The following is a 72,089-nucleotide window of genomic DNA, read 5'->3' as shown; positions in this document are numbered from 1 at the left end:
CTTGTTATACATGTGCAGGGCTGAATACTGGGCAGATAGACTGTAGCAGTCAATAATGCAGGATCCTCGGAGAATTTACACCCTCGGAGCGCCATACAATGTCGGACTAATCGATTACTAAACCTGGAGTTTTCTAAAGGCGAACCTTTTTTGGAAGTAATTCCTCCAGTTTCCTGCTCCTTCTTCCCTGGGAAGAAAAGAGGGGAAATAACAGAAGCGCTCCCTTGCGAATTTTTAGCTGTAAGGTATTTTTTAATTAAAAATAAATCCGCGGTTCAGGCCGCTTTTAGCGAGCTCGGATCTCATTTGTGCCGGCAGAGCTACGGGACTGGAGCGGGCAGAGCCAGGCCGCTGCTCCGCGCCGCTACGCAGGGGCGCAGGGGGCTCTGCTCTGCCAGTCCACCGGTGCTGGACGAATTCCTCCCCCCGGTCGATCCGCGGTTTTGCGGACGGGGGGTTTGTTTTCTTGCCTTGTCCCCTGCGGCTGCGACCACCCCGCGGCTCCCCGGGAGGCAGAGGGATGCGACGGGGCCGCGAGGTCGCTCCCTCGCAAGCTGAGCCGGGACAGCGAACGCCGTCGCGGCCAAAGAGGGGGCAGCTCCTGCCCTGCCTGCTCGGAGGGTGGGCTTGTGCCCTCCTGAAAGGGCACCGGCCCGGCCCTGGCCCCGCCACCCCTCACGGTGATGGTGGCGGCTGTGCGAGCAGGGCCTCCCGGGCTCCGGCCCCTCGGGAGGACGGCAGTGTGGCTGAGGAGGGGCAGGTCACCTCCCGGCACCGCCTCGGGAAGAGCCCGAGCCGGATCTAAGCGGGGAGAGGGCGTCCCGGCCGCCCGGCAGGTAAAACCTTTGGGAAAGCCCGGGGGTCGGGGCGAGCTGTCCCCAGCCCCGCCGGAGGGAGCGGAGGAGGGACGCGACCGGCAGAAAAGAAAAGAGATGAAATAAAGCAAATAAATAAAACCACAAAGCCACAAAGCCCCCTGCAGCCCACCCGGGAGCAGGAGCCAGCGCGTGCCTCGCTCCGGCAGTGAGGAAGAGACGGGAGCCTTTCGGCCTCAGGGGGAATCCTCTGGGAAAGGAGCAGTGTGAGCCCAGGATGTGCACGTCTGTGTACGAGAGTGAATGTAGAAGAGACTCCTTTCCTGCCAAACGGGCTCCCCACTGAGCCGGGGTCCAGAGGGGAACCGTCTCTGGTTCACGCACGCATATACATATGCATAGGTAAATACATCTGTACACGTACATGTGTAGTCCACACACACATAAGTGCACCCCCGAGTGCTGTGTGGGATGTGCCCTGTAGCCTCTGCGTGCAGACGAGCTGGATGGTCCTGCGGCCGTAGCCCCCCCAGCAGCCAAGCAGCGGCTGGCCCCGCACAGCCCTCATGGGTGAAACCCGGGCTCTGATGGAGGAGAAGGGTGGCCGTGATCGCCTGCTACACTCTTCCTTTTGACCTTGTTTTAAGGTTTTCCCCCAGCTCCTCCGCTGCTGGGCCGGGAGCGGAGAGGAGCCTCAGGCCGCAATCGCTTCCCTGACCGCCCGGCCCGTATTGAACAGTAACCGGCCGGAGAGGCCACTCGGTGTAAAATGCTACATATAAGAACTATCATTTCTAAGGTTGTAGTAAAACGTCCCGTAAAGTCCATCTATAAATCCTGGTATGCACTTAGTGCTCCGGCTTCACATCTTACCGTTGCAAAGGGGTATTTGCCGTCCCCTTTTCTCCCCACTTTTTTCTGCCCCGAAATCCCGCCTGCAGCCCTAACTCCGGTCCCGCATGCTCTCTGTGGGTGCGGACGGGATGCGTCCCTTGCCTACCCCAGGAGGAGAGCGGGCCCCGCAGGGAGAACCCCGAGGTGCCGGCGGCCGCAGCCGTCGGGGGAGCGGGGACCACCTCTCTCCCTCGGAACAGTGCGGGGGGGGGTGGGGGGAACAACAAGCGGGACAGACACTGCCCTGAACGCTCCTGAGCGGCAGGAGCCCCCTCCTCCAGCCAGCTGAGGGGGGCGGCTCGCAGATGTCCCTGCTGCTCCCGCCCTCCCAGGGGGACTGCGCCTCTATGTGTGCGATAAGAAGGGATAGTCATATATGGCAGCAAGGTCCTATAAAACTCAGCAAGGCTCCCCCCTGCACATTCGTTACCTATTTTTCTCCGGATTAAAGGGAAAAAAAGAAAGAATATTTGATCCGAAGGGAACGCAGTGCTGTGCAGCCTTGGCAGCGGGTTAGGATCGATAAGCGTGCAGCAATCAATGCAGCCCACAGTTTAAATGCACGACCGAGATTTATGCAATTGGAAAGGAACCCGAGAAACCAGCCCCTGCCCCGCTGGGTGTGTGTGTGTAGAAATGGCAGCACTGGGGAAAACACGAGGGTGGAGCCGGGCTCATCACTTGATGTGTATATTTAGTGTGGTCGTGGTTCTACTGGCTCACAGGGGACTACTTCCATGCTTAAAGTTATTCACATGCTTGAGTGATTTGCTGGATTGTGGCCATATGTAAAGCAATAAATATAAGTGGCTACTTCTGTACAAATAAGAGGTACAGAGGTCTCACAACTAATTTTTCAGCAGATCCAGACCTTGTACTTTCAAGATAAAAGTGACGAAAACTCTTTTCTCTCATTCAATTAAAAAAACCCTCACCAACAATTAAGGTCACCGGGACAATACAAGCATAAAGGAGCATAAAGCTTTTCCTTTATGAAAATCCTCACCAGGCACTTTCAAGGCTGCATTATCTGGAGAGGAGCAGAAATCTACAAGCCCTGTACAGATGAAGTTGTTTTCAACCTTCTGAGCTGCAAATTCTTGCACCCACTTTGGTGGATGCAGAGCTAAGGTATGAAGCAACTTCTGGCCAGGCTGGAGGACAGCCTGTCAGTGTCAGAGTGGGTCCCAGCCCTTTTGGTGCTCCTTTGAAGTCAGCAGAGCCTGACCTGGCAGCACTGAGTGTGAGGGGAGTTCCCAAGCAAGCAGAAACGCTCTCTATGAGGTTCGGGGCAGTTGATTTCCCATGATTTCTCCAGGAAAGGTCATGCATACTTCCCACTCCTAAGCCAGGATGGGAAGAGCAGTGGGGATGGAGGTGGCTCTTCTGCCCTTTCTCTTCTATCTGCATAGCCAAAGGCTCTGAAAATCTTTTTTTTTTTTTTTTTTTTTTTTTTTTTTTTTTTTTTTTACAAAGTAAAACAGAGTTTGATTAAAATAATAATATCCAGCTTTTGGCAATGCTTCCTACAAATTCATGGCTTTAGCCTGGACTGTCTCATGGCCAGACTGTAAATTTTCGCGTTCTAATTCCCTGTGACAAATCTCTAGCCTCAGTCATTGTTATTTCCTTCACTTTTCACATCCTGCTGGCAAAAACCTCCAACTCTGGTATTCTTCCCTCAAAACAGAAATTCCTACCACAAGGGCCATTACCCTGAGAACATTTTTTAATAAACATGTTTGGAAAATGAAAACAAGACACGTAAAATATATGAATGTGAGTAACATCAAATGAAGACTTGGAAGGGGTTTCAAGTATTATTACAAATAGGAAATAGCTTTCCAGAGATAAAAATACTCCATGTGTTTTGTTAACACCAGCATGCAGTCAGGCTTTATTCTCATGGTGTATTTGGATGTTAAGGGACACCTTTGTCCTACTTGATGTACTTGTAACTGCTGGCTGAGCCAGGAGGTCAGAGACTTTAGCTTGTAATCAGTGGGTGACTGGCAACATCCCTGGCAAATAATGTCAGTGTGACAGGATCAGGGCGACAGCCATTCTCACATGTCAACAGCTGTGGCTCAGAGAGTCTGAGCAAAGGATGTGGGGAGGAACATTTCATAGCACAGGCCATTTTATTAAGACCTGGTATATGCACCTGAGATGCTGTTTAAAACTTTAGCTCCAGATACAGAGCAGGGAAAAAGGTTATTTGGGTTTGGTTCTATTTCCCCCCCCCCACACAAAAGGGGATATTAATTACCCTGAGAAGCAGCCTCATCGCTGACTTAGTGACAGTTGTAGGCTTTCAGCGTCTTCCAGGGTGTTTCCTTTTAATTGTCCAGGGCACAGGGAATGTTGCATTTTTCTGTCTTCTTAACAAAAAGGCTTCTGAAACTGGAGTACAGATCTAACAATTCTCTCCATGACAATGGAGATGGCCAGGCATTGCCATTAGAGGCCACTCAAATCCCCTCTGGTGAAGCTGGCAATCCTGGGGACATAAATAATGCAGCTTGGGAACCTTAGCGAGCATTGTTTAAGCGGAAATATTAGGGACCTACACTGGTCAGCATAGTGTTTTCCTCCTTTTGCTAGAAGAAGAAGCCATGACATGCTCATTGATCCAATTGGTCATGTATGCATATGCTTAAACCCCATCAGCTTCCAAGGAAAAATTAGCACATACTCATCTTGTACTGGAAGACAGCAGGGATGGAGCATGTGCCTGCAGGTCATGCTGAGTCAGGACAAGGCTCCATAGCTGGAGAGAAAGGACTTCCCTTCTTATGGTCTTAGACAGGCTCATTTCATCTTACATGGCTAGGCAAGGAGAATAACTAGGCAGGTTCCACTGTGCCTGGGAAAGAAAAGACTTCATGACCAGAAAATAGTTAATCTCCTGCCACAGAAATCTGTCAGCTGTTTGAGACCAGGGTATGTCTGGTGTTTAGGGAAATGGGTGAATTAAAATTGGAGGAACTCTTCCAAAGGAGCTCTTTGAAGGCTTTTCATGGAGTGAGGAAGAGAACCTACAGCTCAGTCTACAAAGACCATGCTGGCCTTGCCAGGAGACCATGGGCATGAGCAGGCACCAATGCAGTCTCATGTTAGAAACACATTATATTAGAAATCACATCATTACGGCAGTTCTTTCACTTTTATCTTCTGGCTGGAGAAATGAAATCAAAGAAGAAGAAGAAAAGATGGAGCAGGTTGAGAAGAAAAGAGATCTTCCTTCTGGTTCCTGTGAGATGCCTTGTGCAGAAACTGTCACAAGAATAAACCTTACTCAAATATAATGCCACCAAAGCCAATGTGCAGCCAATGTCTGTGTGCTTTTTAGATCAGCTCAGGGGTGGTATGTTATAGGAGTGATAATTCTGAATCTCATTCTTTGGTGATGCTTCCCAAGCAATTAAGTTTTACTGGTTTACTTTAATGGCACACTTTCACTTTCTTAAAAGAAACCTAGTTGAAATAAGCTTGCAGAGGGAAAATGGGACAGCTAAGTCAGTAATCTTGATGCAGTTTCTATAAAGGCAATGATGATTCTCATAATTTATTCTTTGTTATTCTTCATGGCATCTGATTAATTTCATTGCAAAATTTAGTTTACACATACATGCAACCAGAGCACGTGGAGAGTTGTGGGCAGAATGCCCACCCTGACGATCCCAGAGGATTATGAATGCCAAGCTGTAATGAAAAGAAAAGCAGAGCTTAGCATAAGCCTTAAGAAGAAATCCACAGGTCCTGTCCTGCCACTGTTTCCATTGGAGGGAACTGTAGGGTGCTTCCTGTTGAGAAGGTACCTGCTTGAGTGCAGTAAAGTGTCTCAGCAGGGCAAAATAAACCTTGCTCTGTCATTAGGAGATGCCTGATTTGAGGCTGTGGACATGGACTTTAGCCAAATGAGTGAAAAGTATAAAATCACAAAAAGCAGTTATTGATATCCTGGCAAGAAATCCAAGACTGCATCTGACACTCATCTATGCATAATGCTATAGTCCAACACTACTTAACTCTTAAGGGCATGACATTAGATACGTAATCCTGGCTCTGTGGCCTCTGTGATTAAAATGCTATTATGCAATCTAGTTTAGTAACTGGTGCTTACAGTACCCTGAGGGGCTCTTGATGTTTCAGACTATAGCCAAAAGACTCCTGTGAGAGTTGCTGTGGACTGGAGATACTGTACTAACCAGTCTTTCAGATGCTTCCCACTCTCCCATTTGCCCTGTGACGTGTGTATAGATGGGATCTCTCTTTCTTTGGAGATTGAACTTTTCTCTCCCAACTCCTGCTGCAGCAGACAATAAAACCCCAAGGGAGTTGGGGGTTAAGTTGGGTTTAGGCCCCTAGTACCAAGAGGATGAGGCTGTTGCTGGACACTATGCATGTGAGTGCAGACCAAACTTGTGCCTTTAGCACAGAGGGTGAGACAGATACACCATGTCTCCTCTTCCTTTCTACACACAGGGCCCTGGGCTGTGGTGTTACCAACCCATCCTAAAAAGTGGCAGCTCCCAAAGCTGAGCCTAGCTAGCAAGGTGTCAAATTGGCCGTGCATCTGCTGAACTCAGCGAAATGCAGGACAACAACGCTAGTTCATGTTTCAGGGACATGGACAAGGTCAAGCTGCTAAGACTCTGTTTAAACTGATGGATCTGGGATGTTTCCAGGTGTTCAGATCCAGGTGTATATCCTAGCTGTCTATCTTGGTGTAAGACTTTAAGCAGTGAAAATGATGTTGAATAGTTAATCAGTTAATAGTGAAGGAAACCAGGCATGCAAGCAAGGTAAGAAGTGTTGTCAGGTCCTTGGTGTGTGCCAGAGGAGACAGGCACCTGTGTATTTCATATGCCATGCAGGCTTAGTTCAGACATACTTTGTCTGGTACCACTTTCAGCTGCTCTTACCTGACTACAGCAACAATTCTTTCCCCTTTGGTGTGAAGATAAAAACATGTTGGTGGTTGTGAAACACTCAGCTAACACGATGAGGAAGAACATTTCACTATACGGACAGCAGACTAAATCCCTAACTTCTACCTAGCAATGGGTACTTACTGGGCATAATGCACACATTCATTTTTATTATTATTTTATTTTTATACATAAGATTAGCAGTTCCAGCTCCAGGCCTTTTATTCTGTGAAGAGAATAATCTTCACAAAAGTCTCTGGAGACAAAGTGGCTTGTTGGACTATAAATTGGAAATAGCCTACCTCCACTGAGCACCATAAAAGGTTTCAATCTAAGACAAGCGTAGCTTCAAGAGAAACTGACTCAGAATGAAGCAGCCACCTCACTGCAACATCATTAAGGAAAGACTTTAATAGGCTGGGACAGATTTATAACAATTAATACAACTTGCTCATTATCTGAGACAAGACACCTATAGCACATAACATGTTTCTGTGTGAAGTTGTAGACTTATTTGCAGAAGTGTGGGCTGATTACATTACATGTAAGTAGCGGGGTGAAGCAGGACATTTGGTCCAAATACATGTAAATAGAATACCTAATAGTTTAGAAAAAGTCATGTCATGGGTGATTTATACCTCCCTACTTTGTCAAATACCTTTGGCCATGTTAGACATTTTCATTTCATCTCCCCAGGGAAAAGAGCACAGCATTTTAGGGACTTGTCTCCAGAAAAAGTGCCACAGTGGCAGAGATGCCAAAATTTGATTTCCCTAGTGGGTGGTCTGCTGTGAAATCCCCAAAGGGTGAAGGATCCAGAGCTAGCCAGGGCCTCCCTTAAGCTGAAGCATTTAAGAGATTTTTATGTGTAATTTAAGATGTTTGCTGAGAAATAGAGACTCTGATTTAACTATTTGCAGCTTATGATTTTTCCATTAGAAAATCTTAAGGAACCATCAGCACATTCCGCATTTGACTGACCACAAAATCATAATTTTTTTCCCTCAAATCTGTTTTCCCACAGCAGTACTCTTTGTTCTTCTCCTCCTCACTCATTTGGCTTATTTGGAAATTGTCGGAGAAGACACTCACCCACTGTTATTCACACTAAGCAATATGAGCCTCTAAAAAATTGCCACTGGCTTCTTTTGAGGCAATTTGCAAAGCAGATTTCATCTGGAAGGCTGGGTGGACTGACACCCCTGCTTAATGTTTAATGCAATTGCCCCAAATGTTTTGCTCAGCCCTTTCTGTGCAGACACCCCTCTTTAACACCCTGGGAGTTCAAACTGAAGAGAAGAGCTGTACACAGCATTCTCACATGTAAACTTTCAAGTCATCCTGAAGATGCTGAATTTGCATTGCAATAGGCAAATGCAACTACATCTAATTGCCTCCCTTATTTAAGTGTTTTATTTTTTGTAGGAAATATATAACTTTTGTTTGACAGTGCAACAGGGTGGTCCTCTTTAAGTAGCCAGAAGAACCTGGAACCAGTTTCCCCTCCCATTCCCCTCCAGTAAGCTCTTTCTAGGGAAGTAGATGTGTGAAGGAGCGGCAAACAAGATAGAGACCAGAGCCAGATGTTCCTCCGAGAGCTGCCTCCTGACTGGGATAGAATCCCAGCTGTTTGCTGACTCAGGGGGATCCCAGGCAGAAAGCTCTGGGATTTGCCATGTGTGCAAGAAAGAAAGGCTCAGCCTGCACTCCCCTATGCTCACTCTCGACAGCTTGTAGTTGCAGGGGACAAGTGTGTGCTTGGCTGGGGAAAGGATGCTGTGAAGATGGTGAACTGAACAACCCTTTTGGGAGAAAGCCTCAGCTTCCGAAATCGTGCCAAAGAGGTAGGTAGGTGCATTTCTCCTGGGATCTGCATTGAGAAATCTTGCTCTGTGAATTGAACCACTGGTCATTTGTCTAATTTATAGAAAAAATGCTAAGGAAATGGCTCTGCTGTGGATGTGTTGCAGGCTGACAGCTTGCACCTGGCTTGTAAAATGTATTAGACATTTCTGGGCATATTTACAAACATCTCCTAGTTAGGATAATCAACTACTTAGCCAAAGTCAACACAAGCTGCAACATATATTATGTCCCCAACCAAAACATACTTTCCATGCAAAAATCATGGTTCAGACACAGAAAACCTCCCCACTTCAACCTGTGTTTAATGCTGTTTATTCTTGTGAAGGCAGTTTCTTTGCATTACTGGTCCATAGGTCACAGCCTCTAACCAAGGGTCTGGCAGTATATGGCTCCACAGGCTGTACAGGTTACTTGCTCAGAGACGCTGACAGATAATGTGCCATGAAGATACAAGAAAAGCCTGTCCTTAGGGTGGTTTTATTTTATACTTTTTTCAGTGTTCAGGAACAGATGTAACATATGCAAATGCCTTCCTAGATGGGTATGTAAGACTGTTGTATATAAATTCTGGAGAGGTCCTCTGTTATCCAGGACTTTGAAGGTGTGCAAGGCAACTCTTTGTACACTATGCCTATTCCTATTCATGGTGTGTTCCACTATGAGACATGGCCACTGACAGTTATCCACACTAGAAAAACTGAACACCAGACATGCTGTTCAGCTGCATCTAAACTACTTACACACGGAGGTCTTGGTGGGCTGCGAACCACTGGAGCTACCTGTCCTTTGTCACTTGAAGCTGGGTGAGCAGGTAAAGGGGAGAGCCTTGCTCTTTGTGGCTCAGCAGGGCTGTGTTGCTTGTGATCCTGACCCTCCTTGGAGTTGGCCACTGCAGTTAGTACACAACTCCTGGGACAATGCATACTGCCAGCCTGGGTCTGTGAGTATGGATGGCTGAGCTCCAGCACCACAGGCAGAGGAAAACCCTGGCAGCTCCACAGGCTCACTTTCACTCACAGCCAGTATTAGGAGCACCTCTCATCCTCCTTGATAAAGCCCAGCATGGGAGAGGATTTGACCTGCTCCTAAGCCAAGTGTGGCTCAGCAGCCACAGCTTGGCCAGCTCTGCTTCACGCTGCTGCACCCCACATCTTCATGGTTTTGAGGCTTGCCTCCAGAAACTTGAGTGTAAAGTGGCAGTGTTGGTGATGCTATGTCACAGCTCTTAGGTAAGAAGAGCAGCAGAAGTGAAGTACTGAAGAAGGGGGCATTACTGCTCCTCTGGCTGCACTAAGATCCTCTGAAAAAAAAAATAGCTTATTAGTATTTTATACCAATGCTTTTAATTGTTACTGTTACTTGCTAGCTTTACAATACAATAATCCCAAGGAAGATGGGTTAGCATTCAGCTCAGCATTACTAGCTAGCACAAGGTGAGAAATTCCCTGCTCAGAAAGGCTGCCATTTAAGTAGATAAGGCAAATTGTAGGAGGAGAAACAGAGCTAGAGAAAAGTGAAAAGACTTGCTCAAGGTCACATGGCAAATCGGTGGCAGATCAACAAAACTGTCTGGTTGTCTGAACTGCCAGTCTACTGTCCTGACAAGTCTTTGGAAAAATGTCTCTAGTAAGTTGTAGCTCTCCCTGTGCCCATAATGAGCCTTGGCAAATAATATACCATAACTCAAACTCTGGCATCCCAGAAATAAGAATTCCATATTTCATGCACTCAGAATATGACCCCTTAAGTGAAACAGTTTGTTGGATTGGTCATTTGTTTTTTGAAAATTAACTTTTGGAAAGCATGAACTGAAGTCTATTTTTTTTCTGTGGTGAGAGGAACACGCTGGTGACCATAATCTTGGCTAAAATATAGGATAAGGAACTCTTTGTCCTTCCCCCCATGTGCTATTTTGAGTTGGCATGTGTTTACAGAGATAACATTTGATGTCATAGTTGCCACATTTGACAGAGAAAAGCCTGAGAGAACCATTAACTTTAGGACAAGTCAGCAATCTAAGGCATCTTTGTCCTTTGCTAAATGATTAGCTCAAAGTAATGTTTCTTCTGAAGTTTCCAGCCCAAGAAAATCCTATAAACAAACATTCTAATAGCTATTATAAAATAGAGAATCCCTTATACATAATAGAATTTTACAGCTGTGCAAAGTCAGCTGATCTTTATTGTCCACAAGAAAAAATATTTATTTGTATTAATTTCTAAATGCATTATAACAATATTAACAGAATCACAGAATCTCAAGGGTTGGAAGGGACCTCAAAAGATCATCTAGTCCACCCCCCCCTGCAAAAGCAGGGTAACTTAGAGTACATCACACAGGAACTTGTCTAGGCAGGCCTTGAATATCTCCAACATGGATTTGAAAGCATCAGTGAATGAGAGAATAGAAATTAGAGACAAATATGGAGTCAGGATGCCAGATTTCTTTTTCTGCTCTAGCATTTGGTTGCTTTGTAACCCTGGGTATGTCACTTAACGTCCCCACCTCAATGCAGCCATATGCAAAAAGCAGAAAGATGCTCTCCTTCTGCTGTAGATCTAGGCTCATGACCCTCCCAAGGATGTGCTTGTGAAGATTTTGGGAGAAGTTTTTTTTCCTCAATGAATCTAGGTAATTCCCAATGAGCTGTGAATTCCTTGTGATCATATTATTCAACAGATTAGACATTGCTGTCAAAAAGAATTGCATGGAAACTACATTCCTAGGACGCTGTAGGTCACAGCTGCTTTGAAGGCCCTTGAGGGGGAGGACGATGCTGGTCCCATGGTGAAGCCCTAGACCACACTTTATTCTCTTAGACATGTCCAAGCAAGCAGAGAAGCCACTGATATTTTGCCTGCAGCTCTGTATCTGGACTGTAAAACTCCCTTGCCACAGCTGTGAGAAGATGGAAATGGGATAAGGACAGCTTAATTTGTCTCTGAAGGAGAGGGGAAGACAGCACACAGGAGGTCCTTTGGATAACAGGACCTAAGCAGCTAGGAGAAGATCGCATGCTGAAGCATATTTAGTTTCACAACTAATGGGTTAAGAAGAGTGGGATTATTTTTAGCACTAGTTGTGAAACATTTTTCCTGTTCCTTGAAGAAGTACTTTGGCAAAAGGTGTGGCAGAGATGTCTATAATAGTAAATGCTGTTAGGAAGCATGGCACTACATTTCATCCATAAAAATGTAAAATGTAAAAGACTATTTTAGGCACTTATTTTTTTTTCATGCTTCCCTTCGTACTAAAAACATCCATGAAGGACAAGTATCTTTGCTTGATGACTTGTTTGTTTTTTAGTTAAATATTCAGCACAAATGGGTAAGCCAGTATTTCCAGGCATAATGAAATTAATCTGTCATTTGACTCATTTTCTAAAGGGAGAAAAACACCTCCATCCCCCTGCAAAGCACTGGCTTGTATGCACTTGTGAACAGGGATGCAAATTTGTTGACAGGGTTACTCTGATATCAGAGTTTAAGAAAGCCTTTTGCTTTCTTAAATAATATCAGCCAAATTTGTGAAATTCAAGTTTGGATATACTCTGGAGAGACTTGCTAGGGTTGTGCAGATAAATTCTCTGAAGCTTACACATGCTGTAGCCCCCGCCAGCTCTCATCAGACTATGGCTGCTGTAGGAAACATGCATCAATGTGTTACAAAGCCAAAACACTGCAGCACTTCCCAGCTGGTTCCCTGCAATGATGTGAGGTGGGGGCTGCTGCTTGCTTCACTTTCCAGAACCAGCCAGTCATCTGCCAGACCCACAGCCTGCTTTTTTGAAGCCCAGCTCTCCAGGCCAGGCTCCACCAGGCTGAACAGGCTTGTCCTTGGCCAGCTTAAAAGATATGAAGGAGAGTTTGTGGCCAAGTGGTGGCTGGAATCACCATTTTTTTGCAAAGCAGACTTGCCAAAAGAATTAAGTCATACAGACCAGACTGAAATTTAGGGAGGGATGAGCACTTTCTCTGATGGAAAGCTAAAGATTACTTGAAACAGAAGGGCATGATGAGGTGGAGGCCATGAGAAACAGCATGGGCAAGGGTGCTGTGGCATTAGGAAGATCTGCAATGGCTTGTATCCATTGTGGAGTTTATAAGTGGTCAAGGGGCAATTGATATGGATAAGGAAGGCAACAACAGTGGTTGGGGTTAGAATTCATTATTGGCATGGTGAAGAGCATGCAGTGGAAAGCAGCTCAGCCTCCTACCTGCTCACCTCTCCCATGGCTGTGCAAAGCCAGGTGGCTGCTGCTTCCACCCAGGAAGGGCTCAGGTGGCAGCAGCTGAGGCTGGCAAGGAAGCAGGGCTGTTACTATCAGCCAGTCTGGGAGTGACATGCCTCCATTCCCAGGATTTCACACACAGGGACTCAGTTCCAGACCATCCCATTTTCTCTTCCCTACATCTGGCAAAGTGGGCTGCCTCTGCCTTTGCCTTCTTAACCCAGGAGAAGAAATCAGTGGTCTGCTGCACAGCTGAAAAGCATGTCTAATGTGCAGCCTTCAGCTCCCAGAACAGTGCCTATGTGTTTGGGACTGGCAGCATTTCAGACTTTCATAGCACATGTACATGTCCCAGTGTCCCAAATGTCCCCAGCCCATGTCAGGGTAGGACCTTGCCATGTAATATTCCCCACGCCTGCCACAGAGCTGCAATAGGCCCCAGAATGGAGACCTGAGGCCACACAGTGGCTCTGCTGCACTGACAGTTAGTAGCTTGTATCTATACATGAGCAGTTTTATGCTTATACGTGGAGAGTTCTACCAGTTGTCATGATGGCTAGAGAAGGAAGATGTGGGGAGCAGGAGCTTATCAATCAGAAGTGTTTGCTCTAAGGTAACACTCAACAACACATTTTCTGCACAATCCTTCTTCAAGCCCTATTCTGTCCAATGGAAATAATTGCTAGTCATGTTAGAGGTAAATGATGCCAGTGGGATTTGTACCATATAATGGTGAGTTCCTGAAGAATCAAGTATCACCTCTGAGGTATCCCAGTTTTGTGGAAACCTCTAGCCTCTCTGTGCTCATTTCACCATGCTAAAAGTGAGACAATACTTTTCCTTTTTGTCTTCCCAAGGAATATTTTATTTACTGTCAGGAAAATAGGGACAGGAGCAAAAGAAAAAAAGGAAACACAAAAAAAGCAAACATACGCAAACAGAATTAGATTGTTTTTTTCCTTAAAAACTTTGGACATTTTAAAACCAAAACATTTTTCACAAAACCCCCTCACATCTGTTATTTATAAAATGAAAATTTTATGTGATTTTTTCTTTTTTTTAACCATTTCCCGTTCAGAGGCCAACAAAGCAAATTAGACGCATGTATTACATGTTGTACCAGCAAGTGCTGGAGTCCCTGAAAGAATATAGCAGTGATTATTTTTTTTTTCCTAAAGATTTGGCAAGGGAGGTGTATTTGGAGGAGAGATAGAAGAACAGAGGTAGCTTGAGAACAAAGAGAAGGGTGATTAATAGAGTACAAACCTCTTTATCTTCTTTGTCACCAGATACCAAAAATATTCAGGTAAGTAAGGAAAATGGCAAGTAAGATTTACATCCCTGATGAGAACCTGAGTCAAATGAAATGGACTTTCAGATAAATCCATTTTCTTCTTCAGATGAATACATTAAAAGCACAAGCTTGTCAGCTTGGGCACTAGACTTATTTTTAAACATTTATCTAGTCAGCATGCCAAGCTCCTAGATATGCTCACAAGCAAAATTCTTAGGCCCAATGCTTTATAACTGCAGGATGGTGCTGTTGTCTTTCTTAGAAAATACATTATTTCAGCTAAGTCTGCACACAGAAGCTGTGTTGCTTCGACCACTCGGGCATAAGAGTACCAATACAACCTTTCCTGTCTCCCCCATGTCGTGCCTGTCATTATACCAGTATAAAGACCCCATACTGATATTATTATTCCTTACTAGGAAAAGGAATGAATTGCAAGCACCATCCTGCCACTGTAAGTGAATTGATACCAGGAGCTGTAGATGTAGTTGAAAGACCTCCCTCGTGCTTCTCCCCCCAGGTCTCCCACACAACTGACACAGCTACACTTGTACAAAATCTAGCTATAGAGTAGGCTTTCATGGACCAGGAGTCTACCCTTTTTTAATCCACTTAGATTAACAGCAGTGCACTGCTAATTCACATGGCAAAGGGCAAAGGGCTTTTTGCAAAGCGCAACTTTTTCTTGTAGCAAAAATAGATGAACCCACTTTCCTCCAAAGAACTGATTACTGGATGCCTTCATGGGTTTTGTACAGTTGCATGAAGTAGGTGTAGTTTAGCAAATAAGAAAGCTTAACCCCCCTTTCTCCAGCCATATGTGAGGAAGGAATTTGTGTTTAAGTCTAGGATTGTAAAAAACACAACAGTTCTCTCTCTTTTTTTTTTGTAAACATAACATTTTTGGTTTTACATTTGATACCAAGCTTTTTAAATTAACTTCAGAGCCCTCTGAAGTTTTCATAAAATGTCTGTTATGCTAAAAATTTCAGTCTTTAGTAAACCAGCAACACATTTTAATGGGAAACAAAATCACAAATTTTTTATGTTAAAAGGCTAACATTGTCCTCTTAACATCGCTGCCAGGCCAAAGGAGCCTTTGTCCATAGAGAAGTTTCCTATGAGATGGACAACTCAATGCTGTGGAATTATTTAATATAAATGGATTACATACACTTTACATATGTGACTTGTTTAGACTGTTTTTTAGGCTACTCAGGATTTTCGCTAATAGAAATCAAGCAATTCAGAATTGAAGCTATTGCTGCAGCCTCAGTTGAGCTAAGCTGCTAAAGGCATTTTTAGATATGACATTCTCTCCTATGTACTACATACCATTTGGTTACATCAGTAGTGTTTGACCCAATGTGATAAAGATAGGTGCTGCAAGAATTCTAAGAGAACAGAAATATATATATATATATATATATATACATACACATACAGAGGCAGGTGTCACCAGCCATGATTCTAAGCTGGAGGGGAGGCACAGGAAGGCAGTTTGTACCCTTGCTAGTCTAATTTTTTAAATCCCCTTTAGTATTCAGAATTTTCTTTCCAGAAGTTTTCTCAAAGCAGTAGGAGATCTCTCAGCAATTAAATGAACATGCAAATATTTTACGATTTCTATCACTGGGTGTACTTATATGAAATCAATCAGTGACATTATTCCCTTAGTTAAAGTTCAGCTTCTGCTTCAGTACTTTGCTGAAAGAACCAGATTTTTCCCTGCTTGCTCAGCAAAGGAGTTACATCGGTGTTAACAAAAAGACTTTCTGTATGAACTGGTTATTAGTCACATTCTCTTGGTCTGTTCGATTTTGCTTCCTTCTTGCCTCACACCGCATCTACCAAATCTCCATGCTTATATAAAGTAAGGCAAGTAGAATAAAACAGAACCTGATTTTTTTTTGCATAAAGTATTACTAGAAAATCTCAGTCTGGAAACAAAAATAAAAAACCCAGCGGATTAGTAGAGATTAAAACTACAGGAAGTTATTTTCTTCCCCTATTCAATCATGTTTGAGGGCAATAGACCGAAATTTGCACTTGCTTGTGCTTGCTATTCTTTTAAAATCTTCTAGCAAAAATTGAGATTTGATTTTCTTGACAGTAAAATGTCAGCAGCAGCAGGAAAAGTCAGCAGCTGCAGGAAAAAAAAGGCTGCTCTTCCAGGCTGTGATAGAGATGAAGATTGCATGTCTCTTCCTCTTCTCTTCCTCAGGCTCTATTTCAGTTTCTTACCCTGTGATAAATGGTACTTAGATCCAGGTGGATCTTGCTGTATCGCAAGCATGGCTTTCTTAAACATAACATTGTGCTTTCTGTACCAGCACGTGGACAGAGCCGCATAGTCTGTGTATGAAGGACATACCTCCATCCAGCCTCCTGAAATTACAGTGAGGATATGGATATAATCTGTCCTCTGTTAGGTCACATCTGGAAAGTAAAACCTGATTTTTGTTTGTATAAAGCACAGAGCCAACATTGTCACCCAACATGACTGTGATTCTGACAGTTTCTGCTAATAATGATATCTTTGGTCTAATACACATCATGGGGTACAGTGATGTTATCTTGCTTAATAACATTCAGACCTTTTCAGCTCCCTTTCTGCAAATTATATGATGCATTTAGTGCTCCATGGAGAGAAGTCTCCTCTTTAGTGGACCAGATGGCAGACTTAGGATTTTTAAAGTCTGTATTCAAAACCCACTGGAACAAAGAGACTTGGTCCTTTTGCATCCAGCAACTTTTTGCTGGGAACATGAAACAAAGAACTAGTTTCTGCACTCACAAAGATGCACAAAGCTGATCATTTCAGCTTTGTGAGGAGGGATTAATTCCTGGTGGCTGTGTTTTACCTGTGGGACATGGGTGCTCCATATTACCCCACCTTGTAGAAGTCACTCTGGTTTCCTCCTAGCCCACAGATCCCATTTTCCTCCATCCAGATTAGGCAGAGGGCAAAGCAGAGGGATTGCATTTCCATATTTCACCCCAATGCAGAGTCAAGGCGTAGCTGAGTTAGATGGCAAAACCTGGGAGCTAAGCAGTACTCAGGGTCAGACTGTATAAATACAGTCAGTATTAAATTTGTATTCTTTGCTTTCACTGCAGTGCCTCGGGTCTCTGAGAACCTTACTGTGCCAGGCATAGTACAAGTCCAGAACAAACTTATCCTGATATAGATTTGAATAAGAACAGTATTGAACCATGACGGATTTAGAACACAGCCTTTAAAGATATCATTAAAAATATTTTAAAACACTGGGGTTTTTTTTTTGAGCAACACCCTCCCCCACCCCTTTAGAGAGAAGACCTTGTAGGTACTAAATAAATGTTTACAGAAAGGTGTTTATGACTCAACATTAAATAATGATTTAAGGTGGAAATGTTGACAGAACCTGAGTGCTAGCAGTATTTCTAAGAATCTCGATGCTTCTGGGAATTTATTTCCTTTTACAGCCTATGATAAAGAAAAGAATAGCTTTATTTATGTTTTAAAATAAAAGCAAAATTTCACATCAAGGGCCAACCAAAATGATCTATAATCTCTGGGAAAAAGGAACCTCTACTGGAAACAGGGGCAAAATCTCTACTGCAGATGTTTTAGCACAAAAAACAACGTAAGAAATTATCTCCATATGTCACATAGATTCCTTTTTCTGTTTACAAGTAATTGTTTCAGAAGTTAGGATTTTTAGACAGTGGTCTTTTCATTTCTCTATTCCTTTTGTCTTTTTATCTTAAAATGTGTATTTGCTTCAGAAAGCCTTCTTAATTTTGACCCACTAGTGGCCTGGCTAAGCGCTGAGCTAATATTGACCGATATTTCAAAATAAATTGCTCCCTCTAGTGAGATCACAGCAGTACTGATGTCTAGCAGATGTGACTGGAAACTGCTTGGCTGTGTTTTGCTGTACCACTCGATTAAGTGGTTTGCTCATTACGGATTTGATTCTGCGTTCTTTACTCAATAAAAACTCTAGATGATCTCAAGGAGGCTTGCCTGAGCAAGGAGTGCACATGATAAGGCCTTCTGCATTTAAGATAATATTATTTACAAAGGCTTATGCCTCCTATGCCATTAAAATCTTCCCTTAAACAACACGTCAATTAACCAGCAGACCTTTGGAGAAGCATGCTAGCTTGCAGAATGCTAAAGCCTTTGCTATGAATAGGTTTCATACAAACAGTACTGTTATCACTGTCTCCTTCATTTCTTTCAGCTCCATGTTGTGTGACAAAAAAACCCAATATCTAATTACAGGTAGACCTCACACCAAACATGAGCTGGATGCTTCAGGGTGCTCCTCTACATCCAGCAGGTTTTAAAGTAAATAAAGATATTAATATGACATATTTTATGGCATCTTCAAAAGGCTCCTGAGCAAAAAGGCATTAAAAAGTAACAGTATTAACATTCCTTTCAGCACCTTCTCCCATGCTGGCACGATAGTATCAGAACTAAAGCATTTCATAAGGAAATGGGTGCCTTTTCTCTTTTTGACTAATAGGCCCACTCTGGGCATACTCAGGAATAACTCCTAGAGAGGAAAGGACTAGAGTCCTGGGATGCTTCTCTGCTAAATTGTGTCAGCTACTCATTAGCAGCATTACCCTGAAGCTGGTTATGCAGTCACTACTAGTGCTGCAGACATCACCTCCCTCCCCAAGCCATGTGCCATGTGGCCACAGGAGGCCATTGCCCATGGAAGTCTCAGCTCAGGCAATAGCCTTCTGTCCCTGCATACATAGGCAACAGCTCCCCAGCAAAAACCATCCCAGCAGAAAAGTGGAAAATCAATAATCAAAGTCTTGTTACCAGCCATCCTGCTCTCTGTGGGGCCAGGCAGAGGCTACTGCTGGTGGAGGACCTGAGGCTGTCCTACCATAGTGGCTGGTGCTGGACCTGCTGCCTCTCCCACCAGCGAGTCTGAGGGGCTCTTGGCAGAGGTTACCTGCCAGCATTGCCAACCCGATGCTGAGAGCAGCAGCAGTAAGAAGCAACACTGACTGCCGCAGGGTGATTTCATTAGCAGCACAGCCTGATTTCATTAGTGGGATGATTGGATTAGCATCTGATGAGTGGCTGTAACAAGAGTGGCCTCAGCCCCCACCCCTCACATGCTGTCAGTGGGGACACTCAACCTGCCCAAGGTCTGAGTGTTGCCAGCCTTGTGCAGAGGGGATGGCGTGCTGCAGACCACACAGTATGGAGCAGGGTGTTTCTTCTTTCTTTTTCCCTCTTGCAGCCCTACCTGCTCTCTGGAGAAGACACAAATGCTTGGCTGGCTCCTGGCCCACTGAGAGAGGTCACTCTCATGATGGCGGCCTTCAGACTGCCTGGGACATGTTGGGCTGGTAGGGGACATCCTTTCCCTTGGGCTGAGCTTGTCCCCAAGCACCACCACTACCCACCTGTGGTGAGGATGCAGAGTGGGCTGCGAACAACACTGATGGGAGAGTCCACGAGGGGAGCCGTGGCAGTGGTGTGTTTGGGGGCTGTGAAGGAAGCTCAATGCCCAATGGCTGGCATGAGGTGAACCCACAGCTACCTTGGCCACCCGTGGGGGGAACAGCTGCAGGAGGCTGCCATGCCATGGAGGTCCAATGCAGCTGTCATTCAGAGCCCAGCAGCAGGGCAGAGCTCCTACACATGCTTTTAGGGACAGGCTTTTTACTGTAAAAGGGAAAAATGTCGGCTCAGCTGGCATGAGTATCTGGAAGAGGCCTCAGCCTCCTCATCTGCATGAGAGTAAGGCCACCGCACTGGAGGAGAGGCAGGAGATAAGCCAGAATACCTCGTGCTCCAAACTTCCTTTGTCAGGGCAAACCCTACCCCACCACTGGGCACAAGGCTTTGCTCTCCATAGCCCATGGATAATCGACAACGCCAGGGAGGCTTGTCCCTCTGGCAGTTTCTCCTCTTGGCCTGCCTGCCCTGCTGCCTGAGAGAGAGGGACTGCACCGCCTGTGTCAGGTGCTGCCCTTCCAGGACAGATCCCCAACACCTGGCTGCTGTCCCGCCTCACACACCATTTCCTGGCCTCGCTCTTGCTCTCGCTCTCCCTTTTTAACATCATCAAAGTGCCACTGAATGACTGAGACTGCAAACAGCCATGACCACGAGCCTAGGTCCATTTTCCATAAGCAAAGCTTGATCGGCCAGGGCAGTTCTCCGGAGGTCTGAGCAAACCCATGTTTGCAGGAGGTCAGCTGCCACAGGCAGCGGTGGATGATTCGTTCTTCTGTGAATGAAGTGATGACTTAAAGGTAGGTACTAAGGTTTCTTAAACAAATATTTCCTAACTTCTTTTCAGTGAGGAATAAAAGAACATATGACTCCCCAAAAGCAATGGATTAAAAAAACCAAACACAAGCCCATTTTGGAAACGTTGAGGGCTTTGTTGTGGGCTACTGGTAGGCCTGAGGGGGAAACTGCCTCCGGGGGGAAGCAGCTCTGCAGCACCGGCCCTGCCACACCTCCGTCGGTGCCCAGAGCTTGTTCCTGTCTGCAGCACGGGTGCTGCCATGGCCCCTCAGCGTTCTGCTGAGCACAGCGAGTTACTTGGCATGGTAACGGGCCGACGCTTGTTCCCACAACCCCTCAAAGCACGAGTGTGTGTGTGTGTACATAAAGAAAGGCAAGCTTGCAAGGAGAGGTAATATCTTTTTAATGCCTCAGTTGCTATAGGTTGAAAAAGCTAACAAATGCTTGGCTTAGGATAGTGTAAGGGAGTTCATGGGCATTTATGATTGTTGCAAATTACACATGTCTGTTTTTGCTGGGAAAACAGGCATGTGTAATATTTATTTTAATTTCCAACCAACTGCTTGAGGTAACGTAGCCATCACACCAGAGTCCAGTGTGCCTGTTGCATACAAGCATGTATGCAAGCACTTCTCAACTGTCTCAAGCTCTGAATGTCTGGCTTCTTGGTCTTCTGTAGCAGTGCTCACTGCTTTTTTAAATGTAACTTGCATTTCCAGCATTTTTGATGGTGAGTGGCATTCCTCAAGGGTTGGAGTTGGGACTGATGCTGTTTAACATTTTTGTCGGCAACATGGACACTAGGATTGAATGTGCCCTTAGCAAGTTTGCTGGTGACACCAAGCTGTGTGGTTCCATTGATACGCTGGAGGGAAGGAATGCCATCCAGAGGGACCTTGACATGCTTGTGAGGTGGGACAATGCAAACCTGATGAAGTTCAACAAGGCCAAGGTGCTGCACCTGGGTCAGGGCAGTCCCAAGCAGAACTATAGTCTGGGCAGAGAATGGACTGAGAGGAGCCCTGAGGAGAAAGGCTTGGGGGTGCTGGTTGATGAGAAAGTCAACATGAGCTGGCTTTGGTGTATGCTCATAGCTCAGAAAGCCAACTGTATGCTGGGGTACATCAAAAATATTGTGACCAGCAGGTCCAAGGACCTGATCCTGCCCCTCTGCTCTTGTGAGACTTCACCTGGAGTACTGCATCCAGTTCTGGGGTGCCCAATAAAAGAAAGACATGGACCTGTTGGAGCAATTCCAGATGAAGACAGGCTGAGACAGTTTGGATTCTTCATCCTCAAGAAGAGAAGGCTCTGGGGTCACATTATAGCAGCTTTCCAGTACCTGAAGGGGGCCTGCAAGAAATTGGAGAGGGGCTTTTTACAAGGGCATGTAGTGACAGGACAATATTAGATATTAGGAAGAAATTCTTCATTGTGAGAGTCTTGAAGCACTGTAACAGGTTGCCCAGAGAAGTGTCGAAGGCCAGGTAGATTCTGTGACTCAAATGGTTAAATTTAATTATCAAAAGTGATATAGAAGCTTACTTTATGTGTTGGTTTGTTTTGTTTTTTTTTCATGCCAACAAATTTTAGCCTTAATGATTGCCATGGTTAAATAGTCTTACTGTTACTTAGAAGCACTCTTTATGCTTAGAAGCATAAAGCTTAATGGCTGGTGCTGTTCATAGGATCTTTAAGGCAAGATGTATTACAAACAGTTAAGGAAGTTTTTCCGTAAGCTTGCTTGCTGTGTTAAAAGCTTGTATAATTACATGTAATGGCTACCAACTGTCACTAGAGGCTGCTCTTAATACACAGTGGAGAAATAAAACCGAAAAAACTTCGCTGCAGGTACTGCAGGAGATCTTTCTTTCTTTCTTTCTTTCTTTCTTTCTTTCTTTCTTTCTTTCTTTCTTTCTTTCTTTCTTTCTTTCTTTCTTTCTTTCTTTCTTTCTTTCTTTCTTTCTTTCTTTCTTTCTTTCTTTCTTTCTTTCTTTCTTTCTTTCTTTCTTTCTTTCTTTCTTTCTGTCTGTCTGTCTGTCTGTCTGTCTGTCTGTCTTCACCATGATGTATCTGCATGGTTATCCTATTTGCTTCCATTGCTAAAGCATTCATTTAACTGTAAAATCATTCTAGCTATTACAACCCTTTGAGATTAGGCAATACATGGGCAAACCACATTTCCCAGACCACCGGTATTCTTTTCTTTCTAGTGCACACAGAAAATACATCATTTTTTTTTGAGTTACACTTTGATAAGTATCTGAGCGATAACTTCTAATCATAGTAGAATGTTTTACTTTAACATATGTTTTTCAAGTAATACATTTCCCATAGTAAAATCTTTTCTGATGCTTGTTGTCTTCTGTCATCTTCCCCATCTGCTTGTCCTTGACAAACTTCATTCATCTGTGTAAGGAGTCCTAGCTAAAATAATAAACATCCTTTCAATATTTTCTTAAAGAACTCTTAAATAAAAACTCTGCGCAGAACTGTTAGCATCTAAATCAGGTGTGTTTAAATAAACAAAACACAGGCTGTTTGTGTCACTAAGACATGGATGTCAACCTGCTTTTGGCAACTCAGTTGCCTCTCTATTCCCCTGTCCCACACATTTTTTCTATGTTCATTTGGACAGCCTGGAAGGTACACCAAAGATGTATTTTTCTTGAATAAACCCACCCACCCATCATATCAGAATGAGCAGTTTGTTTTGGCCGAATAAGGTGTTCTCCATTATTTCAAAATGCAAAGGTGGTCAAACATTTATTGCCCTTCTCTGTTCTCCTCTAGCCGTGCATCTGCAGACATGAGTAGGAGATGTGGGGAGAAATCTGTCCAGGGGTCAGGGCAGAGCACAAGGACCGTATCAGCATGTTAGCATAGCATCATTCTTTCATGAATAATGTCCTTCATCCTAGCCCTGGCTTTTCTGGCTGGACCACTCTACTGCCAGCAAAGACATGATGTTTGCCATCGTACCTGACTTCCCTCCTGCAGTCCAAGCTTAGTCGTAGCTGACCTTCCCCTCCGTCATGTTGTTTCAATGCTAATTATGCATTCTTGGCTCTGCTGGCTGTTCCGTTTTCGTACTGCAAAGTGACTGACTCAGTGTTCATTAAAACCAGTCCCTGCTTGCATCAGCCTTTCTCAGATTGTGCAACTGTGCTTCTGTTTTGTGGCTAAGGTAATACCTGAGGGTGTAGTTTGCTCTCATTCACCTCCTAGTTTGTGCTGGTTCACTTTTGTGCCTGGAACTTGTCTTTCCTCTGTTACAGTCTGGTGGGGAGTTCAGCAGCCCTGTGTGAAGCCAACAGTCATGTTATTTTGGGGCATTTGCTGTGGGGGCACATTTTTGTTTGTTTGTTTTCCTCCTGAACTAGGGAGGAGGGGAGTGAGTCTGTGCAGCTTGAATGAAGCTTTGTTTTCTGCTGAGGAAATGAAAAGCTGAAATCTTGTCTTACCTGACACAAAAATGTTCCATTTCACAGGACTGAGATTTTTGGTGTGGAGTCCATGAGGTGGTAAACTAAAAGAAGGGCTGCATTCACAAGAGCACTGGAGGAGAGGAATGCCTCTTATCTGCAGTGGTTGGAGACCTTGTGCAGGAGGTTGAAGACTTGGTGAATTATTGTTTCTGCTGCAGAGAATTTTAAACCACATGTCTACCCTTTCAGGCTATCACTCAAACCACTGTGCTATGCAATGGTGCTCCTCTATATTTCTAGTTACTTAGGGCCTGTTAATGCAGATCTCAGCTTATTATCAGCCTCTATTAAAGACATCCATCTTAAAGTAGTAATAAAATATAAGGGTCTGGTGATCATGTTCTCAGGTGCTCATGTAAAGCACCTGAACTATAAAGTTACTAATTTGTCTGGCTATTATTTAAGTATAGTGGTAGAATTTGGAAGATGAGGCCCAGTACAGTCATGTGGAAGAGTTCACATGCATTTCTGTGGAGGAGGCAGAACAGAGCCTTGATCTGCTTGCCCAAGAAAACGTGGGGGTGATGACTTTCCATCAGAGGTTTTGTAACTTCAGGTCCATAGTGTTTTCTCCAGCTGAAAATGCTTAATGAACCTGGGTGGGCTATAATTTCAGTTTGCTGAAAGTGACTACTTGCTAAAATAAATGCATCAAATCAGGTTTTGGCTGTCCAACATACATCTGGAAAATCTGCTTCCTAGACTGCTGCAGCAACTCTTTTGGCTCATAAGAACCTGACCTATGGCTTAACATCTTTTTTGCACTAGCATTGTGCAATTTTTGCTCTGGCTTCTGTTCTGGAGCCTCTTGGAGAGGTTTCTTCTCTGACCTTTGGTACATGAATGTGTTTGATGGCGGGAAGTACAGAATGGGAACTCTGGAATGACAGAACCTCATGATCTGTGCACTCCTTGGAAGAAATCATATCAGTGACCAGTCTCTTGTTTGTTACAAACAAAAAATTCAAGAGTGCTCGTCCATCTGCAAAAGAAAACTAACAATGACAATTTAAGCTAGGGTGAAGGTTGTGTAGTGGGTATCACATATATAGCTGCAACATCCATTTCAAATTAACTTTTTATTCTTACTAAAAACAATGACCGTGTATCACAAGCTTTCATTTTGAAGAGTTAGGTTCCAGTCGTCTCTCGTGCCTGGATCTCTTTTCCCTGACATCCTGGTTCTTGAGACCATTTGTACACATTGTTTCAGCATCATTAAACCACCAGCAAGCAGATGTCTGTTTGGTAGCAATTTCTGGATGCCAACTTGTGAAGAAGTGAGGATTGATATGGAAAAGTTTTCTGCATGTGAGGGATTACTGGAACAAATAGTGGGTGTTACTTAAGAACAGTGTCTCTCAGATACTATGTCATGGTCATATTTTTCAGGATTTGCTCTTCTCTCACAACTCTTAAAAATATACCCTGGGAAGTCAGAAAACTCTCAGACTTATCTAAACCAAATACGTTTCTGATGCTTTTATAAAGAATTTGTTTGTTTTTCTGAAGCTCATCTTGGAAAAGTTTAAATATCTGGGCAGCCACATGAACCACTGTAGTACCTGTGAGCTGGAAAGCATTTCCTTAGTCTCATGTAGCTGTATCTTTCTTGTATCAGTTTTCCACATACAGGCATACATTTAGCTGCCGTAAGTGTGAATGGGAAGTTGGAATACCTCCAGGTCATCTGGCTTCTGCCTAAATATTCAGGAAAGCAAAGACAACCTTGTTTGACTAACTTTCATAACTGGTTACATATAACACAAGATGAAGTTTTAATCTGGCAGTATGGTATTGCTATAACAATATCCTATCCTTCTGACCCTGTTCAGGTAGTCTCTCCTGTGCTCATTACAAGCTAGCCTTTTTCCTTTTACCTTGAGTCCCAAAAGCTATTGGAAGATGTCATCACCCAAAATGATGGTAGCCTAGAAATGGCACTGGTCATTGTGGGAAGACTGGAGGAATACTTTCTAATCATATTCTCTTTTGGCAGTGAGACATACCATATGTACATGGTATTTTCTTTTTTTTTTATGTCTGCATACTTTGTAGCGATCTTAACTGCTGTTTTAGAAACTGACTCATTTGGGGAGTTGTAGATGCCTTGGTATTTGCATTGGTGCTATTAATTTCTTTTGGTTCTGTGCAGTAATACAATGTTTTCAGTTGTTTCTTTACCTGAATCATCAAGATAAAGCATTTTCATGCCTATCAGGCTTAGAGCCTCCTGGGGCCCATGGGCTCAGGCTCTACGGGACGCACAGCTGTAGCTGATATGAGAAGGATTTACAGAGCTAGTGTAAGGCAACACTGCAATGGTCACAGGTGGCCCCTCCTTAACTCCACCACATCTCACTTCGATTACTCAAAGTGTTTCTCTAACTCACTGTGCACCATAGCTTTTTCTGTGGCACAGTAGGAACAGCAGAGCCTCAAAAAGCTGTGTGGATCTAAGGGGCCAGCTGGGTCTGCACTCCCTCACTTGGCTTTATCAGTGGAAATTCCTTCCTTGCTGATCGAATGACCCAGGGAAAATTATCTCTTTTTAAAACAGTTCACATTTCTTTGGTTCAGTTTCAAATTGCCATTCTTAAGCTTATCACAGACCATTTGTAAATGCACTAGTTCCTGACTGAAAGATTTAGCATGTACCAGATTTGTTATCCACCTAGGACAAACAGTCTGAAAGAGGCACATGCCATAACAGTACATTCTCCATGAGCTGTTTAAAGGTAGCAAGAGCACTGGATAATCTAGAAAACATTTAAAATTGACAGAACATTTAGCCTACCATAAAAGCAGTCACCTTCTAGGGCTTTTGAATATACTTCCATGTTTACCTACCTACTTAAAATCAGTGTAGAAATTCAGCTAACCTTTCTGTAACAACAGAATTATCCAGGCACCAGCCAAATGTCTCTCTGATCCAGTGTGGCTCAGACACAAAAGCTTGCACATGGTCCCATCTCCCTGAACAGAGCAAGAATCAATGACAAGCAGCAATTGCTTCTTTTACTCTTTAAATTCACTTCTCCATTCACTCAGGGTCATGAGCTCAGTAGTTGTTCAGGCTTGTCCTTGGCTTCTTGGTTTCTCTTTGCCTTAGTAGTTTTTTTCTGTTGTCTCTCTCTGATTGACCTTTTATTTTTTTTCTACTACAGGGATACCCAATGCTACTAATATGTGCTTTGTCTTGAACAGTGGCATGTCTGTATGATTCAGATGAAGGCTGGTTTTGCTATAGCTTTCCAGCACCATAGGAAATCTTCATTACTTGCTATATTTTCCTTGATGAAAGCTTCGATGAAAGCCTACTACTGTAGCTGATACTGCAGGCCAGCCTGATCCCACTTAGTGATAGTAAGGACTACATGTAACAAAAGATAGAAATGTCTTAAAGTAACTGCTTAATTTTGTATCATTCCCATAGTACTCATATTCTTTCTACAGCACATTGTGGCAGAAGTGTATTAATAGTTAGAGAATCAGTCCTTTCTGCCAAATTTCATTAAATCTTTTCTGAAAGGGAAACTGACTGAGCTGTGTGCTTGAACATCTTCACATCAGTTTTGCATTGTTGCACATCGTGGCCAGCTGGAGTTAAAAACTTTCAGTTAAAACATACAGCATCAGCAATGCACAGAAAATTTTTCTGAGCTGATCATCCTGTTGGATAGTCCCAGTGATAAAAACATGCTGATGGTACTGCCGCGTGATTCCGCCAAACTAGTTTGTGACCTTGAAACCAAGAGAGGAGGTTTTGGCTTCTGCTCTTTCAGTTCACTCATCAAAACTGTAAAATTGTGAAGGGTGAGTTGGCATGTGTCCTACTGAGCAGGCAGCTGCCCGAGGACAGCCTGCTCCCCATGTGCTGAGCTGCTGGGAGTTTGGGTGAGGGGCTTTCACTGTCCTCTCTATGTGTATTGGAGCAAGAAGGAAAACTTGGAGAAACTGCCTAGCATCTTGCCACCTCTTTACCTTAAAAAGCAGCTGGTATTTGTAGCAAGTTGTTACCACTGTGTGGTGGTTTAAACCTAGCCACACAGCTCGTTCACTCACTCCCCCCACTTCCTCCCCCAACTCCCGTAGAGTTGGGGAGGAGAATCAAAAGAATGTAGCTCCCACGGGTTGAGATAAGAACAGTTTAATAACTAAGGTATAACACAAATCACTACTTCTACTATCAATAATAATAATAATGATAAAGAAAATAACAAGTGAAGAGAACACAACACCTCACCACCTACCGACCAATAACTCACCCCACCCTGCCTGACTGAGTACCGACCGATACCTTGTCCAACCCCCCAGAACACCAGTCCTTCTGTGTAACTCTCCATTACATAACGTGCTGTGGTATGGAATACCTCTTTGGCTAGTTTGGGTCAGGTGTCCTGTCTCTGCTTCCTCCTGGCTTCCCCTCCTCCCTGGCAGAGCATGAGGCTCAGAAAGTCAAAACAGCACTGCACCACTACCAAGGAACAAAAATGACTGCTACTGCTGAACCCAGGACACACTGTTAGTCAAAATCCTGTCATGCTTTCTTGTAGGAGGCAAGTGACTGACATTTTCTTTTGACATGTGTCTTTGACATGTTTTAACCCCATCTGGCAACTAAGCTCCACACAACCCCTAGCTCGCTCCCTCCTAGTGGGATAGGGAAGGGAATTGGAAGGGTAAAATTAAGAAAATTCATGGGTTGAGTTTAATAGGTAAAGAAAAGCCATGCACTCAAGCAAAGCAAAGCAAGGAATTTATTCCCACTTCCCGTTCGCAAGCAGGTGTTCAGTCATGTCCAGGAAAGCAGGGCTACATCACATGTAAGGGTTATATGGGAAGACAAAACCCTGTAACTCTGAATGATTCCCCCCCCCCCCCCTCCTTCTTTTCCCTTCAGCTTTTATGATGTTGTATGGTATGATATATCTCTTGGGTCAGTTTGGGTCATCTGTCCCAAATGTGTCCCCTCGCAACTTCTCGTGCTCCCCCAGCCTGCTCACTGTAAGGAAAACACCCCTAAATTATCAAAACTGTTTCCAGCACAAATACAAAATATAGCCCATACTAGCTACTATGAAGAAAATTAACTCTATCAACAGAACATCTGACTTGGTCACCAGATTTGTCTGGGCTTGTTGCAGCTGTTTGGGTGCCTAGGGATTGGTCCAAAACAATTCCAGCCCTGAATCTCTTGGGAGAACAGGGTAAAGTGTTTCCATCTGGAACAGTATAAGCTTCTCTGTGCTGTACCAAGGTCCAGAGGCAGGCAGAGCCTGTACCCTGGGAATTCTGTACATTAGAGCCATCTCCTCAATGCCTCTAGCTTTCTCTTTGAATAGCACTGCAGAAAGAAGGAAAGTGCTTTTCCATGCTTCTGTCCTCCTGTCCAGCTGCAGAATTTCCCAACAGCTGTGACTAATCTCTCTCAGGGCTACCTACTGTGAGATGCTCAGTGGTCCTGTTCCCAGGGCATCTAGACCGGGACTGGCTCCCTTCTGCTGTGCTTTTCCACTACAAGACCTGGGAGAAGGTAAGGAGGATGGGGCTGATGCTCATGTTTGCTGCTTGTACAGTGTCAGAACACAGTGCGTGGAAACCTGGTAGCTTCAAGACATCCTATCTCTCAGCCTGGGAGGGCAGGCAGTGGCCCCACTGTCATCTCCAGCATCACAGTGGCAGAAGGATTTGGGACCAAGAGTTATTTGCTGCCTATACTTCTGCAGTAGGCTGAATTGCAGCAGTGGGACTCATCTGCTCCTCTACTTGAATTTGACATTTCTTTTAGTGTTTTCTCAGAGGAGATAATAGATTTGCCCCTCTCAAAAGCCACTGAAGGCATATGTACAGCACAGCTGGGCTATGTAACAGCTGCTTTTCTATATGCCAGGCAGATTTAGCACTTTATTAGAAACAGACTGAGATTTCCAGGTAGAGTTTTAAATTTTATTTTTACACAAGAAAAGAGACGGTAAGTACCATATGTCTTGTTTGCAGTAAGGGCTGCCACAAGCTCTTCTTTTCAGAAGATTTAGAAATAAGACACAAATAACCAAGACAACCCTTCCTCCAAGCTACAGAATCCCAACTTGTAATATTGAAAAAGAAGCTGATAGTATTGATCCCTTATGCAGTAGCAGTTAAACTTCAAAAATCAATGGAGAGGGAAGCTTAAATGGCCCTTCTGTAGTATCAGAATGCAAAGCTAAATCCCAAATGGAGATTTTTTAACAGCTATGAATATAGGACATGATTTTCAGATAATGTTAAAATTACTGCTTAATACCCTTTCCTTCAGGAGAAATCTCCTGTGAGGTGCATGTGGAAAGGAATCCCTGAGTTTACTATGCTGGTTCTGTGCCAACCAAGTAGCTTTCAGAGTGGTATGAGGAAGGAGTGAGACCAGCTTGATCAATGAGTACTCCAGTTCTGCCATCACTTCTGCCTTCAGTAACTTTAAATGTTTTCTTGTTTGTTCAGGCAAATTCACCTCTCAGAATATAAAGGTATTCCTGCTCATCAGATGCAGAAATGTTGCTCTGGCAGTGGTCTTCCAAGTGTTTGTAGAAAAAATATTAGACCTTGGTCCTCTAAGGTACCTAAGTGAGAAACCCACATTGCTAAATATCTCTGATTATCTAATTGCCGAGAATGAGTGCCTGGTATTTTTAACAGAGTAAAACTTTAAGGGCCTAGCTGTGCTTCTAGCCACGTTTGTATTTCCTCCTTGTTTACTTTTAGCCATTCAATGTTGCTCTTCACCTGTTCAATTGACTGACTCCTGGGTGATTCTCCGGCCCCAGCATTAGGATATTTCTCAAAGAAATTTTCCATCTGGAAAAGAGAGAGAAAAATAATTGACATGAAGCAAACACTGGGCAGATGTCGTTTTGCAGTGATCTGGTTGAGGGCAGTTTTGGCAGGGAGAGAGATATTTAAGCTCACTCTAGTAGCACTGGGATAGTTTTGCAGTAACTCATACTGCTTTACACATTTAGAGAACAGAAGTCACCTTCCCTGGCCAGTAGATTGTTAAAGATATTGACTTAAAACCAGTAGGAGTGCTGTCACCATACCTGCCAAAGCTCGAGCTCAGTGTGGAAAGTTTGGGTGATAGTCACTATTCGACCGAGGTATCTGTCATTGATAGTGAATCTAGAAAAACAATTTAATAAATGAAGCTTTATGCAAAACTATTAAAAAAAAGGCACAAGTAATTATCTGAAGCTTAAACTTCTAACTGTGCTATGATAAAACAGATGCATTAAGATTTCAGATGTTTTTAAAATACTTGAAAAGTGATACTTCGATACAATATCTCTGCTGTTCTCAAATATATTTACTAATGGAGTGATCTCTTCTGGGGGATTTTTTAACCTTTTAATTAGTGACTTTTTGTCTCATACTGGAAATCAAGTATATTGCTGACAAATGCTGTCAAGTTCACAGCTGTAAGCTTGCAGGTGTGCTTTGCTTCTGTGCCCTTTTCAAGCTCTTAGAAAGGGGAAGGAAGGAGAGAGAAGTCACTCAAATAGGGAGGAGCAAAGTTAAAAGGTTTGCTATTAGTGCCACTGCTTGTCTGCACATCTGTTCCTTGTTGTTACCACCAGAAGAAGTTAAAAAATAGAAAAAAGAGAGACATGACTGACTAATTTCCAGGCACTAATCATATTTCTATATCCTTGGGAGAACTTTCTGTACTTTTTAATTACCATTTTTGGTAGTGATCATTTAGGGAATTAATGGTTTTCAAGTTAACAGCAGAGCACTTTTTCGTAGCAGGTGGATAGGATTGTGTTAAATATGCTTTCAGTTTTCATTATTCAAGAGCCATTGATTACAGCTGTATAATGAAAACATAGAAAAGCATGGCATATAACAAGATATACAGATGGATGTAGACCTAAAGTTTTCAGTGAGTTAATTAGCATACCTGTCGACTAAGTACTCCCAGTTAAGTCGTATCCAGTCCCAGGTCATTGTTTTCCCGTAGGTGTTATATGAGATGTATCTCAGGACTGTGAACACATCTTGGCTTTTGATAAGGCTAGTGTTGTAAATATATTTCAGATACCTAATGGAAATTTCATAAAAATCAGAAAGACTACAGAAACCAAGCATAAGTTAACACTTGTAGACTTAACTGATGATGGTGAGAAATAATGCAATTCTAATGTCTATATTTCTCAAGTATTTGTCACCACAGACTACAGCCAGTTTCCAGGCAGGGTTATTATTTTTGCCTACAGTATTTTAAAGGTGGAGTACACTGATCTAAGACATAAGTTGAAAACTGGGTCAAGAGATAATTGTATTGAGAGAAATCTAAGCAGTTAGGCATTTCTTTAGAAAATAAATAGGGTTTATGTCTCTAGGTTTTCTCGAAAACAGTGAAAAAACCATTATTATTCCTGTGATTTAGTAAAATAGTGAAAAGAAGATTGGTTCAGTCAATAGCCCAGCCTGTTTGTGTAGCCAAGCAACAAAATGTCCCTTTCCTGCTCTCGAATAACCAGTACTCTGGAGGTCCTGCCTCCTTTCACTGCTTACAAAGGAAACATAGACAACTAATTTTTATTATTAGGTAGCTAAAATTATACAGGATGAAGGCACTGCTAGAAAAGCTGAAGGCTGTTGAATGTGTGAAAAAACTACCCTGTGTTCAACATCTTTCCAGTAAAGGAGCAAGGCTTTTTTCTCTTACAGTACAATCTTGGGGGGAGGGAGGGTAGGTGTTGGATAACTGGTCTTGAAAATGTGTTGCATTCCTCATGCTGTAATCTGAAAAACTGACAGCACAGGAGAGAGGAGAGGGGAATAAGCAAACAGTGACCAGTTGTTTCTTTAGGGGAAGAAAAATCCTGGTGTGTTTAAATCACCTGTCCAAAAGGGTGATGCTCTTTACTGACGCCAGGCCATACAGCAGCTTTTCTTTTTCTTGTGCTAATGAAGTTTCTTGATATTTCTTGAACATGTAATTCCATGATGTCTCATTGCCTGAGTTCTGCATCCCATACCGATATACCAGGAGTCGGAGATTTGCAGGAATACTAAAATAAAGAAACAGTACCTGAATATTCTTCCCCATTTCCTGCTTAAGTTCTGTGAGCAAGTCACATTCTGTGTTCTTCACCAGCAACAAAACCTGTGATCACTCACGTTTGTCCTTGTAGCCATTGACTGAATAGTTTAGAAGCGTTGTTCAAAGATTCTGTGTCACCCATACTGCAGGCAAAGTCTAGAACACTCGTACGAAGGAGCCTTTAAAAGAGGGAGAGAGAGGGATTTTCGTACTGCTCAGTGTTCTTTGAATCCATCAATAATTTGAGGAATAAAACCCATAATAACATGAGAAAGGGAAAAAAGCTTGTTTAACCTCTCCAAATGGCCTCCAACATCATTCCAGCGCAGTTGATTCACAATGGGTTTTACCAGGTGGCGAAAATATTCCTGAGGTATGAAAAGGGGATTGGTTACTTGTGTAGATTTCTTTAAATAATAATATCTTTGTGTTCATAGCTTATTCTCCTTATTTTTTTCCCAGAACTAGCATCTCTTAAAAAATAATACAAACACACTTTCCAGATCACCACAGCCTACAATTCTAAATGTTTGCAATACTGACCTGCATCTAGGACAAAGGGTTCTCTCCAGCCTTGCCTGTCCTCCTAAATGAAGTTTGGGGTACAGCAAGGGCACTTTGTGTGTACGGAAAACAACTGTTTTCCGTAGATAATGCTGAGTTCAGGACATACTTATTTGAGTGACCATTTACTCATGTTCAGCACGTTAGGTCAACCAACAAACTTGCTCACTGGCACAATGAGATATAGCCACCCTTCGTGCTAAGGACAGGTGTCAGAGGTTTTGCTGCTCTATACATATTTCTTTATTGGATGCAGGACAGCCTTGACTAACAAATGTCTGTACTGTGACTTATGGTGATGGATTATAAGAATAACTAGGCATATTTTTCTCCTCCAGGTGCATAGTCCTGACTTGAGAATCCAAGTAATTCAGAGAACAGTACTAAGCAGTTCTCAGCACATTTTTTTTCAAGTACAGTAAAAAAAGTAAATGCTGATTGCTCAGCAACATTGAAAATTACTTGAACTTCAGTATTATTGCTGTTACAGATCTTGAGCTGTCAGATCCAGTGGTGCCATGAAGAAATGTTTGGGTTTTTTTTGCTTCATCACCTGAAACCGAGGGTAGAGATTTGTATCATCTCCAAGCATGTTTGTGAGGTAAGTTACAGATGATATAACTCTATGCCATGGTAAATAGTCTGTTTCATTTATTAGGTATTTTGTGAGCTTCAGAGGAACAGAGTAATTCACTAGTCCAGATCTGTGGAAGGAGAAAACATAATTTCTGTTATTTTAATGAACTTGAGGAATTTACTTCTTTAAAGATATTAGAACACTGTTTCCTTTAGAAGGTCTGAAATAAATTCTGGGAGGGGTAAAATATTCTCAAATGTAACTTGGGAGGTGTTTTCCTAAGAGATCACTGAAGATCACTGTTGATCAGTGCTGTGAGAAGGCTGCTCACTCTGTGCAGCAGACCAGTGTGGCCAGAAGTGAGTAACCATCAACTGACTATGGCAGCCCTGTCACATAAAAAGGAATTGCTAGATCTGGAGACATCCTGAAAGGCTGAGGCAATTCAGACTTACAGGCTGCCTCAGAAGGTCATCTAAAGTTTATTTGTATCAGCATGGCTGGGTAAAAGAGCTAGAAGTTTCCAAGCAAACTTCTAAATAAGATAGCTGAGGTGATAATTTCTTAATGCCATGCTATGCATTGTAGAATTGCTTTTGACTTTCTGGACATCTTCTGTACTGTTTCTATTCTTGTTGCTTATATGGCAAAAACACCCCTTTCTAAGATCTGTGCTATTAAAGCCCTCTTTCTTTTTAATTCCACTGAACAGAAGGGTAGCATTTCCCTTGGCTGTATTGGTATTGCAAGTTGACAGTGTGTACTTGAATTTTTTCATCTTGAAGACAACACAAGCCAATAAACCATTGTGATGTAACAAATTCTGAAACTTTCTTTGAACCACCTGAGTTACTTCTAATTAATAGTCAATGTAAAGTGAAGAGCTTGTGTTGAAATCTCTGCAAGGAAATCAGTTTACCTTGCTAAAGAAAAGACATCATCCAAAATCCCTGCACGGTCAGCAGCAGAAAAAATCTGTGTGAAAAGAGGAAAAGAGTGATCAAAAATATATAGATAATTTGCAGAAAACAGCTTCAAAAGGCCTCTATAAGAGACCCGCTGGGCAGGTTAATGTTATTACACTCACTTTGTGGTTGCTGACCAGAAGAGTGCTTAAACTGTCCCAGTTATGACCATTATAATTCACTCGATAGAATCCAATGTGGTCTGGATTAATGTTCACAAAAGAACTGGGAGGTGACGGTATTGTAATTCCTGCAAAACAAACAGTGATCAGTTTGTGAATCTTACATGACACAGAACTCATTGGAGATTCTGTAACTCCAAAAGTAATATTTGGTTTTGATGAATATCGAAATGAGATACACACCTTCACGTTATTTCCTTTAGTGGCTGTGAGTAATTATAGTTATTAGTTATGAGTTACTATAGACTCTGATGAGTGCCAGCAGTTGTCTTAGAATAGTGAATTATGGTAATTACTTGGGCAAGCTAGTTTGTTAAATTTAAAATGGAGATCACTGTGACTAGGGGGAGGGTGGTGAAAACCGGTGTCATTGTAAAAAGTAAAAAATTGCAAAGAAGCAGTTCTTGCAAAGTGTTTTTCACCTTCATGTTTACTATTAGTTTTAAAGTCTATATATTTTATCCTCAACTAATTTAATTTTTCAGTTTATGTCAACTAACTTTTTAAGAGTACATGAAGAGAAGAGCTGATTGTGATATTTCTGAAATCCTAAAGTGATGAAATTTAAACACTCTCCTCCCTCCATTTTTTCCACTTTTTGGCCACTAGAATTATAATAACTTCAAATTTGACTGCATTAACAATCATAAAAAATATTAGTGTAGGTATTTCTTCATTCCTGAAATCAGCATTAGAAAATGTGTTCAAAGCATATGTAGCTTTTTGTCTTTAACTGATCTCAGATTGCTGGTTTACCATGCCACAGGTGTGTTCACCAGCCTGCTACCTCACCTCTTTTCTTAGGCTTGAAAACGGGCATATCAAGGTCCTGCTTCATAATTGAGAATATGCTTAGATGCTTCCTTGGATAGGACTGGATTTAAACATATGCTTAAGCACTTTACTGAATTAAGCCTAAATTGACATAATGTGTGTATAGGGGAAATAATCATCTTCTTGCAGATATAACTACTAACTTTAGCTCAACAAAGCTCTGTGTTGATTCCTGGATCTGAAAACTGCAAAACATTAAAGTTAATTCTGTATTTTATTTCTTATTGAAGACATTAAAAAGCTTTATCCATTCATTACTCTTAAAAGAGAAAGATAAGTTTACCTGCAGAATCTGATAGATTGTAGAAAGTATAGTTTGTTGAATTTCCAAGTCTCCATTTCACTGGTATATTCCATTTGTAACTGAAATTATTTAAAGCGAAAGAGAATCAAATGACATTTGAAAGCAAATGCTAAAAATAAAATTCCCATATATCTTTTTAATTTGTTTTAATGCTTAAATCTTGTTTTATGGAGCCAACTGTGTTCTTATGTACACATACATTTACCAAATATCCCTAGTAACAAAACACAGCTTTTTACCAATAGCTGTTGTTTGTGTTGTAAAAAGGTTTCTGTGCTATGATACTCTATTCAGGCAACAACATGATGTGGTATGATAGGGGCAGTTACATTCCCTGAAAAGGAAAATAAAAAGCATGAAGTGTCTGAGATGGGAATAACAGCATCTTGTCTGAATACGCGTATTTATCAATAGTTCACAAAATGATCTGGTGAATTGAGCAAGGGATGGGATAAGACTTTGTCCACTGTCTGATGTTGATGTTTTATACAAGTTAATATGGCACTGTGCAAATTGTGTGCCTAAAGTTAAGGCTGAAAGCTGCACAATTTGTCTCGTTGGGTTTGTTTTTTTTAAAAATCAATGGAACTGCTGGGGCCATGTACTTCTGAATGTAGTCTTCACCTCTTGACTCTGTGTTGGAGAGGGTAATGCCCATAATCAGAGAGAGATTAAATGAATGAATTTCCATTGTGCTATACTTTGTAGTTTGTTACCACAGCTTTGGAAGATGTAGTCCTGTTAAGCAGTATCTTCATGTTATGTCTAATAATACTCTAGCAGGGTACAAAGCAATTAATTCAGTAAAAGATGACTATATGTGGATAGTTGATGTAGGGCTTTATGCAGACACCAGTTAATCTTTGCAATGCTGACTTGAAATGAGTGGTTAAGTATTAAACCTTTTTTTTTTACAGTTGGGAAAACTGAATGAGCTTAAGCAACCACTGCAATCAGTCAATAGGACCTCTTGCCTTTTCCAGACTATTTTCCTTCTCGAAGATAACCCTAATTCTTCCAAAAGTGAGGCACTGGATGGAAGAGGGCCACAGCTCAGCCTAATCAAGACTGTGACCAGTTAGTCTGGGAAGCAGGATGGCAAAGCATGCCATGAGCATATCTGCACAGCCACCTGCACAGGGCTGCTAAAATTATTAAGCCATTTTGAGCAATCAGCTGCTATTCCATGTGAGCATATTACAGTCCATCCCAGCACTACTTTTTGAATTTCCATTATTTTCAGTGCCAGCATTCAGGAGAGGACTCTTTCAAGCCAAACAAATTTGAAACAAACAGACTATCCCTGCAGGATTCAGGAGTTTTTTCAAGGCCTGGAGTTTTCATTGCTTAAATCAAAACCCTGAAACTGGAAATTAATTAGGCTGTTCCCATCTGGGGTAGGATCTCCTCAGGAGTCTCCTCATCTGTGAGGGTGGAAGGAGGAAGTATTGATTTTCAGTGGATTGACTTTTAGGCAAGGGAGTAAGTCTGTCCTAAGATAGATAATATCAGCATTATAATATATATTACTGCAGTTTATTTCTAAGTAATTTATAAAACCTACATATTCAGAAACAAATTCCCCTTTCACTTTGGGAACAGCAGAAGTAGTGCACAGTTCAGCTTCTTGACAGATTAAGGTAGGAACAGCACGGGGATTTCTACTCAAGAAATTACAAATGGCAGTGTACTATAAGTCTTGAAGTCAAGCAAAAGCATGATTCCTGAGTCTGCTACCTGAGAGCATAGTGCAATAAGTCAAAATGTGTGATTGTGTGAATGATTCTGTGATTGTGTGAATCTACTCTACGTTACCCTGCTCTTGCAGGGGGGTTGGACTAGATGATCTTTCGAGGTCCCTTCCAACCCTTGGGATTCTGTGATTCTCTTCAACACAAACGAGTATTTTTTTCCTGAAGAGTGTGTAGAACCAGCCTTCAGATGGCACCGTGCTGTAGTTTGCAGCTAGAGTTTTTTCTTTTGAATCACAATGAAATTAGGCACCATAACTGTTCATGCTTGTTCTTGCTGTTTGTATTGCAATAGCTAGCATAAGCTAATGGAAATTTGCATTTGGGTAGATTTAGTTCTGGTTCATACAGGCAAGTTTTACTGGTGTAGTTGACTGGGATAGTTCAAGGAATGAAAACTTCCCAATAAGGGTTAATTTGAATCTCTTTCACTGAAATGTTAGCAAAGTTGTAATGCCTCAAAATTTGTCCTGGCTAAGAATATATACAATGCCAGCTCTGAATATTCATTCAGCTGGTTGATGTCATGGTGCAGCCAAGACAGTTTTCTGTGTAGGTCCACCAGCCTGCAGATAGGGTTCGTCTTCTTTCAGGCTAGTCAGCTGTTAATTGACAAATATGCTTCTATAAAGAATCCCACCTACCTTGAATAGAGTAGGTGAATGTCTGCAGCTGGCAGACTGCCACATAAGAGTCCAAGATGGCTAACTTTGACTAGATAACTATCTTTTAGATCTGTAAATTTTGCAATACTGTCCTGAGTTAAATAAGAAAAAATAGCTCTTGAGGAGGATTAGTAACATTTATACATGACTAGCTGTTTTGAAAGAACTCATGCTTTTAAGATGAATAAAGAAGACCCTGTATGGTGTGTGAAGACCCTATGATGTGTTACAGATCCTATATCATATAGCAAAAGGAATAAACTATCATGGTGTAAAATACCTGGGTCATGGTATCTGGTTTCTGGACAGAGAGATTTTGTGTCAATTTTCCTTAGTCTGTCAGATTATAGTTTGCAGTGGTTCAACAGATGGCTTGCAATCACCTGAGTTATCTGTGTGTGGAAATAAATATTCTGAGAGACCCTGTCCAAATTTACTCTGCTGTGTTTGAGAAAGAAACCCTGGAGCAAAGGGCTGGTGATGTCCTAAATTTAAAATATTTGTATCTAATTTCTTCTGGTTTCTTTTTAAAAACAAATGCTGAGAGTAAGTTTAGCAAGAACGGGTATAACACTGCCTGTGTGTATGTCAGTTGAAGAAAGCATCTGTACAGTATTTCTGCCTGTTTGGGCAGACATTTATAGCAGGAACTTACCCAAGATCAGAAGGAGGATAAGAAGCATCTGCATTGGGATCCAAGAGAAAACGTTTTTGTGTTAATACTGAATTACTTTCCATCTGCAAAACAGGGTAGCCCATCTGCCTAGTCCATGTGTCCATGACTTCTTTCACAGGTATATTACTTGCCTATGAATGATGGGAGAAGGTTGCAGTGAAAAAGAAAATTCAGTCCAAAGCGGAAAAAAGGAAATATCTCTGATACTGAGAGAAAGAAGAGCAGAAAGGAGAAGAGGAAAGAGTATGTTCACTACAAAAAATACTCTATTAAGTCCTATTGTGGTGCCTGTCATTGGCAGAAGAAATGAGCTGGAAACTTGAGCACAGACAAAGAAAATCAGAAGTATGTGGGCAGGAGACTGGCTAGTAACATAGACAAGAAATACTAAGGAAACTTCGAGGCCCCTTGCATGTTCTAAGATTATTCAATTTTTTTCTGAGAAAACAACTGACCAGGACAGAAAGTACATAAAGAGATTTTTCAAAGCCAGAAGTCCCCTTGCAGTAGGTATGAATATAATTGCAGTAGTAATGAACATTAGCAGCTGTACTAATGTAAAATGTGATCCATTCTGTGGACTGTGAACTTTTGTCCTAGTGACTGATGCTGCAGAAAGCTGCCACTGCCTGCCCAGGGTGCCATCTATGAGGGAAGGGAGCTAAAGGTCACTGTTTCCTTCTTCAGATGCAGTAGATGATGTGAAGATGCAGAGTGCCAGGCAGAGAGCAGGAAGAAGTCTGGCCCAAGGAAAAGATGGAAACTTGAAAGAAGACACAAAAGCACAAGTTGGGCTGTGTGAGTGTCCACAGTGGTGGAAGGAAAGACAGTATCACTGGGGAGAAACCTGGCAGTATGCATTTGGGCTTTTGGGGGTAATGAAATAGAAAGAGACAGACAAGCCTCAAGGAAAGATCAGAAAATTACAGGACAGAGAATGACCCAACTGAGAAGGGAAAGAGGGTATATTTAGATTAGACATTAGGAAGAAATTCCACCACTATGAGGGTGGTGAAGCACTGGCACAAGTTGTCCAGAGAAGCTGTGGCTGCCCCAACCCTGGCAGTGTTCAAGGCCAGGTTGGAGAGGGCTCAGGGCAACCTGGTCTGGTGGAAGATGTCCCTGCCCATGACAGGGGGTTGGAACTGAATGATCTTTAAGAACTTCTCCAATGCTATTCTATGATTCTGTGACTCAGAAACTAGTGACAGAGATAAGCAGCAAACTTACTTGGGAATAGATACTGTTGAGAGCTTTCAAACAGCTGAATCTGGTTAGAGATAATGGAGAGTATTAGGTGTATGTGTGTGGTGGATGAGGAGTGTTTTCATCCATGAAGTGAGTTTGAGTTGTGGGGGAAGTGTTTCAGTAGCAGGCTGTTTATTAGCAAGGTGTCCTTTCTTGTTTATTATTTCACTCCCACAGTCTTATAAAAAAATGAGGAAATAATATATTTGCTAGAAATAAGATGTGTTGGGATAGACTGCAAGGCTGCCTAGCTTGTGATCTCTCATTAGTAGAAGAGCCACAAAATATAAAAAGTTTGGAAAATCAGTGGGTGAGATATGAAACATTTATTAGTAAGGGTTTGAGCTGTTGCAAAACATACCTCTTCCAGAGCTTCCCAAAACTGGTCTGTCTTGGCGTTCTGGAAGTGATGTTTCTTCAAATATATCTAGAAAGAAATAGAAAACTGTGAAAATACTACCAGGTCTTTCTTTGCCTCTGAAAACAGTACACATATTTAGTTGATTTGTAGTATGGGGAGTTGGAGGTTGAGCAGACCAGGATTCAGCTGATGAAGTTCTTTTGCTTTCCAGTGCATCCTGTAATGCTGAAAGTCAGCATTTTCCAGAGTAACTTGTTAGTACAAAGCTAATTTGTACTTGAAGAGTTATTTTTACTTTGTTTGAATGGGCATCAGCACACCCTCTTGCAAATTTCTGTCTAAGAGGTTGTTCAGAATGAGGAAGCTGTGGACTCAGAGTGGAAGGAGGAAAGTCTGTTCACCTCTAAACTGTGATCAAAATGATTTTTACAAGGAGTAATGGTATTCAGGCAAGTGTTTGCACCTCCTAAACACTCTTCTGTGTCTTACCTGGCTGCTTTGCAAGTGTTTTCCTGCTGTTATCTGGATCCTGGTGATATTTAGTCAGTAGATGGTGCTACTTGTTTCACTGTTAGCTACCACTACCTATTTTAATGATCTTGAAGGGTCTGTGTGGAGGGGAAGTGTTAATCTTTTGTGGACAAGGTGGCTGTATTTTTCCATCTTGTGGAACTATCCTGATTGAATGTATGAAAGGAAAAATAAAGGAAAATGCAACTGCCTTGTAACATCCCACAAGTGTGCTCTCCAGGAGGAAGGGATTTAAGAACAAATGTGGTAACCTGTGGTATAACACTTCAAAGACGACAGATTTCAGTTCAGAGTAAAAGGCAGATAATCTTCCTCTTTTTGGGAGGGCTCCTTTCTCCAATTTTTTCTTTGCATAATATTGTAGCATCATCCTTTCTCTTCCATGAGAAAGGACTATGAAATGTGCAATTTACCTTGGTAAATTTCTAGGACTGGGTATCCCTGCAATAGGGCATGGATGAGCTTTTATGCCTGTGAAAGTGCCCCTGCATAGCAGGCTTGGGTGGGTTGGAGGACCATGGTGATATGAAGCTGCAGATGGTAAAGCTGACAACTGGAAAACAGTGGGGTGGAGGAGGTTTCTCCACTAAAAGCAATCATGAATTTTTGTCTTCACTGGCAGGCTAGCAATTCCTAATGCCATTCACATTCCTTCTTCTATGGGAATATGGAACTTCCCCTTGATGTTGTCCATTCAGTACTGAAATGCATTAAATACTTTTGCTACTAACAGCAGAATCTCTGATCTTATTTTTTTTTATAATGATTTTGCTACTGTCACATGAGGATGGGCTGTATTCCTGGCGTATTTTGGTGTAACCCTTACCTGACAGCCTTTCTGGAAGAGGTCTGGTGTCATCCAGTCTTGAAGCATTCTGAGGACTGATGCACCCTGAGGACAAAGGGAAAGGGTTGAGTCATTCTACAGTTCATTCTGAAGGTCATTCTGTGTAGAAGGTCATTCTACGCAGCTTTAACACTGAATCTCTGTTAATCTTAAAAGCAACATGTGAATGAATATTTTATAAGGCAGAAATAGAAAACATCCATCTGAGAAAAGAAGTGTTTTTTCCGATTCCATCATGGTGTGGCATGCTTGTCTGCAGGAGCTTAATTCTGGATGTGAGAATAGGTCTTTAACTGTGATCAGACACGCATTTCCACATTCAGCTGTGCTAGCAGGAGGGCTCCTGAGTCCTGCTGCTGGGGGATTATTATCCTGCCACTCTACCGGTTTGTGTGAGCAGGGCTCCCTGTTTCTCTATGAAGAAACATAGAAGAGAAAAGGAAGAAACATAGAAGAAAAGAAACAGGGAAGAGAGCAGCTGGGAACTAGCCCTGTCCAGCAGCACAGTCTGATAGAGGAAGTGACTTCAGTTGAACACTCAGCAGGTAGGAAACTCCAAAAATGCTGCAAGTCTGGGCCTTTCCATGTTGCAGATATCATCTCAACATTCAGAATGAGAAATGATGACTGGTATAAGAGCTTTGGCGCTGAAGCAGGGTAGAATTTGGATCAGAGAACCTACTTACTTGGGCCTCAGAGAAAAACATCAGCTAGGACTTTGAAAGATGAAAAAAACAAAGGGTAGACAGGAGAGAGAAGCAGAAGAGTCACATGAAACAGAGTGGGGCACAAAATGATGAAAATCAAAAGCAGTGTAAACCCAATCTAAAATGCAAAATACGATTTTAAGATTATCATATTTTCATTTTCCCAACTAAATCAAAGGGCAGCTGAGAGCCTAATGCCATGAATGGTTTAAAAATTCAGTTGTTCCGTGAAAACAAAAATGTTATCTGAATTCTCAGTAAATCCTGTCTCCTCTATTTAGGTGTTTGAGAATAACAACTTGATTGGACAAGACATGGCAGAGGGAGTGTTTGAAGAGAAACGTCCCAAGCTGCTTTCCAGACTATTGTTGCAGAGTCAAGGTGGTTACCAGATGACTCTTTTCTGATACAGTAATTTAGTGTGCTCACCATGAAATATGTTCATAAATGGTTCAGTAAAATTTGGAACAGATATTCATCATAAAGCTGTTTATGATTACTATAATAATACATGCAAGGCCATGTGTATGCACTAGGGTAGTTTAGTTGCTCAACTTTGTCTATCAGCCACCTACCTGCTATCACCTCTCATAGACCATCCCCTCCCATCTATATTAAAAGTGATAGTAGAAATATGCATTTATGCATGCATTTGGGAATGGTGAAAATTTCTTTTGCTTTACATTACAGTGTCTAGTTAACCCCTTGCATCTTCTGCTGCTGTTTTTCAGTTTCTTCCCCCGCTTTTGTTATTCGTCTGTAGTCTATGGTGAAGTGCATTTGAGAATAACTCAGATGCTCCTATAACTGGCTTAATAATTTTCATTTCTTTCAACTATTTGGGGAGGTTCAGGGAAGTGACCTTGATTTGAATGGCTGACCTTGTCTGATGGGGATGTGGGGAGGGAGTCTTTTATCAATAGCCACATTACTTCTCCTAAAGAGCTGTAGCAATTGCCAAGTATATGACAAGATTGTATATGGCAGAAATGTGGAACATTTAATCCTAAACTTCTTTAGCTGGGAGGTTCCAGAAGTATGGGGGTCTAAGAGCAAATTTCTAGCAGAACTTAAATTTAAGTATCTGTTTTTCTGAAAAGGTAGTCAATGTTTGAACTCCAAAACCAAAAAAATTTCATTGTTACTTTAATAGAATCTTTCAGACTAAGAATGAGGATTAAACTGGAAAAGAGGTGAGACACAATTACTTTTTAAGAGCAGATTAAACAAATTTATATGCATTAATTGTGTAGTCACTGACTCAACTTTAGTAGAGCTTTCCTAGGCACATAATGCCCTACTGATCATACAGCAGTTAAATGCTCACTTACAGAATATACTGCAACGACTCCCCAAACCCTTAGGCAATTCACTAGAGTTTTAGAATTGTATAAGCCCTATAATTGCTCTGGTAAAACTAATAGAGAGCATTCCAAAACATGCTTTATTTGTTTAGTGATGAATATTATTGTGAGGAGATTGGTTTTTATAAGAAAAATGCAAAAGAGAAGCCAAATTAAAGCCCAAAAGAAACAAGTTAATTTTTGCCACACATTTATATTTAAATACCAACAGAAATTTGAGCTAAATCTACATGAATACTTTCTCATTCAAGCCAAATTATATCCCAAGCCAAATTATATCCCAAGCAGACTGTTCCCAAACAATGCATGAGTCCTCAAGTGTTTTCATTTAAAAAAGAGAAAAATGAGTTCATGTAGCAATTATCTAGGCACAAAGATGAGTAAAAGCTAGGGTGTTTTTTTCTCCATTGTTTGTTCAGACCATGCAAAAGTATGTCTCTTGCTTAGATCACCACTAAAATACATTTTGGTCCAGAGTATTTGATTTAGCTCTGTATGTTTCTTGACTTTTTGTTAGTTTGATTTAAGAACAGTGTTACACAATGCAGGTTTTCACAGAGTTTATAATTTGACTGTGAGGCATTTATGATGCAATAAATACTGGTTGTATTGTTGGAGAGAGGATTTAACAATTGAAAACAGAAAAGTGATGGAAATGGATGGAACAAGTCTAGCTAATAAAAATAATATCTACAGCTACAGACCAGCACAGCTAAAGCTAAAGTCAATGCAATACACCCTTTGTGTTTAGCCAATAATGGGAGCTTGGTAGGAAAGCAACAAGCAGTATTTAATAATGGTGGATTTTATGTGTTTAGTGGAAACTTGTTATGGCATCAGATAGGAAACAACGACCAAATCATACAAGAAGCTGTCAACACAAACATGGTATGTGAGGCTCAGAATTAACATGGGAGTTGGCTGGTTCAGGAGAGAGTGGGCAGAGTTTCAGCTCCTTCCTCATCTTGGTGGCACATATGGGGCTGAGAGGGAAGAGGGACAGGAGTGTTTTCTCCTGTGCTTCTTCAGACTTGTCTTTCAATGCACTGAAAAAGAATAACTAGAAGCAAGTGTTGTCAGTGTGCTTGAGTCAAGGGACTCCCTGGTTAGATACCAGATAGGGAGTTTGGGGGACACGTGCTTTGTTCCATGTCTAGGATTGTCTAAGGACAAAATGGCTTTGGCTCTATCTGATATGGAGGAAGATAAGCTGGCTTCAGCCTCCTAGTCTGGATCCTAGCTGATCACATCAAAGTGGTGATCCTCAGCATGGCAGCTGGCCTCTCTAACGCTCTGGACCTCAAAGCAGTTTTCTGTAAGTGCTGAGCTCCTGGCTGTTGTCCCACACAGCTAGTACTACTAGAAGCTGTGGGTGCAAGAGCCCTCTGTGTGTCCTGGTCACAGCAGCAGTTGGATTGTACCAACATCCTAATATCTTACTGCTCAGAAAAATCCAGTGTATTCTTCCAGTCAGTTCCAGCTGGCTCCCAAGAGAGCCTTTATGGCCACAGGTCCCCACCATCACTGACAGGGACAGCCCCAGGATGAGCATAAAGCTTGCCAAATATCTAATATCCACTACCATCTCCTGGCCTACAGACTACTGTACACCAAGTCAGTCCTGAGCTCCACAACTGTTAGTGAAACGTGGAGCTAACTTATCTCCCAGTCTAGGGCCAGTGCCAGTAGAGGCTGGCGTAGTTCATCTTTGGTAAGGCTTCTAGAGTGGCTGGGATACTGTGAGCACTATAAGACAGAAAGTTACTTTCCTATTTTCACTGCTTGGTTATACTGCCTCAAAGGTGAGATGGGAAAGTGAGAGAGAGGACACCTAGACATCTGCCCTTACATCATCTACCCTTGCATTAGATTATGAGGCTTGACATAACTGGGTGCATCATCACATGAGGTGGCGGGGGAAGGATGTGCTTAGGATGTAGTTGAGATAATTTTAAACCCAAAAACTCCAGTGGCAGAACCTGGTGACACTGTGATTTCCCTGCATGTCTGTGTGCAGGTTTGGTGCACAGTGGCTGACTGAGGCTCTGGCTGAGCTGCTTCTCTCACACTCGCTTTTGACTGAATCACACTGACAATAGCCAGAAATGTCCTAGGAAAAATATCCACACAGACACAGCCCAACTGGGTTAGGAGCTATTATTATAAGCTCTCCTGAGTTTTATCTCCCCTCCCAAGCCCCATTTTCTTTGCATCCAAAGTCACACCAGGAGGATACCCTACCTTACTGTAGGATATCCCATCAAACACAGAGGTGATTTCAGCTGGAGACGACACATCCACCACGATTGGATGGGAAGACTGCAAAGAGTCATCCATCATTACAGGAAGCACATCATCAATTAAAACCTGTTGAAGCTGAGAAAGAGAAGGTGTTAGAATAGAAATGAACGCAGGAGTATATGACTAACTTAACAAAATAAGTAGCTTGAACTGCAGCTTCTCTAGAGAGAGGCAGTAGGAAAATGGAATGAAATTTTATGTCCCCTAAAGAAGGAGTTGCAAACTTCTACTTTATGTCTGAGTGGGGAGGGGTAAATTTTTCCTTAAATAAGATAAATTGCCTTTTGAAAATCCTGCTTTCCCATGTGTGTCATAACACAAAACCCCACACACTAGGCAAAAAATGGAATTGCATTACCAATTTCAGAAATGTGACAATACCTGAAAAGCTTTATGGGTTCCTCTTGCAAAAGTGGAACTCAGGAGGAAGAGAAGGAGAGAGGAAGGATGCAGATTCCCCATCCCAAGGTTTATGATTTTTTTAAAGGAATTATAATTATTAATTTTTTAAACAATGAAGTTGCCTGCAGTAAAAATCCTATTACTTCCTAATCAATATTGACAGAAAAAGATTAATTCTCTATTTAGTTTTCCTCTTCTGCTCACTAGGATGCTAACACTGAAATGGCTTTAGGTCTTAAATGAAGATGGTATCTAAATACAAAAAGATATTTCAAATTTTAGTCTCATTAATTACTTTTGTCTTCTTTTTTTTTTTTTTTAAATGTAGTTACCACAACAGATTCTCTACTTCAAAATGTAGAAGAAGTGACCCAGGAATGATTTTATTCTCAGCCTCACATAACGTGGATGAGAAGAGATATTTATGGGGCGCAGGGAGGAAAACAGGGAAAGCACCAAATAAATGATGCCTGCTTCTAAAGTCAATAGGTGAAGGGGTGAGTAGATTTTGACAACAGGCTCAACCTCTGCAAACCTACCCTGCTTCCTTTCACTGGCATATGTTACACATTTTCTAGTAACCAGAATCTCGTTACACTTGTACAGCTGAGGGAAACATTGCATGCTATGTGCCATCACATCTGTTTGGGAGGGGAGGAAGTAGAGAGCAAGCCTTCCTTTATTCACATGCTGTTATCATTCCTCAGAGTATGATGCATATTTACAGCTACCTTTCTGTCTGCAATCCTCTTAAAGTGACTGGAATTTGTTTTGCTGCACAGCCAGTGCTGTGGACCATTCTCTATCACTACCTTTTTTTGCAGTGTATGTAGTAGAGATTGCCTGAGCTGGGGCATTTGAAATAACACTTAAAATGCTGGCAGCAGCTGAATGGGGCATCTGATATTTTCCTTAACAAACAGCCTAAACTGTGAAGGCAGGCCCTCAGGTTCCCATAACTTAGACAAATCTCATGAAGATACACTACAACTAAATAAATAAAAGAGAAACTCCATCTTCCAGTGTTAGACCTTCCAACAACCTTGCAAAACTGCTAAAGTTCTGTCCAGGATCCACCAAGTATTACTTGCCATAACAATAACCAAACAATTGACCTACTTTGTTAAAAAGAATGACTTTTCCATGCAGACTAATACTTTACAAAGTTTTGTTTGACTAGTCTCAGACTATAACATAGGTAGGTAAAGAAGCTTAAAATAGCTTTTTCTTTATGTTGCATTGCACTATGTTAGTTTTCTAAAAACATATTTTAAGTCTTTATCATCCTTGTCTAATTGTTACTCCTTTCCAAAATACCCCCCTCAGTCCTGCCAACAAGACAGGAATAATTACCATTTGCCACTCTGGTTCTGCAGCATTGACTCCCAGGAACTCGAAAAAACTGGCAAATCCTTCGTTTAACCACAAGTCATCCCACCAATCCATGGTCACAATATTTCCAAACCACTACAATTATAAACATTGTTTATGTTAGTGTTAGCTAAGTGGTAAATGTACATTTTAGTATCTCACATTTCCACATATAACATTAATTTGTTCACTTTTCTTCCTGTTGCCAGATGAAAATTACCATAATTCCGGGGTTTAAGTAGGAACTCAGGCTTTGTCTTGTGTTAAAACATCACTTGTATTATAAAATTGCGTATTACTGGGGAGATTGCTAATGATTCATGAGCCAGTGAAAAATTTTAGTTTCTTCCTCTTGATTTGATGATTTGTGCTTGTAAGGATATGTTTTCAGGCAGCTTCTACAGTGTATAGTTGTCCCTATTTGTTTGCTCGAAAGAGACATCTGTGCATGCAAATTAGTTCCTAAAAGACATTTCAGAGAGATTTTCATAAACTGGCTCACTGTCTGGACCTGAGCGTCTAGCTTCCAGAGAAGAATTCAAAGGCAATATGTAAAGCTCTAATGGGGAACTGTTTTAACATGAAATTGTGCAATGAAATTGTGAGCACACAGAAAATCCTGAGGTGGAGTTAAGAACAGTATTTGCAAGATTAAAATGTTGGGAATACATTTTTGAAGCATGGTAAAAATGAATCATAAAGATGTACCTGATGAACCATCTCATGGGTTACCACAGCAGCTACTCTCTGTTTGTTGGAAGTGGCTGACTCACTGGGATCATACAGCAAATTTGTTTCTCTGTATGTGATCAGCCCCCAGTTCTCCATAGCACCTGTCCCGAAGTCTGGAATAGCTATTTTATCTATATTGAAAGAAAGAGAACATGATTACCACTGTATCCTTTATGCCACTTAGCTGGTCCTCTTTCTGTGTATTCACAGCCTGTTTTGCTTACCATCTGTGATTCTGACTTAATACTGTGGACTGCAGTCTCTAACTTGTGTTTAAGAAGCTGGGAACTGGCCTACAGCAGCTGATAGCAAGGCTCCACTGAGATTAATAGAGCTAGCAGAAGCTGCACTACTGGGGATCTGTCCTGTGAGGTGATGGTATGCCACCTCCTGGGAGGATGCATATCATACATAATTTAATTTTGGCTCCAGAAATTAATAGTATTGTCTAGGGATATGTTGTAGGCAGTAACCCTGAAACTATCCGCAGCATAATGAGGCATGTCATTGTTTGTCACACTGTTGTATTAAAACTATTTATTGACATGTTAACTGAAGTAAATCCCCCATGTCGTGAGCAACATCTGCTTCTATTCCTGACAATTTGTGGGGGTCAATACAGGTTTAGATTAGAATTGTGAGTTCAGTTGGCCTCGCATTTTCTTCTGCAAATAATGACCACATTATTTGGGGTTACAGAAAAAGTGCAGGTGGATTTAAAACTGAATAGAGCAAACAACCTCACCCCACCCTAACAGAAGATAGGAATTTCTAATTTTAATTTAAACAATTTGATTACAGAATCAAAGCTGTTAGTCTGCCAAGGATTTCACTGACAGTCAAAATGAGAATCACAAAGAGAATGGCAATGCCAGAAGCCATAAATCAACATGAAACACAGTATTTAAATAATTATGCATAAACATATTTGATTCATCAGGGTTGATCTAGATGACTTCTTATACAGAGAGAACAACATAATAAGTAAAGATCTGTTATCCAACAAATAGACATTTTGAGAGGAACAGTATAAAATCTACAAGAGCATCTACCCTCTGATACTGCTGACCTGGGATTACCAGTCCACCCTGTAGTGGAGACAGGCCCCTATCCATACTCTAAAGTTTGAATATGAAGCATAGGTGAGATATAGTCTCTATTACTGGGTTACCAGTGTATGAAAAAAACTGGTTTCCCTAATTCAGTTGTCATGCAAACAGGTATTTACAGTAAACTCAGATGATGTCTTTTGAAAGGAGGAAGTAAAAATCTGTTGTTAAAGTAACAGAGGTTAGCCTAAGAGTACATACATGTACATGTATGAGCAGCCAGTAGGTTTGCATAGCATTGTTAACCATCTTAAAAGTTTGTTTGTTTTTCCCCATTACATAGGCTTAACTTGTTTATAGTTAATATTTTTCCTTCTTTTTAAGTTCCCGAACCTAACTGAATTAGGTCTCAGGAAGGGGCATTTCCAAAACTCTGATTAAATTCTCTATTAGTTCAAACTGCACACCTCAGATCCAGAGTCCAAATAGCCAAGCTTGAGGACACCCAACTACACTACTTTTTCTTTGCTTGTTTTGTAACCATGGGCAAAATTTGATTGTGTGCCCACTCTTGTTTAGCTTTGTGTCTTTATTTAGCCCAGCAGTAGAAACAACAAGTTATATGCTGGACCACACTCATTCTAAGAAGTGGATACACACCCAGTTTGCACTAAGGTTAATAAATAGTTTGACATTCTCTTGGGCAGTTTTCATCCTCACTTATCTCACTGCTGACTTTTGTCCAGAAGTTCCCATGGAAGTGGTACATATTTTTCTCAAACTTCTGGCTCTGTTTTAGCTCATGTTGCTCCTTTGCTGATGACACCAATACTTCCTTGATTTTCCACAAGACACACCGGGACTGGTGCTTCAGTTCAGCAAACTGAACTGTGAGAACTGGTAACAAAGCTGTTACTGAGACCAACCCTCATGACATTTAAGAACATCTTGAACCGCACGGTATGGTTTTAAAACATCCTGACGTCATAGCAGCTAGCAACTAAATGCTTTTGTGCTATTTTCCACCAAAGCAGAGAGACCTTAAGGAGAAACATAACTTACAGTGAATTAACAAAATGAAAAAAGTGAGTATTAATAATCACCTAGTTTTGGAAGAGAATAGCTCACATTAAAGTACTCTTCAAAGAAGTCGAATACAATTTTTGTTACATTTGCTGCATATTCTGCTGTGTGTATTTGCAGTGGCTGGGCGTAAACTCTCAGCTGTAAAATACAGAGTGACAAGTCTTCAGTTAAAAGAAGTTAGAAGATGGCAAACATTGAAAAGTCATTTAATATACAGTGCAGGGTTTCCTAAGAGACTGGCCTGAATAGTGAATTCTGTTCCGTAACATGTTGATTCCATAAAGGTTTTCAAATATCGTATATAAGGGAGACCAAGTCAACATAATCTGTGCACTCCTTCCACAGTATGCTTAAATTGTAAAATGGCAAAGCCCATGTTCAGAAGCTCACAGAGGCCAAGCTTGGAGCAATGCCTTGGTGCATACTAGCTCCTCCTTCCCCAAGGTCTGTTCTTCTCAAGATGGAAGTCTGGGTAAACACTATTGAAGGGAATCCACTTGTTCTGAGCAGTTCTGGAGTGATCCCATCAGATCAATCTTTAGGAGCATAGCTATCCTGAGATCTGTCTGAAGCCCATAACACCTTATTTTCTTCAATTTCTGCCTACATTTTCTACCTACTGTCATAATGATTTTCTCTTGTCCTTTTATGCTTGAAGATCTCAGATCATTTGAAGTTAGTGTGTTTACCAGATCTGTAAGTTTTCCTGGGCATGCTGGCCCATGTAGGTTGAGTGGCTGGTTGCCTGGGACCTCAGGCCATACAGCCACCAAGTTACAGTTATGGTGCCTGCTGGGCTGCTGCATAATCAATGCACTGGAAATACCAGACAAAAATCAGCTCTCTGGCTCTCCTCCAACCAAGCAGATCCAGGAAAACTGGCATGTTTGGTAGCTCTGTGTGTGATTAGTGACCATTTCCATGCTCCTTTTGCATATCTGAGCATTCTTTTTTCCTGAACACAAAAAATAGTGTGTTGACTGCTGCCCTTTCCATCCCTTCGGCTTGGTGCCTGGACTGCTTTGGCTATTACTATCAAGCAGTAGGAAATATCTTGCCCTGGAGGACTAGAGTCCTTATGGCACCCATAAGGATGAGGAAGCCTACAGGTTGAAAAAGCTTCTTGGAATGTTACCTCCACATCATGAAGACAAAGTTCAGCTTCGGAATTTATGGAGTCTTTTGGGGATCTTTCCCTCAATCTTTTTATCCCAAAACTCACAGATGTCTCTGCCCCAGGGCGGAGCCGTAGCACTGGAGTGTCCACTGGCAGGAGCCAGGAGCTATAAGGTGTTCTCTTCACTGTCCCCCACAATCTTCAGTGTGGAAAGTAAGAGATATTTATTTGGAGTGAAGTTTCTGGCATTAGGAAAATGGACCCATCTAATTTTGCAGCCTCCGTGACTGTTATGAATGGGCCACATTCTTCTGGCTGTGTTGGTGTGGGTTGTTTACTCCTCAGTGCTGTCTTACAGCCAGGAGTTTAGGGTCCAAATGGAGCAAAGGAGCTGGCCTACTCTAGAAGCCCTCTTAGAGCCTGACAACACATTGATTTCAATACCATGAAATTACACTCTCTCCAGTGAGAGGGGAGGATGGGTAAGTGGTCAGAAATAAAGTTGGAATGAAAAAAACAAAACCAAAAAAAAGCTTATGAAATTCAATCGGGAGTTCATTCCAAGCCCAGGGATTTCCCTCAGGGTCAGTTCGCAATTACAGTTTGCAATTTCCACTTCAGTAAGCTCTTTACCCAATTTAGCAGTCTTTGGTCCCCTAGCTGATCCATGTTAATGGTTTCCAAAACCTTCAGCATGCACTAGAACTGACTTTGGGTTTCATTTGTATAATTTCCTCTGTGATTTTCCAAACCAGACATTTGGTACCTGACAGGTAATCAGCTCAGGAACATTGTTTCCAGCTGTAAGCTCATTTCCTACCACTGATTCCATTAATATCTTTGTTAGGGCAATGGCTTTCAGAGAGAATGGCAGAGTTTTTAAATAATTTACTGTGCCATGTGAGCTGTATGCTTTTGCTGTTGTTTATGAAAGCAATATATGGATCACATGGATTCTTTCTGTTGGATGAGGGATTTATAGCTAGCAATTTATACAGCAAACTGTGGAATGTTCTTTTCAGCAGTCTGTGAATCTAAATACCTCATTGCTCTGCTGGGCTTCAAAGTTTTTGGAAAGGAACACTTTGGTTAGGAGAAGGACTTTCTAAATATCTGATTAAAAAACTCCAAAGGTAGCCTGTTTTTCCTGGAGAAAAGGCAATTTTTAGTTATGAAGGTTAAATGGCTCCCTTAATTAAGAACATTCTTACACATATACTTTATATTGGTAAAGCTAAAGTCCATGGTAAGAGAAAGGAAATGGTTATGATTTTAACCTCACTTAAAAACCCAAGTGTGGGCAACTCGAGTGCAGGCAAGCCCTCAGACATTGTTTAGTGAATAGCATTAATAAAATATGTAGTAACCAAGGCTTGAATTAGAAGATGTTTCTTTAGGCAACCTCTGTCCTGACATGAACACTGCTGCTTCTACACACACAGGCTTTAATTACCACATTTCAGTGAACACTCCCTTTTATTTAGAAAAGTTACAACCAGTCAGGAACATTGTGTCTTTACTGTTTTGCTTGGAGGGAAGAAAAGTAAATATTGACCTCAGAGCCATATTCTATAGCATGGCATGGATAAGCAGAGAATGCTAACTTTTGCATCTAGGAAATCAAGAGTTTTACATGCTTCCCCCACCATATTATATTGTACAAATATGCACAAATTCTGATTCTTAAATTAACTGTAGAGAATATCTGTCAAGGCCAAATAATCAAAGTCCTGTCTCTGATAGTGAATGGAGCAGCCACACTGAAGAGCATCTGGTTAACAAAGTTGTGTGGCTGGGTGGCCTAAAACATTTTCCTGTTTTACAAATTACTAAGCCAAAAACAGGGATCTAAGAATATTGTGTTGCTGTCTCAAACCAGGCTCTGTTTGCTTGGCTAAGTGTAATTTAGCCTTAGCTATTTGTCAAGAAATAATATAAACATAGCACATGATGCTAGCGAGGGTGTAGAGGAGGGAGGCCTCAGCACAGCACTGTGCCAGGAAGTCTTTGCTAAGAACTGGATCAGCACTTTGGAGATTTATACAAGGCAGATTTTCACATCAGTAGACAGCCTTAAGTACGAAAGGATTTGTTGAGCTTTTTCAGATAGAGAAACTCAGGAGGAGCTTCCTTGCTAGGGGAACAGTGGTCTGGCTCAGGCTTTGCTCTAGATAATTTGTCCATCAGTGTCACCTGCCTCCAGAAGTGGAGGAAAGCACTGCCAGCTCAGCTGAGCTGCAAGACCATGTATTACATCCCTAAGGGGGAAGAAAAGGGAAGCAACAAGAGCATACAGTTCTCGAATCATCATCTGTCTCAGATTAAAATAAGATGGAAACCAATAATTAGTTAACACTGGTTTGAGCATCTCAGTCAGACTAGGTGCAGGCTTAATGAGGAGTTCATGCTGGGGGGCAAATTGTATTTAGGCTTTCAGGTTGTGATTCAGTGTAATGTCTTGTGATCTTCTTAAGCCTCATCACCTACACTTTCAGGAGGTTTCAGTCCAAGTGAGAACTGGATTGTACTGCCTGTTGCATCTAAATAAAAGTGCTCTTTTGGTTTAAGGGATTCAGATTCAAACATTAATTTCATTAGGTCACCTACCAAATATCCAGCTATGCAGGCAGGCACTGGTGCTGCTTATTTATTGCTGCTTCAATACTTATTTGTAAAGAATTTACACTGGGCAGCTACCTTTAGAAACTTGTAAAATGAGGAATATTAAAGCCAATACATAATGGTACATAGCATTGTAGTCCTATGTCTCCATGAAAGTAAATAGGAAGACATCAAGTGCATAGCTTCACACCTTTTAATCCACAGAAAACTGTAAAATATTTGTATCTATGGCCATGAATGTCTTGTACCCCTGAACTTGTGCATTCCCTCATACTCATAATCAGAGAAGAGGTTGGAGAAATAGTGCTCTTTCCTCACCCATATGCCTGTATGGGAGGTACTGACTGGAATCTCACCAAGATGGAAGACAGGGAAGGGCTGCAAAACACTGTATGTGTTCAAAATCAAAAGGACCACTGTGAACACCTAACCTAATAAAACAGGCTGCATAACACAGATATAGGAAACGGGGAAAAATGTTCTTGTTTGTATCATAAAAAGAGATGTTTGGTGGGTTTTTTTACATGCAAATCCCAGTACATCTGTCATCAAAACCATGTTCAGGAGGCAACAGGACTTACAGGTTTTCCACTAGCAGATATTTTTTCTATCCACTGAAACTGGTGCACCGCAAAGCATACCAAGTATGTGCTCATAGGAACTGATTTTTCAAAAGTTGTCCGATTCCAGTTATTGCCCAGCTGTACAGTTTGCTGCAGAAATGGAGAAATAATTAATTTGATTTTTGGAATTGCAAACACATGCAGAATAGGGTACAATATGTCTTTAAAGGCTGAAACTACGTAGGAATCATAAATCACCTCTCCAGATGCACCTTTTCTGGCATCCCAGTGCTGATGGCATGAGAACAGATAAAATGTGGGTTTTTTTTTTCTGCAATACTGCTATACATGAAATAGGACTTTGTTTTTCTGCACTAAAAACCTTTACCTGGTTCTAATTTTCATCAAAGATTTGAAATCATTCAGATGCACAGGCATTTTACCAGCAGTTTTCCAGTGTATGCTAGTGTTTTTTGTTCTTGAAATAGTTGTATAAAACATCACTTTGGACAGGTTAGAGAAGAGACTGGATTCTCTCCTCTCTTAAATATATGCATCATGTAGGAAGCAGGGATTGCAAAGATGCTACTTAAGATAAAGACAAGTCTAATGAATATATTCTGAACTCATTCAGATACAGATTAGCATGGCTAGTTGGTGGATTAACTGTACATAAGGTTTAGTGCTGATCATAGTTTTTTTATTTTAAATACCATTCCTGATTTTCCCAAATGTCCTTAACTCTCAACTGAACTCTATGACCAAACCTGCAACCTGTTCTATGTGATTCATCCTCTAAATATTTACTTCTGCTCTTCATTATCTGCTGTTGCAGGTCTTGTAATCTTTTTGTGGTTCTGACTGGATGACTAACTTAAACAGGATAAAAGCAAACAACATATAAAAGATACTATCCCTCTATTAGGTACAATACTTAATGAGATGTAATTGTTACAAATACAATGTAAACAAAGCACAGATAATGAATGTTAGAGGTAATACAAGCATGATTCCATGAGCAAAAAAATACCAAGGCTTTTCACAAATTTATTTTTTTCACAGAGATAGTCACAGACTACTTTTACATTATTTGACTCATTTTGACTCTATTTTGATATATTTTGTTCTTTCAACAAAGTCAGAACTTCACTAAAAAAATAAAATTTAACTCCAGTGAAAAATGCAAATGAAATATAGGAGTTTCCGAATTTGCAGAGTTGATTTTGCAGTGCTGATTATAAAGCTCCACACCACCAAGAGTGCTGTAGGATGTGTCACACACAGAGTGTGTGCATTTACAAATGATTACATTTCCACCCATTTAAATGATTTCCCAACAAGCTTTCATTGTTAAAAACAGTACTACTGACCTTGTGAGCACACCATATGAAAAAACACCCTGCTATTATCCGTTAGTCAAACCTGAGTATGAGCCCAGTATAATATACATTTCCCTTCTTGTACTTGGATTTTAAAAGATTAATCAACAAGTGATAGCTAGCCCTTTGAAAGCTTGTTTTTGTCTGTATCAGAGGCAAGATGCACATATAAAGATCATAGAATCATAGAATCATAGAATAGTTAGGATTGGAAAGGACCTTAAGATCATCTAGTTCCAACCCCGCTGCCATGGGCAGGGACACCTCACACTAAACCATATCACCCAAGGCTTCATCCAACCTGGCCTTGAACACTGTCAGGGATGGAGCATTCACAACCTCCCTGGGCAACCTGGGCAACCCATTCCAGTACCTCACCATCCTAACAGTAAAGAATTTCTTCCTTATATCAAGTCTAAACCTCTGCTGTTTAAGTTTCAACCCTTTACCCCTTGTCCTATGTAAAGTAAATCTCAAAACTGACTAAATCTTCACAACTTCTAGCCTCATCCCCTCACTTTTCTTGCCAGTACTCTCACTTTATCTGAGGTCTGCAAGGAAAGGCACAGCAAATATTCTCCTTTCATTTGTTGTTCATCAAAGTACCTGGTGCTCTATCATAGAAATATTTTTAATAGCAATAGATCAGAACTTCAAGTTTGCAAAGGGTCTGGGAGGCAGCTGTAGCAGATTGGTAATAGTTCTGCAGCTGCATTGCTAAGAGATAGTTAAGGTTTGGGGGACTCTTTAAATAAAGCAGTGCACATTAAAGCAGACCTTTGTTTTCTGGGTGAGGGAGTGATTTGGAAGATGCAAATGTCAACAGCCTGGAGGCTGGAAGCTCTTTATTTATTTCTTCCTTTATTTATTATTTTTTTTTTTTTACTTGGCACTTTATTTCCCTCTTCAGAACGTATCTATTAGAAATTATACATTGGACTACACATTCAGTTAAGCTATTCATTAGAAACTCTCTCAGATAAAAGCCATTCAATCTTCTTCCAGAAGGCCCAGAGGTAAATAATTGATGCCATTGAGTTTCATAAAAAACTTGGAATTTGAACCACCAAGTCCAGAAATAGATTAGTTAGGAAATTATATTCATGGTGGACTGACAAATGCCCAAACCCATGATCTGACAGATGGGATTTTAATTTCTGTATTATTAAAATAATCCTGGACTTTCTTGCTAGAAGGACCTTTTGCCGTCAGATTATGATCAGCAGACCCTCGCTTTGGATTGCTATGTTGTTTCAGTCAATATTTTGGAATTCCCATCTGGGAAGCACCTGTCTTCCAGAGCATTCCTTCTCAGAGTCCACCTGGTTTGACTGAAGACCCTTCCATTACCTATTTATAGTTAGTGAGGGATGCTTATCTAGAATATCTGAACAGACGGCCAGCTAGCAGAAGACAGATGAGATGTTTCATTTCTGTTTTGAATTTGGTTCTGTGTTGCCATGTTGTGTGCTTGTGGACCCCTGGAATTCCTAACCAACTGTCCAGTCCTGTTTTATGGAATATTTATTAACTATTCACTTTACAGTGTCTGGATACTAGAATCTGTGAATATGCAAGGACCTTGCGATCCATGTTACCTTTCCAGTGCCTTTATAATAAGAACCATTCCACTTAGGCAGCAGAGCTGGGAAATACATACCTGTACTGGCATGTTTGATAGTGCTTGGTATGTGTCTTGATGGATGATAGATATGTTGTAAGTCGCTTTTTTGTTGGGCTCGTCAAAACAAGGAAAAGATTTCCGTGCATCTGTCGGCTCATGATCTGTAGCTGCAATGCTCCTTAAACAAACAACACATTGGGAAGCCTTCATTACATAACTTTTAAATCCTATGTGCAATTTCTAAGCACAATTTTAGCTATTTCATAAACTAAACTACAAGTATTTGTGTGTGCTTGTCCATTCATAAAAGCAGGGGACATCAGAAATGCAGAAGCTATCATTGTATAGGCATGTGTAACATGTATACCCCAAAGTCTGTCACCAACGTTCTCTAGGTTTCAGAGCAAAAGCTAAAATCCATTGCTTATCATCAAAAATTTTTAGGAGCCAGGCAGTAAGTTAGGAATGACCCTTCATGGATGGTAAAAAGTTTGCTTACCTTCCTCATGAGCTTTCCTATTGATTTATGTGTCTAAAAATAAACTAATGATGTTATAATATGAAAGAAAATTAAGGTCATGGTATAGGGATGTTTACTTTAGTCACTCCATGTGACTTAAGTCTTTTACCCACTAGAGCAGATGCTGGGATTGGAGTCCTGAGCATCTCCTGAGAAGACACTTTGGAATTGCTTAAGTGCCCCTAAAATCTCATCCTATTTGTGTGTTTCTTTTTTCTGCAGTTACCAGTTACAGTTTTCTGCTGGTGTTTCCCTGATTCCATTGATAAAACCACTGGAGAAAGCATGTAAAGTTCAGCTGAACATCATAGTATGGTAACTGTGGTTACATAGTATGTAACTGCAGCTATGGTAGCTGCATTGGGAGGTGGTTAGAAAGTCATCCTGGTTATTTGAAAACAACTGGAGGAGCTAGACAATAAGGGTCACATAAAAAATAAGGTGAAATTTATGAACGTTCATATCATGTGATTACTTCTCACAGTGACATCAGGCTCCCACATACAGTAGCAGAGCATATTCTCCAGTGATTGATGGTGAAAGGGATCACAGATGCTTCTTCAATTAATCTGGAATGTTGAGCATTTTCTGACAGCACGTCTACAGCTGCTCTAACAATATTAAGGTAGTTTTTCTTTCCAAAAAGTAATTAAAAGTGCACATCATAAATTACTGATCTGCAACAATCCTACAAGCTCACTTGACAAACAATTTTTCAATGTTTCTGTTGCCCTTGGCATTTCCCTGTGACAGTTAAATACTAAACTGGTCTTTGGGAACTTGTAGCAGCAAGGGTCATTTACAAGCCTGATGGAGGTAATATGTCTGGGTTTTTTCTATTCATGTTCATAGGAATAGTAACTCAAAAGTTCATGGGCAGAAAGCATAATGAGCATTCACCTTAACATAACTTCAGGCTCAACAGAGTTTCTTTTTTTGCTTGGTATTTTTTTTCTTTATGTCACCCTCTACTTTCTGTAGGATTTGAAAGCTATTTCACAATTACGTCCCCAGGGCAATGCTTCACAGCTATTGCTTAAAAAATTGGCTCTGTGTTTTGACACATTTATATCTTGTTCCTTCAGACTGATAACACTGTGATATCTCTGTTGATTTATAAGGTGATAATCCATCTATCCTCATATATTTGTGGAAGCAGACAGCCTCCACATTTGCTGATTTGTGCATCAGCAGTGCAAAACCATAGCACTATGGGATAGATGATAAGTCCAGGCTACGTCATGCATAGAAGTGGCACTAGAAACATAAAATGCCATTTGTTTTCACACTGTATAATGTAGTTTTTGGATAAGATTTTCTTCATTGCTTGGTGGATTCTGCCCTTCTACTTGCTGTTGATATCCAGATCTTTAAATGTGAACTGGAGGTGACAGTTGTAAATATCATAGTAATAAGGAATGAAGATCTGGCTGAGACTACATCCAGCTGTTGTTCCCAAAATAAAACAGTGCTACATTTAGAACCATGATGAGTTTCCACCACCACCCCTCTTTTATTATTTCCAAAGCAGAAAGGGTTGTGCAAAAACTCTCCCCCTTGGGATAATTAAGGCATTTTTCTCCTAGTCTTTTCTAAAATTTAGATTCACTGCTTCTTCTGAGAAAATTTTCTCCTTGAAGAAGAAATCCAGAAGTGCTAGGTCTGTATGCTAAATAGTGTTCTGCCTTTCCCTAATCAATCAAACCCTAAATTCAAGTCTCTCTGTTAGACATGTGCCCATTTGAGTATATTTTATAAGGCTCTTGTTTTCCTCTTAAGGAGGACAGGGGGAACTCCTATAAAAGAGAAGACATACATTGTCACTAATAGTAATGCAAAATAAAACAGCTGTTGTGACATTTTTGTATTATCTGCAATATTAACAAAATTATAGGGGGTTTTAGTACATTCCTTGGGAGTTAAAAGAATGCATTACATCAAGTAAGCACTGCTGTTGTGCTCCTTTCTGTAAAATATTTGAGAATAACATATTTATGCTCACTGCATCATGCGAAATAGGGAAGAACTGTTGTTCCCCCTTCATCAGAGGGGAAATGATATGCACAGAGTAGCAGCTTTACAAAAGGACTTCAGTTCTTACAGCTGGAATTGGGCACCCACAGGAGGATCTAAGTAGGTGCAATATAAAATCTGCATTCTCAGATTTTGTGCTTTGCTGTTCCCTACCCACATGTGCACATCAATTTAAATAATTGTGTTCCCAAGGTATCTCAAGATCCACTTCTGAGCATGTCCAAAAGCACCTTTGTCCTAATGGGGATTGTGTGATCTGTTTGAACAGGATTCCCAAATGAAGCATTCTTCTCCCAAAGCCTCACAAGGATATCAGACTTGCAGGTGTGTTCATCACATGTCTACCTGTTTTCCATGACATGTGGTGGGACATTTGAATCTAAGCAAAAGTAGAGCCTGGACATGTGCCCAGTTTGTAAACAAAAGGCATTATTATATCAATGCTTTGGCAAACCTTTGCCTTCACAGATAGACAGCTGGAGAGCATCTCAGACTTGGGAGCTGACTTTCCAGTATTTTAAGTTTGTTCAAAAAGTCCCACTGCTTCTAACACTGCCCAGAAGGGATGAGGAGTAGGTTAATTACATGTTGGCTCTCATTTTCACCTCAGCCCCCTTCTCTCTAATATCCACTATTAATAGACTTGCTTGACTTTTGCTATTACCCAATCTGATTTGTATTTACTTATAATATGACAAAAAAGGAACTATTTGGGTTGAAATTTTCCAAGGTTGATGTCTGCCTCAGGCAAAGCTGAAGTAAAAAAAGTTAATTCTAGTCAGCATTGTTTTTTAAGCAGAAAGCCAGGGGAAAATGCAGCTTCAATAAGTAATAAAATCCTTCTCTTGCCATCCTTCTTCACCCCATCCTATAACCTACCCTCAATCCTCATAGGAGAAACTTGGCTGGTGGTTGCTTTCATTCCAAAGCTGTACTTATCACTATCATGTACATTGCTTCTGCCCAAACATAACCACATGGAAAGCATTACAGAAATCACCATTCACTCATTCTTACAAAAGCTTAACAAACACACACTCAAGTTTCTTTTTGTATTGTGTGTGTCAGACTGCTGGCTAAGATCATCCTTGCAATTGTAGCTTTCAGCATTCAAATCAAGAAGTAGGACCCCTCTCAAAGTGAGCTCATATTTTATGCTTTCTTTAGCTTATGAAGTTCTCTTTCCTTCCTAACATCAGATGCTTGGTCCTTGTCTTCCTATACTGTCTGGATCTGAAGGATGGTCACTCACCTCTTCTGCTATGTGACTCAGGAGACCTGCATTCTGGTTCTGCTGTTCTGGTGTTGTGACAGACGTGGGGCAATTCACTTAACATCTAGGTATCTCTCATTAATACAGAGGAAGTAATACACCTCAACTTAGAAAAATGCTAACAGGTTACACTTTAAAATTCTTCAGGCATGTCAGATACTCAAAATATAAAACAAAGCACCTTCTAAGTCAGAGCAATACAAAGGTGGTATTTGGAGGAAAACAATAGAGAAAGAGCTGATTGGGGTCCAAGCTGTTCTTTACATGGCTTCTTCCCAGATCAGATAAACATGTTTAAGTATGAGCAATTAATGTTTGCTTTTTCCTCTGCTTCTTGGATTTTCTGCTCCTGGTGCCTGTCACTGCTGCTACTCCTGGCATTGCCTGCCAGCAGCTGAATTGGAGCTGATGAGACTCTCACTCATGATGTTATCCCAGGGGGTCAAACAAGTGAAAACACACCAGTGTTTGTCTCCATGTTCTCTTACAGAGCCTTGGAAAAATCTATCCAAGTTTATCTTCTAGACATAAAGGCTGGAATGAGTCACTTCAGAAATGTAAATATTGAAAAAAAATGAATGTTTTCTCCATATGTTAACTGCAAAGAAATGCCTATGAGCAGTGGGCAATGGCTTTTTCAAGCTTCCACCTGAAAATAGTTCAAATCTGGGAAGTGGAATGGGTTAAATTAACTGGCAGAGGCTTTGTAATCTTTCAATAGCTACCAATACATTAAAAGGGAAGAGCTGGAGCACAAGCAAAATCCAAGACAAAAATAATCATTTGGACTTTCCTACCCATAATATAAAGCAGCTGCAGAGGGGACAGGGAAGCCTGGATATTCCTCAGGCTTACAACATCAAGGAGGCATGATGTCAGGAAAATTATCACAAGAAAATTTTACACTAAACCTGTTATGTTGGGGAGTGACAGGAGCGAGCTGTATGCTCTCTAAAAACAGGCCTCAATCCCTCCAGCTCTTTGAGAGAACCATTTGTAAAGCTCAAAGGTAACCTGGGACCTGAAAAAGAAGTCTTTCAGAATAATGATAACAAACCCCTCATCTCTCCAGCCCACACTCACTTGTCAGCAGTGAAAGGATTTTGAATACAACATCTTCCTTTGGGGAATGAGAAAACTAAAGAACAGCCCAGAAATGTCAGCAAATTGGTGAGAGACAAGACTGAGAAGCTGAAATAGGAATAGAGCATGCCTGAAGAAGTAGAGAAGAAAGTGTAATAAATAAAAGAAAAAACCGCTTTACTTGATAAATCCGTTCTCAGTGTAGGTGGTCCTATAAAACCCAACCAGGGAACCATTCAGCCAGCCTTGAAACTTCAGGGTGAGTATATAGGGATCACTTTCATCAGTGACAGAGAGCTCTGTTTCTGCCTTCATCACTATGTATTCCTGTGGCTCGTAACCAAAGCAGTCATTCACAGCAATTTGCTGTCCTGAAGATTTCTGGAGTGTCGGCATTTCTGTAATCTTGGTCTCTCTCAGGTGGAGCCACAGGTAGCTGGTAGATTTTTCCAAAGCAATAGAAATACTGACTGTCCCAGTGTAAATGTCTGTCTCCATTTCAGGCTTCACTTCCAGATCATAGTGGATAGGCTTGACATAAGTGGGCAGTCTAAAATTGGTCCAGTCTCCATTCTCATCATTTCTAGAAGGACAGGGACTCAAGTCCACTGAGGGAGGAGGGTTTGTTGGCTGATCTGTTTCCCCTGAATGTTGCTGAGATTTAGATCTGCTCAATCCCACGCCAAGCCCCACGGCAAGACCTACAATGACAACAACTCCACAGATGATAGCCACATGCTTTGTCTTCATGCAGTACCTCTTGGTCTTCTCATCCTCAAAATGCATGCCCTCCATCTCTGGTCCTGGGTCTGTCCTCAGAGGAAAACATTAACTGTAAAAAAGCTTATCAGTTACTTCAGCACTTGCATTCAGTAAACTCAGCAGACTTGGTTTGTATTTTAATAGTGTAGCTATAGCTGTTCTCTGCCCATCTCCCCCACCTCGCTTTCCATAAAACACTCAATTAATTAATGACAACATGCATTTGGAGGAAATGTGAATGATCAAAAGAAGTGCAGCTGGGCTGGGAGATGGAGGGAACTGACACAGAAGAACATTGTTCCTGCCGTGCTCCCCTTATAAGCAGTGCAACCCCACCCCCAGCCCCTCCTGCTCTGGCCTGAGTTAAATATAAAACAGTGCTATGTTAATCAGCAGTCAGGAGATGATTAGATGCCAAAGCTCTGTCAGCAGCTTTCAGGAAAGGTTTGCAGATAGAGGTGGAAGTGCTCCAAACCCTCAACCTTTGCCACTACCTCTTCCTTTTTTTCCCTTGCCGTGTATTATTTGAGTTTTCAAGGTTTGGGTTTTTTTCACTTTTTCCTCTTACTAGCAAAGATTTTCTTGAACTTCCACCCTCTAGTTTGGGAAATTACATCTCCAAAGGCTAAAAAATCCAGCAAAAATCACATACATCTTTCAAAGCCTTTTCAAATGTTTCCCTTCTTTTCTAGGCTCATTTACCTTTACAGAGTAATTTGAGGCAGTCACAGCCTAAAGAATGCATAGAGGAACAATAAATTTTGATCACTGACTTCAAACTTTAAACCATGTTAAATTCCTCTTCCCCTCTCAGGGCCAGTTTTAGGGAGATTGCTCATAACACACATGCAATCTGGTAGCCTGGGATTGCATTGCTTTGTTGGGCTGCACAGTTACAGTGCAGACTGTGAACTCTTGCTGTGAGGGATACTTGTAAATATGCAATTATGTGATTTATGTACTAAAGATCTAATTTAGTATTTACTGCATGTCATCACAATGTGGCAGTCCATCAAAACAAATTAGTTTAATAAAGCCTGACTCTGCTTGGTGGAACTTACTGTAAGTAAGGCCTTGCTAAGCCTAGAGGAAAGATGTTAATGCATTGTGAAACTCAGTAAAGCAGTAGTCTTGACCTTATTTGATGCTGAACTAAAGGAAAATAGTGTAGAATAAGAAACCTCAGTCCCTGAATCTCTTAACCCTTTTTCTCCACTTATGGAGCTCAGTGGAGCAGATTTTTAATCAGGCATATCAGTTTGGCTTCATGCCTCCTGTTTTAGTTTATTAGGAGACAGGTTAACATCACTCTTCACATAAGTTACAAATCTCTGACTGCTGCCTCTTTTTTTTTTGAGATAGATGAATTTTCACCTGGATGGGTTGACTTAAGCTCTAGAATCAGTCAACATATGCTCTGAGTGAGATGCATTGAATCAGGGAAGGAGCTTTTCCAGGATAGACTTATCCAGTCTGTTTAGAAATGGATCTGCTCACAAGCTTTATAAGTCTCCCTCTGAAATGTCACCAGCCATCGGGGACTTTAGCCACCCAGTCAACACCAGCACTCTTACAGCACACTACTATTTGGATAGCATCTTGTTTTAAGGGCAAGATTTTCCAACAGGAACTGAGAAAATAAAAGGTCTTTTTCTTGCAGAGCATCAACTCTTAACGCAGATATTTTCAAAAGTGAAAAAACAATGAAAAAAACCCATCAAGCAGAAAGCAAAAAATCTGTTTCACATTATGTCTGTTTTTTATTGTTTCTCATTTCTTTGCTATGATCAAAACTAGATATGACATGGGAAACCAGTGTCCTTTAAAGGATTGGGTAAGAATTTAACTTCTAGCAACAGAGCCAGCATTGAAGATCATGGTCTTAACATTTAAAACCATTTCAGCTTTTCTCTTGTTCTGATTGGACAGGACATGGAAAAAAGCAAGAATAGGTTTGAAATAAGACATTTTAAACCAGAGCAGACCATAAGTGACAAGATAGTAAGTGTGTCTTAATTTCAGGCATGTTTTCTATATCTGTCCCATTTTCATTCTCAGCCATAAGTTTTTCTGCTACATTTTCAATCTGAAAATTAAAAATGCTGTTTGAGCTTATGGACTGAAGAGCAGGTTATTTACTGTAATTACGATGAGACTTGCAGATTTCCTCACTGGTAACAAGTATGTCCTTCAGGAAAAGCTAGAAATGATGAGCTGGTCCTAACCAGCAAAAATATATGTGTTTTTTGTCCTTACTTAAAACAACACTAGCAGTAAAAAACATTACAAGCTAATGACAAGTGACAAACAAATTAGCTGAACAAGCAGCAGAGATAATAATCTCCAACAGGTTTTTTTTTCTGCCAATCAAGAGCAGAAGTGCAGTTTTGCACAAGCTCTAACACTGATCTTCTCTTTATAAGGTTCAAGCCTAGTTGAAGCCAAAAATAGGTATAATATATTTCTGATAGTGGTAGTTATGACCAAAGTTATCCCTCCCATATCATAAATATGCTTTGCTCCCAGCTGACACCACTGGGGTCAGAGAGCAGCGCTAAGAACCTGCCTAGCTGCACTGACCTAATATACATGTTCAAGGATAAGACAGAGCTCAAACTATTAACTCCTCTACACAGCAGCAATAAAGGAGAGCAGAGCTCCCAAAGACAATGTCAATGCTTTCCCTGCTCAGCTGTCTCCAGGTAGAGAGGGGCAAGGAACAAGATCTGCCTCTCCAGAGAAGATAGATACTTGTCTACCCTCTCACCTCACAGACATAAGATTTCCCCATATGGAAAGTGGAAGAAAGCTCACAACAAGCTGCTCCAGCATAAACCACAAGTATGAACACAGGCAAGAGCTAGCCAAGCTTGGACAAGTTTAAATTGCTGTAGTTTAATTTCTGGAAAAATGAAAAGAGATTAAACAATCTTACCAGTCACCTGGGCAATGCTAACATCTGCTATAGTTTGTTTGGTGTTGATTTGTAATTGAAGCAATTTCATCTGAAGTTAGGGTTTAGTTCTGTACCAGAATTATCACACTAGCTTTTTTAGGTAGCCCATTTAGCTACCTAAAATGGATGTGGGTATGAAATCACTCTGCTCTGTCATGAAATTGCTGGTGGGGACATGTACATGCCCCTAGGAGAAATGTCCAACGATCTTTTCAGACAACTACTAGGAATATAAATGAGTTTTAATTTTTATGCCCAAATTGACAGCCATTCATTTTCAATACAATATCCAATTTTAAGTTTGGAAAATGGAATAAAATTTTTGCAAGTGACAGCCAGGATCAGCACTAGCAGAAACCTTCTGTAGGCATTCAGGAAAAAGTCACATAGTCCTAGGAAATCCTTAATTGAAGATCACAATGAGAAAAAGAGCTGCTCTGGAAAGCATCAAAGATGTGGAAATGGACGAAGTATATTAAAAGAGAATAAGAAAAAAAGAAACTTCCACTGCAACTCACGAATGAAACTCCAAGCCAAGTCCATCCTTGAAATAACTCGAAACACTTACTGAGCCTATGCCAAGGAAGTCTTTAGCTCCCTGTTTAAAGGGACGTTAAGGCGACATAAGGGCAGCAAGAGTCTAAGGACCTCCGATTTTCATCTGTTTCCTGAGCTCCCCCTGCTACAAGATTTAGGGATAATAAATGGTGCCTCTCTGCCTCCATCAGGAGGAATTTGGCTCTCTTTACGCTAAACACTCCTCATTAGATTCGTCATTGCAAAAAGAGAAGGCATGAAGCAATCTGCTGTAGTGACTGCTTTCTGGCAGAGCTGCATTTCACTTCTCCCTGTAGCCTTCCAGCAAAAAAAAAAAAACAACGAAAAACCAAAAAAACTTTTAGGACATTAATTTGAGAAATGTGAAGCTGGTTGGGCTCTTCCCCCAGATCACAAATGAACTGTGTCAGGAATAATTCCCTTGTCCACTGTTTTCCTATACCTGTTATGACTGATTGTGTCTCCATCTTTGGCTTTGAACACCCTCTAGCAATAATGAATTCCCTAGAATTTTCAAGTCTTAGTAACAACTAGCTTGCAGTGGTACTTGTTCCACTCACAATCTTTTTATGACAGTTTTTAACTGCAAACCAAGCCCTTTTGGATTGTGCTGTTTGGAAGTACAAATGTTTCAAAGTGATTTGAGAATGACAGACAGGATTTCTTCAGTCATAACTGGTTCCCTGTTTAGATCTTTGAAATCTGGCCCAGACTGTTTGGTACTGTTGGCTGCAGTGCCTTAGGAGGACTGCATTATTTCCTGCTGCAGATTGAAGAGCTTCATGTATAACATGCTGGATGGATGTGCAGTGCAGTCCCACCACCTGTTTTGAGTTCTGCAGTGTTTCCCAGCAGGTCAGTGCTATTTTATCACTAGGGTCAAGGCTGAAGGGAGTTACCTGAAAGCCTCTTTGCAGGGAACTACTGGGAGTTACCTTTAGTAGAGACTTTATTTTGTTCCTTTCCTTTTTTCCTGTTACAAATTCCAGAACATAGATTCTTTGCCTTGAAATGTGAATGTCATCTTATACTATTTGTGTAAACAAAGCAATTCAAACTGTATTCATTTGCTTTGCTATATCATATCATGTCATATATATCATGTCACATCATCATTTAATCTTGCATTTCATTGCTACCAAGATTTGCTTACTTTTAATCATTAATCTCTAATTAATTAATTTTTAATCATTAATCTCTAATACAAAACCAGAATAGTCTGGATCCTGGGAATACAGTTCCAACTTTTCAATTCTGACATATTTATTGTTTTTACATCTTAATACCCTATTTCTTGTCAACACTGGTTATTAAAATAATTAGTTTATTGCTCTGCACTTCAAAGAGCAGAGCTTCCAGTGTGAAATTTCCTCCTTGTCTTTAAAAACATGCCTGAGGAGGGTTCTACTGTATGAACAAAATACAATTTAACTTATACAGACATTCTTTCAAATTCACGCAACATACATTTTACTTATCAACTTCCTAAGCAAAAGCGAGAAAGGCAACAAGCTTTTGCAGGGAAACCTCTAGATATGGTGGGCCACCAGCAGGCCCACAGGAAAACAAATACTGCAGCTTAGAAATTCATTGGGAAATTCCTTGATGAGCTTCTGAAGGCATTTTATCCTCTTAGAATGAAAAACTTACTTTCCACTCTCTTTACTTTTATTTTGAGAGTGAGAAACGATACCCTAGAAAGCCTTCTGTCTCCACTTGCCATCCAACAACCTTTAATCTAAGTTGCAGTTCCCTGGGGTGTCACTTCTGCCCTTGAGCACTGTTGTGTCATTTGGTGCAGTTATATTGATTCATTTCTATGTCTAGATAGCAGGGCATATGAAGAAAAGCATTTTGATGGAGAAGTGTAAAATTTCCTTCTTACCTTGACTGGCCCCAGTCTGAAACTGTTAACATTCAGGGCAGGCTTATTTGTACTGCTTTTCCCTTCCGAAGCAGGGGTAAGTTCACAGAATGATTAAATGAAAACAAAGCATTAGTCAGACCAGCAATGATGTCTGCTCAGTGTACAGTGGTAGTACTAAATCCAAGTATGAATCTAGCTTCATTGAACATTACTCTGAAAAACAGTACTTTCAGTTGAAGGCATGTTTTCACTTACAGAAAATTGTTGGTTTCTCCTTTTACTGAAAAAATCTATAGTGGGAATAAAAGAAGGCATCAAACTAACTGGCACAACAAACAGAACAGAAGGATCAATCACCCTTTTAATCACTAAGAGAGACTGAGACCCTGAATCTTGCCCTATTACAATGGTGTGCACTGAGAGCAATACTGTAACAGTCAATAGCAAAGTGCTTGAGAATCTGAAAAAAGAGCGATATGACAACAGTGCAAAAATAATGCCTAGCTTAGACTAAGCTATTTACCTATGCCATAATATAATACTAAGGAAACTCATAGAGCTTTAAGAGGTAGTAAATTTGACACAGGCTAGAAGAAAGCCTTTCAAGTTTCTCTCACAATTATTTATTTTTGCTAAGCCACTGGCCATCATATTTGAAAAATCATGGCAGTCAGGTGAAGTTCCTGATGACGGGAAAAAGGGAAATATCACCCCCATTTTCAAGAACGAGAAAATGGATGACCTGGGGTCAGACCAGTCAGTCTCACCTCTGTGCCTGCCAAAATATTGGAGCAGATTCTCTTGGAAGGCATGCTAGGGCACATGAAAAACAACAAGGTGCTTGGTGACAGCCAGCATGGCTTCACTAAGGGGAAATCCTGCCTGACCAATTTGGTGGCCTTCTATGATGGGGCTATGGAACTGATGGACAGGGGTGGAGCAGTTGATGTCATCTACCTGGACTTGTGCAAAGCGTTCGACACTGTCCCACATGACATCCTTGTCTCTAAATTGGAGAGACATCAATATGATAGATGAACCACTCAGTGGATAAATAACTGGCTGGATGGGTGCACGCAAAGAGTTGTGGTCAATGGTTCAATGTCCAGCTGGAGACCAGTAACGAGTGGTGTCCCTCAGAGATTGGTGTTGGGACCGGTCTTGTTCAACATCTTTGTCACTGACATGGACAATGGAATTGAGTGCACCCTCAGCAAGTTTGCCGATGACACCAAGCTGTGTGGTTCCGTTGATATGCTGGAGGGAAGGAATGCCATCCAGAGGGACATTGACACACTTGTGAGGTGGGCTGATGCCAACCTCATGAAGTTTAACCATGCCAGGTGCAAGGTCCTACACCTGGGTTGGAGCAATCCCAGGCACAGCTACCGATTGGACAAAGAAAAGATTCAGAGCAACCCTGTAGAGAAGGACTTGGGGGTGTTGGTCAATGAGAAAATGAACATGAGCTGGCTTCAGCGTGCACTTTCAGCCAAGGAAGCCAACCGTATCCTGGGCTGCATCAAAAGGAGCGTGACCAGTAGGTCAAAGGAGGTGATCCTGCCCCTCTACTCTGCTCTCATAAGACCTCACCTGGAGTATTGTGTGCAGTTCTGGTGTCCTCAACATAAAAAGGACATGGAACTGTTGGAACAATTCCAGAGGAGGCCACGAGGATGATCAGGGGACTGGAGCACCTCCCATATGTAGACAGGCTGAGAAAGTTGGGGCTGCTCAGCCTGGAGAAGAGAAGGCTGCATGGAGACCTCATAGCAGCCTTCCAGTATCTGAAGGGGGCCTACAGGGATGCTGGGGAGGGACTATTCATTAGAGACTGTAGTGACAGGACAAGGGGTAATGAGTTAAAACTTAAACAGGGAAGTTTAGATTGGATATAAGGAAGAAATTCTTTCCTGTTAGGGTGATGAGGTACTGGAATGGGTTGCCTAGGGAGGCTGTGAATGCTCCATCCCTAGAGGTGTTCAAGGCCAGGTTGGATGAAGCCTTGGGTGGCATGGTTTAGTGTGAGGTGTCCCTGCCTATGGCAGGGGTGTTGGAAGTAGATGATCTTAAGGTCCTTTCCAACCCTAACTATTCTATGATTTGATACTTTCACAGTGGCATTCACAGTGAGTGGTCATAGATCTTTTTCATGAAGCATCTAATGCAAAGCCATTGAGAAGCAGAACAATGGACTGAGATTTCTGACCTGTTCTGCTATGTAAATTCATATAGTCCTTTCCTACTTAAGATGCCTCAGAAACCATGCCAAGTCACACAAAAAAGATTGCTTGTATGATTTCCAGCACTAAATAATTTAATTTCATAAA

General features: G+C 41.3%; 1 protein-coding gene across 1 annotated transcript; it reads right to left on the bottom strand.

The window, feature by feature from the left end:
* Positions 1-29,734: 29,734 nt before the first annotated feature.
* ENPEP (glutamyl aminopeptidase) lies at positions 29,735-64,462 on the bottom strand. Its single transcript, XM_005148622.3, has 20 exons — positions 63,798-64,462; positions 58,743-58,884; positions 55,722-55,853; positions 51,419-51,539; positions 49,243-49,397; positions 48,517-48,630; positions 46,702-46,836; positions 42,369-42,434; positions 41,012-41,077; positions 39,382-39,533; positions 36,290-36,369; positions 35,113-35,240; positions 34,945-35,000; positions 34,002-34,152; positions 33,179-33,252; positions 32,962-33,063; positions 32,682-32,852; positions 31,736-31,876; positions 30,879-30,957; positions 29,735-30,636 (listed from the first exon to the last, which is right to left on the bottom strand). The coding sequence occupies exons 1-20, from the start codon at positions 64,409-64,411 to the stop codon at positions 30,487-30,489; spliced, it is 2,829 nt and encodes a 942-aa protein (XP_005148679.2). The 5' UTR covers positions 64,412-64,462; the 3' UTR covers positions 29,735-30,486.
* Between the last annotated feature and the right edge of the window lie 7,627 nt (positions 64,463-72,089).

This window comes from Melopsittacus undulatus, chromosome 7 (assembly GCF_012275295.1).
Source record: "Melopsittacus undulatus isolate bMelUnd1 chromosome 7, bMelUnd1.mat.Z, whole genome shotgun sequence".
In the NCBI taxonomy this organism is placed as follows: domain Eukaryota; kingdom Metazoa; phylum Chordata; class Aves; order Psittaciformes; family Psittaculidae; genus Melopsittacus; species Melopsittacus undulatus.
This window is presented reverse-complemented; position numbering and strand designations above follow the sequence as displayed.

Coding starts and splice junctions, on each gene's coding strand:
- ENPEP (XM_005148622.3), bottom strand. CDS start 64,411: ATGGAGGGCATGCATTTTGAGGATGAGAAGACCAAGAGGTACTGCATG. Junction 39,534..41,011: donor TTTGGGAAGCTCTGGAAGAG/GTATGTTTTGCA, acceptor CATCATTCATAG/GCAAGTAATATACCTGTGAA. Junction 31,877..32,681: donor AGCATCACCCTTTTGGACAG/GTGATTTAAACA, acceptor AATTTCCATTAG/GTATCTGAAATATATTTACA.